This window comes from Dendrobates tinctorius, unplaced genomic scaffold (genome assembly GCF_039654945.1).
Source record: "Dendrobates tinctorius isolate UK_male_01 unplaced genomic scaffold, ASM3965494v1 ptg000086l, whole genome shotgun sequence".
In the NCBI taxonomy this organism is placed as follows: domain Eukaryota; kingdom Metazoa; phylum Chordata; class Amphibia; order Anura; family Dendrobatidae; genus Dendrobates; species Dendrobates tinctorius.
Window position 1 is genome coordinate 2,240,049 of NW_027361754.1, and position 72,089 is coordinate 2,312,137.

At 46.2% G+C, this 72,089-nt stretch overlaps 1 long non-coding RNA gene across 1 annotated transcript; it reads left to right on the forward strand.

Annotated features, from left to right (window-relative positions):
* The first annotated feature begins 1,961 nt into the window (after window positions 1-1,961).
* On the forward strand, window positions 1,962-46,072 carry LOC141098034 (uncharacterized). Its single transcript, XR_012234120.1, has 3 exons — window positions 1,962-2,075; window positions 37,274-37,474; window positions 45,378-46,072. It is a non-coding gene; the product is annotated as an uncharacterized lncRNA (long non-coding RNA).
* The last annotated feature ends 26,017 nt before the right edge of the window (window positions 46,073-72,089 follow it).

A 72,089-nucleotide genomic window follows, 5' to 3' on the forward strand; every position in this document is an offset into this window, starting at 1 on the left:
CAAAAGGCCGGAAGCGCTGCAATCGGCGCTGTACGGTTTTTCGCCACAGACAAAAAAAGTTACATGAGACGTTTTTTCTAGACGCCGGAATTAAAATTTTAGCCGAATCCGGTGAAAACCGGAAGAAATGGAAGGTCATGCGGCGCGATCAGGTGCTAATACAATTTAATGAAAAAAAACAAAACGGTTCCGGCGGCAGATTTCGCTGGTTCCGTTTTTTTTAGAAATAGGCGGATCCTGCCTGTCGGAAAAAACCTGATGTGTGAAAGTTGCCTAACAAGACTATACTACTGAGCTGGGCTGTGGTGAAGAAAAGTGAAACAGCAGAGATAGAGAATGAATGAGTAACGAGAAAGGAATTAAGACTGAGTAAAAATGCTCCTTATTGTGAAGGAAACATTCATAGTTGTGTGCCCGCTATCTACTGTATGTAAACCCCCACCCAAGTTATTGTGCAGTAAAAAGTTTATTTTCGAATGGTGGTCTTCCTCATTATCTGGTCCTGGCCAACCAAATGCACCGGCTTCTTGCGGCCTGCAAGGGGGCAGCGCCCACATAGCAAAAATCCACACTCAGCCAGGGCATTCAGCTTCATGTAACGTGCCGGGGTGTAAGAGACGAGTACCTCACCCACGGCTACCGCCCCGCACCATGTTACAAGACACGACCAACGAGAACTCGACTGATTTCCACAATGGGGCACTGAAATGCTTCGTTGGAATGGAGCAATGGGCATGCACCGCTCAATGTATTGCCTATGGAACTGCTGGAGATAGCCGATCTATGTACATTTCAGGACCCTGTTCTTTTTTTTAAATTCGTTTATTAACAACAAAATAGAATGTACATACTTGTATATATTATTAATACACCAAATAGTATGTATAAAAAAAAGAAAAGAGAAGCCAGCGTTGCCAAGGTCAGAACGCATAACATAAAGTGCATTTGCACATAACATCTAACTGTATTCAAAATGAGATATTTAGCAAAAAAATTGATCAATTCAATTGAGCCACCCCGCCGCGCCAAGGCAATCTCATGTGGGGGGTCCTACTCTACGTTTTTAATAAACACTGTGCCATTGCGGCCTCCTAGATACATTAAAAGCAAGACCACTTTAAATGCAATCCGTACCTGAGCATTTCTGGATCGCTCCCATGATGCCAGAAAAGGCAAGTGCGGATGAAGGCCAACCAGGTCTGAATGCAGACGTGTCAGGTTTAGCCTCCACACATTGCCTGACCAGCAAGCATAGATGAAGGGCAATGCAGGTTCAGATACAGGTGCACAATTAAATAAAGCTTGGGGCAGGGTGGGGCTGCTGTGTATGTGTGCACAGCAGCCTAGATCCATCACAGTGAACACAGAAAAAATGGCGAACACAACCCAGCGCGCACGGCAACAGTGGTGGTCAGCCACATACCAATGTACAAAAAAAGAAAAGAGAAGCCAGCGTTGCCAAGGTCAGAACGCATAACATAAAGTGCATTTGCACATAACATCTAACTGTATTCAAAATGAGATATTTAGCAAAAAAATTGATCAATTCAATTGAGCCACCCCGCCGCGCCAAGGCAATCTCATGTGGGGGGGTCCTACTCTACGTTTTTAATAAACACTGTGCCATTACGGCCTCCTAGATACATTAAAAGCAAGACCACTTTAAATGCAATCCGTACCTGAGCATTTCTGGATCGCTCCCATGATGCCAGAAAAGGCAAGTGCGGATGAAGGCCAACCAGGTCTGAATGCAGACGTGTCAGGTTTAGCCTCCACACATTGCCTGACCAGCAAGCTCACCACCACTGTTGCTGTGCACGCTTGGTTATGTCCGCCATAATTTTTCTGTGTTCATTGTGATGGATTAGGCTGCTGTGCACACACACGGCAGCCCCACCCTGCCCCAAGCTTTATTTAATTGTGCACCTGTGTCTGGACCAACATCGCCCTTCATCTATGTTTGCTGGTCAGGCAATGTGTGGAGGCCATTCCTGATATGTCTGTGTTCAGACCTGGTTGGCCTTCTTCTGCACTTGCTTCATCTGGCTTCATGGGAGCGATCCAGCAATGTTCAGGTACAGATTGCACTTGATGTGGTCATGCTCTAAATGTATTTAGGAGGCCGTAATGGCACAGCATTTATTAAAAATATATAGAGTAGGACCCCCCATATGAGATTGCCTTGGCGCGGCGGGGTGGCTCAATTGAATTGATCAATTTTTTTTTTCCTAATATCTCATTTTTGAATACAGCTAGACATTATGTGCATATGCACTCCAATTTATGCGTTCTAACCTTAAGCAGTGCTGGCTTCCCCCTCTATTTTCAAATAGTATGTATACACTCATATATAAAATAAAATGTATACTCTCATATACATCCAAAATGACACGTGATCTACGGAGCATTTGCAAAAGGACAATAAGTTGTGCACATTAAATTATTTGTACTATGTGGATTATGCAATTCCTTATACTGTTGCATAAGTAAAAAGTAAAAAATATACTGCAAATAATGCATAAAGGTAATAATAAGGGTATTTAGTAAACATAATTTTGATCAAAATAATGTACAAGCCATCCCGCCACATCACGGCAACCCTTGTGGGACAGTCCCTACTCTAGTATTTAAAACCTTTTAACTTGCCAAGTGACGTGAATGTGAATAAGGGTCGAGCGGCTGAACCACTAGTAACAGCTTAGGCTAGACTGCTTGTACATTATTTTGATCAAAATTATGTTTACTAAATACCCTTATTATTATTATTACCTTTATGCATTATTTGCAGTATATTTTTTACTTTTTAGTTCAGGATATTTGTTTTTTGCTTTTTGTTTTCTCTGGTTAATGGTCATGTGTTAATATGCACTTACATTGTGCATACACATTAACTTACTTTTCTCAGTTCAGATTTGTTTTTTATTTGTTTTTTATTTTTTGTTGCATAAGTAGTAAACCTATTAACAAATAAACAAGGAACATTAAGTATCATTCAGTCTTATACGTGTTTGGAAAGATATGACTCATACAAAGTCCCTAAACTAGAACTACACCAACTAATATCACGCCGTCTAATATTTTACATTGTGTTGCTCTCCATGTGATGCCCCAAAATAGAAATCTTAACTTTTTACAATGTCGAGTCATTATGCTTTAACAGAGTAAGGTGCGAAGAGTTCCACCTATCCCAAATTTTATCAAATTTTTTCGGACATCCTCTACTCTGATATAGTGTGCGCTCATACGGAATAACTGAGTTCACCAATTCCATCCAGGCTCTAAGGGAGGGACGTGAGCCCCCCCCATCCAACATAATGCCAATACCTTCTGTGCCAGGACCCCGTTCTTACAATCTTTGGGGGTACCAGCAGTGGGCTCTCCATCATTCAGCAATGTATTAGCTATCGTGTTACAATACAATTTGGGCAATAACCCCTTAACAGGTCAAGTGCACATTCCCTGATAGGCTTACACAAGACATGTCAAGCAGCTGACAGGCTCCACGCCAGCAGCCCACTCTGTGATTCTGACCCCTTTTATTGTCAGAGTTACAATTAAAGCTAAAGAGCCTTTTGACTTTTAAGTGGATAGGTAGAAAACCCAAGGATTTCCATCAGCACAGAGTACTGTATTTCAAGTGATGAGTCACCTGACCTGGTTGTTGGGGTGGTGACTTGTTCACTCATGGATAATAATAATAATAAATTTTATTTCTATAGTGCCAACATATTCCGCAGCACTTTACATTTCAGAGGGGACTTGTACAGACGATAGACATTACAGCATAAAAATCACATAGATCATAACAGATACCAAGAGGAATGAGGGCCCTGCTCGCAAGCTTACAATCTATGAGGAAAAAGGTAGACACGAAAGGTGGGTGGTAACAATTGCCCTGATTGTATGGACCAGTCATAAGGTTAAGTGTGTAACAGTACAGACACAGAGGGCTACAAAATAAAGCATGTGGGAACATGATGCGGGGAACCTGGTTATGGTAAAACTTTTGACGGATGGTTTTAGTAAGGACATGGCTGCGCGTGACGGATAGTCTCATGATAATAGGAAAGGAATGGAAACAAGTGAGGTGATGACAGTCTGTAAGGTACAGTGTGAATGGAGCAGACCCTGAGCAGCACAGAATATTTCAGGAGAGGAATGTACTGATCTTGTAGGAGGCCAATGACAGAGCATTGCATGCTGGAAACAGTAGAAGAGGTGTTATAACAGTGTGGGGGATCACAGTGTAAGGATGAAGGAGTTCAGGAGAGTAATGACCATGATGTTGTTACTTGTTAGCATCAAGTAAACCATTGGAAAGTCAATCAGTTCACATGAGCTTCCTCCGATACAAAGACACTTTAATGACAAACTCTACCGCTTTAAATCCTGCGTAATCTCCAATACTCTTCTCCCATCAGAAAGCGTCTCATCCCTCATCACGCCTGTCCAACAATGCCAACAATGTGGTCGAACTCCCCCAATATATATCAGGATTGCAGTCAGGAATCTCAGAATCAGCACTTTATTTTTGGATTTATCGTATTTTCTCATCTTTGTATGCGCAGCAAGCGATAAGGTCTGGTTGATGGATGAATAATCAGCATTTAACCTGCTCACATCAGTGCTGTTAATTAGCTATAAATACATTTCTAGTACTTCTGTGTATGTCTACATGTCAACCTGGTGTTTCTGGGGATTTATTTTTTCACACACTTAATTTTTTTTGCAATAATCAGTGAAAAACAAGGAATGAAGCAAAGATGTCCAGAAAGTGAACTGTAATAATGACTGACAAGATACAGACCCACTAAAATACCAGCAGATATGGGTTAGGGATAAACCATGGAGCAGAAGGGATTGTGCATTCTTCACCCTTTTGGGGGTATTTCTTTCACTTAAATGCTTGTATTGTTGGCCAAAAAAAGCATTTATGCTATAATATGGTCATTCAAATTGGTAAACGCCGGCATTTAAAAATGTCTCAAATTTAATAAAGCAAAAAGATCATTATTTCCAAATAATAAACCCAAAGGAATATAGACAAGTGCAAATCTACGTTTCGGCGTAATGTCGCCTTTCTCAAGATACATCTGTTTAGCCTGCCCCTCTCCTGGACTGTCCCCTGTGGCAGTAGTAACCTATGTGCACATATGTGTAGAGGCAGCAGCGTGCAAAATCCTAGGCAAGACTTGTTTACAAACTGTTACTGCCCTCAGAGTGGTACGTGGTAGACACCTATAGCTCAAGTCTAAAGGTACTGCCACACTAAGCGATATCGCTAGCAATATCGCTATAACTTGTGACGTTATAGCGATATTGCTAGCGATATCGCTGTGTCTGATACTTACCTACAACCCGCTCCCCCGCTGGTTATCGCTGATCGCGCGAGAACATCCTGGACCGTTTCTCGTCGTCAGCTTCCTGCGGCTCTTCCTGCTGTGACGACGAGCGACGCGTGGAGCCGGGCGGGAGGACGCAGGATCGCCTGGTGTGACAGGTAAGTAGCGACCCCCATCCCCAGTGATGTCGCTGGTGAGATCTGCCTGTGTGGCAGCTCACTAGCGACCACTTAGCGATGTACCAGCGATCCTGACTGCGTCATATCGCTGGTCGGGATCGCTGGTACATCGCTAAGTGTGACAGTACCTTAACTCCGCCATCAGAAGATTTAGCAAAAATCCCTCCTAAGGTAAGCTTGAACAATTGTACAGTGGGACACGATAAATGTGCATAACAACAAACATAGATGGAATAAATGACTTATTACTGAGTGTCAAGATGGAAAGCTCAAACATGGAACTGCTACTCAACACAAAAGAATACAAATGTTGACTACCCCCAGGTACAAGCGGTACACATCTGAGACAGCATTGAACTGGAAGTTTATAAAAGACTCCAACCTACTCTGATCAATGATCACTGAAGATTCAACAATAATTCAAATTCAATAGGAGAATCGCTATGGGCAAATAAACAATGAAGTCACTGGACAAGGTCTTCAAATCGAGGAACATTTCACTGGCTACGAAGATACCGGCTTATAAATATATACAACCCGTCTGCTCCACCATAGAATCAAGAATGGAAAACAGAAAAAGCACAACTGAAAAGAATTACTTCAAATTATTGTTATTACGCCAAATAAATAAAAATAATAAATACCAAACAAAATTAATGAGACAAAAAAGGTAACCGGCTTTTAAATAGCCTGATTTTTTTTCTGTAGTAATATACGGTTTTGAAACCTGAACAATAAAGACACAAGACAGAAGGAGAATCAGTGTCGAAATGTGGTGCTGGAGAAGGATGTTATCAATACCGTTAATGGCAAGAAGAAAAAACAAATCAATCTTGGAACAAATTAAGCCAGAAATGTCATTGAAAGCAAGGACCACCAAGCTACGACTTGCCTGCTGTGGGCACATCAAACAAAGAGAGCAATCAGTGGAGAAGGATATCATGGTCGGGAGACTAGAAGGAACAATGCAAAGAGGAAGGCCAACAAACCAACTGCTTTAAACTATCAAGATAACGTCGGAGAAGACCCTGATGGACCTATCTAGGCTTGTACAAGACCGATCTTCCTACAGAGTGTTCATCCATCATGTCGCCATGGATCGAGATTGAGCCGAAGGCCATTAAAAAAACAAATATTTTAGTCCAGACTAAAACCCGTATTAACCCCTTAATGACTGCCGATGCGCCTTTTAACGGCGGCAGTTAAGAGTACTTATTCCTCAGCACTGCTTTTTAACGGCGTTGAGAAATAAGTTTATAGCGCCCCCCCGAGCATCAAAAAATCTCTGCGGTCTCAGCTACGGGGGGTAGCTGAGACCCCAGAGAATATGATTCGTGTCTGTTTTTACCGTCCCCAGTCTCATGATCACCGTTATTCACCAAATAACTGTGATCACAAAATAGAAGGTCCGCTTTCCTATTAATTTCTCTTTCCTCTGATATGATGTAGCAAACCAAAAGAGAGAGAAATGGTGTGCCCCGAGCCTCCCCCGTATCTCCGATGTCCCTGGACCCTCCGGCTCCGTCCCCCGGCTCTCCATCTTCTTCCAGGAAGAAAATGGCAAGCGCATGCACAGTGCACCCAACGAGATCTGACGGCCGGCACCCGGTAACAATAGATTTTTCCTATTGGTTCATTTTGATCACTGTGATAGACCCTAACACAATGATAAAAATAAAAAAAATTGTAAATCAAACCCCCCTTTGTCACCCCCTTAGGTAAAAATTGTAAAATAAAAAAAAAAGTGTTTTTTTTCCATTCTTTGCAGTTAGGGTTAGGGCTAGATCTAGGGTTAGACCTAAGGTTAGGGCTGGGGTTAGGGTTAAAGCTAAGGTTGGGGCTAGGGTTAAGGTTGCGTTGGGGTTAGGGTTGGAATTGGGACTGTGTTAGGGTTGGAGTTAGAATTGGGGGTTTTCCACTGTTTAGGTACATCAGGGGGTCTCCAAACGCGACATGGCGCCCACCATTGATTCCAGCCAATTTTGCGTTCAAAAAGTCAAACGGTGCTCCCTCCCTTCTGAGCCCTGCCATGCGCTCAAACATTCTTTCCCCCACATATGGGGTATTGGCGTACTCAGGAGATATTGCACAACCAATTTAGTGGTCCATTTTCTCCTGATACCCTTATGAAAATAAAAAAAGTTTGGTTCCAAAGTTAATTTTTTGTGAAAAAAAGTAAAATGTTCATTTTTTTTTTCCTTCCGCTTTTGTTCTTGTGAAGCACCTGAAGGGTTAATAAACTTTTTGAATGTGGTTTTGCGAATCTTGAGGGGTGCAGTTTTTATAATGGTGTCACTTTGGGTATTTTCTGTTATATTGACCCCCCAAACTCACTTCAAATGTGAGGTGGTCCCTAAAAAATTGGGTTGTAAGTTGCCTAACATTGCTTCTCAATTTTGAGAGTTGCCCGGCCTAACCCCTACTTAATTGATACTGAACCTAAGTTTGATTTGCCTTTCAGGTTACTCCGTACCCTTCCTACACAGTGCATATCAATATTTGTATAAGTTTCCTGTATTCGTATATGCAATCTTCTCTTGACAGCTTTGTCCTTTAACTTATCCAGCTTACCCTACCCATTTCCGTTATCTAATTTTAGCTATTTCGTATTAGGTTGCGTTGACCCTGGCAAACCCACATGACCCTTCAGTGTTTTCAGACACTGCTGCTCAGCGCATTGTGCTTTACCATTCTTAAGGCTAACCCTTTTTTTCCCTATAAGTTCCCTCTACCCTAAACAAGTCACTGGGTTTGTTCAGCCTGTTCAATCCCCCATTCTCTTCACTCGCCCGAGTAAATTTAATCGATATGGTCTTTTCCAAAACATCACTCCCAATTTCAGCTACAGGTCACAATTAGAAGCCACCATACGCACTTCTAAGACTCCTTTATCATGCCATTAACTATTATGTACCATAATGTGCGGGGACTTAATTCTCCGCACAAACATACTAAGGCCTTCCGCTATTATAGGTCCCAACAAGTAGACGTGGTTTGTCTTCAGGAAACACATTTCTCAAGAAATTCATACCCAAAATGTTTGTCCACCTCCTACCCACTCTTTTATACAGCAGACGCCTCAAAACCAAAGTTTCGCCCTTTGCTTCAAAAAGTCTGTCCCCTTTGTCTTTAAAACGTCGGTTGTCAATAAAGAAGTTCGTTATTTAATGGTGACCGGCTCTCTCAGACAAGATGGTAACTATTGTTTCCTATTATGCTCCCAAAACCCATCAAGCTGCCTTTTTCTTTTGGATTTTCGACCTGGTCTCGGAACATGCCCAAGGCACCACTCTGTTATGTGGTGATTCTAACTGCATGCTTAAAACTAGCCTGGAAAGTCTATAGGTTCCCAGCGCCCATCCCCTTCAGAGCCGCATCCTTCAACTCAGGTGCTCTCAATAAACTCCTTACAACACCAATGGGTAGACTTATGGAGAGACCTACACCCCTCAGATAGTGACTACACTTATTTCTCCCAACGCCAATTAGTTTACACTAAAATAGATCACATTTTTGTACATCTGGCATCATACTAAATGTGCTGAACATCTCTGTTGTGTCTACTCCCTGGTCGGATCATCCCCAATTCAATTCACTTTCTCCACACTCCACCCATGACCACGTTCATTTAACTGGACTCTGAACAACTCCTTAGGGTACCGTTACATCTAGCGACTCGCCAGCGATCCCGACCAGCGATATGACGCGGTCAGGATCGCTGGTGCATCGCTAGGTGGTCGCTAGTGAGCTGCCACACAGGCAGATCTCACCAGCGACATAGCAGCGGTCGGCGGTCGCTACTTACCTGTCAGACGCGACGATGAAGACGTCCTCCCGCCCGCGTCCACGCGTCGCCACAGCAGGAAGCTGATGACGAGATCTCACTAGCGACATCGCTGGGGTCGGGGATCGCTACTTACCTGTCAGACGCGGCGATCCTGCGTCCTCCCACCCGGCTCCATGCTTCGCTCATCGTCACAGCAGGAAGCGCCGCAGGAAGTGACCGACGAGGAGTGATCCAGGAGCTTCTCGTGCGATCAGCGATAACCAGCGGGGGAGCCGGTCGGAGGTAAGTATCACATGCAGCGATATCGCTAACAATATCGCTGCAACGTCACAAAATCGGTGACTTTACAGCGATATTGCTAGCGATATCGCAGTGTGTAACGGGGGGCTTTACTCTCCTAACCAGATATTGCTCAAAGACTCGAAAATCATCTTGATGATTATTTCTCTCTGAATCAACAATCTGCCTCTACACTGAATTCCCTGTGGGGAAGCTCATAAAGCAGTGATTAGAGGTTACTGCATTCAGGAAGCCTCTCACAAGAGGAGAGATAGAGGTATAAAAATAGCAGATCGGGAAGGTAGAGTGATAGTCTTAGAGTCCCAAATGAAGAGCTCACCTTCCCCTATAACATATCAAGACCTTCCCATGCTCGCGCTGAACTTGACCTTTGTCTTTCTGAAAATGCAGACCGCGCTATCCGATGGTCACACCAGCGCTTTTACGCTCTTAATAATTAGAATAATTCCAACCTAGCCCGCCAACTAAAATGTCTACCGTTCCCCCGTCCTCCCATACGTTTACGTACAACGCCAGGCATTACATCCAACCCGCAAAAGATTACCCATATGTTCCAACAAAACCTTGAACAGCTAAATAACGACACCTCCACTGTTAACACAGAAATGCTAGATGCCTTTTTAGACTCTGTTCTTCTCCCAGCCTCTAACTCGAATATGATCGATATTCTAAATCAAGCCATCACTCCTGGTGAAACTGAAGCAGCAATCCAGCAGCTGAAACCTAATAAAAAACCACGCCCGGACGGATTCATTGCCCTTTATTATAAGAAATACGCGCCTGTTCTAACCCCTTAGCTCCACTAGCTATTTCAATTCTTTAAGAGATGGTTATAAACCAGGCTCAGCTTCCTTAATGGCTGCAATATTCATGTTACCGAAACCTAACGCAGATCACCTGTTGTGGTCTAACTACAGACCAATATCCCTTATCAATATAGATCTCAAGATCTTAGCTAAAATCCTGTCTCAACGCCTAAACTCGGGCCTAGGATCTTTAATACATAGAAACCAGGTCGGTTTTATTTCCTGTAGACAAGCCTCAGATAACATACGTAGAATCTTCCATCTATTGCACCTCTGCAAACAGTGTAACCTAGCACGTATGTTATTGTCGCTTGATATTAAAAAAGCTTTTGACTCTATTTCCTGCCATATCTCTTTGCAGTCTTGCAGAAATGGAAGTTTCCAGACCACTTTCTTTCATGGATTTGCGCTCTTTATAGTTCCACATCGGCTTACTTCCGCTATAATGGCTTTTCGTCTGCATCGTTTTCTGTTAGAAGAGGCAATCGCCAAGGATGTTCTCTATCACCTCTTCTATTCCTTCTCGTAGTGGAACCATTAGCTATCCATCTCCGTCTTAACACTAATATTCAAAAAATAGACATTGCATCAGTTTCCCATAAGCTTTTCATGTTTCCAGACGATATATTACTTCTCCTATCTGCCCCACAGACATCTCTGCCAGCTTTACTTCAATCGCTTAGTAACTTTGAACACATTTCTGGCTTACAGGTTAATCAATTAAAATCATACGCCATGAACATATCCCTTCCCACTACTACTTTCTCGCAGTTTCAATAGGGCTTGCCCTTTCAGTGGGCCACTAACTACCTAGAATACTTAGGAATGAAATTGACAGCCAATCTAGACTCCCGCTTTTCAGCTAACTATCCTCAAATGCTACCCAAAATCCGCTTGTTAATTCAAATATGGGAGAAATTACATCTCTCTTGGCTCGGGTGCTCAAAATAACCATACTCCCCAAATTGCTCTACCTATTCCGAGTCCTGCCAATACTTTTCCCTTTACACTATCTCAAAATAGCCCAGCGGCTAGTCAACACATTTATTTGGAAGGACAGCCTCCCTAGAGTCAACAGAGCTACTCTCTATTGGCACTGCTTAAAAGGTTATATATTTAGCTCTGGCTGGGATAGCACGCGTGCGGGCTTACGCGTGCAACAGATATTAAGTGCAACAGGATCAAGTGTTTTGCAGTTAGACAATGCATTGAAGCTGATGTTCCTCTCTTCTCTTCTTCACACAGGTATTTCATTCCATCATCCATGTATGCTGTCTGACAAGTGTGAACTGCATCATATATTGCCAGATATTTTTATGGTATTTCATTCCATCATCCATGTATGCTGTCTGACAAGTGTGAACTGCATCATATAGTGCCAGATATTTTTATGGTATTTCATTCCATCATCCATGTATGCTGTCTGACAAGTGTGAACTGCATCATATAGTGCCAGATATTTTTATGGTATTTCATTCCATCATCCATGTATGCTGTCTGACAAGTGTGAACTGCATCATATAGTGCCAGATATTTTTATGGTATTTCATTCCATCATCCATGTGTGCTGTCTGACAAGTGTGAACTGCATCATATAGTGCCAGATATTTTTATGGTATTTCATTCCATCATCCATGTATGCTGTCTGACAAGTGTGAACTGCATCATATAGTGCCAGATATTTTTATGGTATTTCATTCCATCATCCATGTATGCTGTCTGACAAGTGTGAACTGCATCATATAGTGCCAGATATTTTTATGGTATTTCATTCCATCATCCATGTATGCTGTCTGACAAGTGTGAACTGCATCATATAGTGCCAGATATTTTTATGGTATTTCATTCCATCATCCATGTATGCTGTCTGACAAGTGTGAACTGCATCATATAGTGCCAGATATTTTTATGGTATTTCATTCCATCATCCATGTGTGCTGTCTGACAAGTGTGAACTGCATCATATAGTGCCAGATATTTTTATGGTATTTCATTCCATCATCCATGTGTGCTGTCTGACAAGTGTGAACTGCATCATATAGTGCCAGATATTTTTATGGTATTTCATTCCATCATCCATGTATGCTGTCTGACAAGTGTGAACTGCATCATATAGTGCCAGATATTTTTATGGTATTTCATTCCATCATCCATGTATGCTGTCTGACAAGTGTGAACTGCATCATATAGTGCCAGATATTTTTATGGTATTTCATTCCATCATCCATGTGTGCTGTCTGACAAGTGTGAACTGCATCATATAGTGCCAGATATTTTTATGGTATTTCATTCCATCATCCATGTATGCTGTCTGACAAGTGTGAACTGCATCATATAGTGCCAGATATTTTTATGGTATTTCATTCCATCATCCATGTATGCTGTCTGACAAGTGTGAACTGCATCATATAGTGCCAGATATTTTTATGGTATTTCATTCCATCATCCATGTATGCTGTCTGACAAGTGTGAACTGCATCATATAGTGCCAGATATTTTTATGGTATTTCATTCCATCATCCATGTGTGCTGTCTGACAAGTGTGAACTGCATCATATAGTGCCAGATATTTTTATGGTATTTCATTCCATCATCCATGTATGCTGTCTGACAAGTGTGAACTGCATCATATAGTGCCAGATATTTTTATGGTATTTCATTCCATCACTCCTGTGGTGGGTCTTTATTTTTTATCTATTTGGTTTCTGCTTTGAAGTGTAGAAAAGTGTGTTGTGTTTTTTTTTTTTTTTTTTTTTTTTTCCCTTTCTCTGTTTGATGGCCTTGTCCTGCGTTAGTTATTTACCATGCATAGTAATGCCTGCTCTGGCCTTGTGCTAATTGGTTAATTACTGATTGTGGCCTTTTGGTGGCTGAAGCTAGCAGACATTTCATTTCATATATATTTAGCTCTGGCTGGGATAGCACGCGTGCGGGCTTACGCGTGCAACAGGATCAAGTGTTTTGCAGTTAGACAATGCATTGAAGCTGATGTTCCTCTCTTCTCTTCTTCACACAGGTATTTCATTCCATCATCCATGTATGCTGTCTGACAAGTGTGAACTGCATCATATAGTGCCAGATATTTTTATGGTATTTCATTCCATCACTCCTGTGGTGGGTCTTTATTTTTTATCTATTTGGTTTCTGCTTTGAAGTGTAGAAAGGTGTGTGTTTTTTTTTTTTTTCCCCTTTCTCTGTTTGATGGCCTTGTCCAGCGTTAGTTATTTACCCTGCATAGTAATGCCTGCTCTGGCCTTGTGCTAATTGGTTAATTACTGATTGTGGCCTTTTGGTGGCTGAAGCTAGCAGACATTTCATTTCATATATATTTAGCTCTGGCTGGGATAGCACGCGTGCAACAGATATTAAGGGCAACAGGATCAAGTGTTTTGCAGTTAGACAATGCAGTTGGAAAGGGCAGGAGACAGGTAAGGTGCATAAGTTTTTCATGCACGCATGCTTCTTGGTCAGTCGTACTACATATGCATTGATCATATTAACCTGCTGCTTATTTGTCTTCACTTCTGCTTTTTAACAACTCGCCTGCCCTTTTACACATTCTGTGCACTCTCTGCATATTCACCCCTCCCTTTTCCCCTCTCCCATGTTTAACTCTGAGGCTCTATTGACATTTCTTACCCACACCAAACCATCCAAAACCTCCATGCAGCACTCAAAACGTTCATACAAATCATCCCACCACCTGCTTTTTCTGTTTTTTCTCCTTTTAATAGTTGCAGGTGACATCTCCCCCAACCCTGGGCCTCCCTCCACCAGCATACATTACTCTCCTCCAGCTGCATATAGAAACTCTGCTAATCTTATTAACATTCAGTGCATTCCTTCTCCTCTCACTTTCCAATGTGCTCTCTGGAATGCACGGTCTGTGTGTAACAAACTGACTTACATTCACGATCTTTTTCTCTCTAATTCCCTTAACCTTCTGGCTATTACAGAAACCTGGATCCAGCATTCAGACACCACCGCTGCTGCCGCTCTCTCGTTTGGTGGGCTGAAATTTTCACATACCCCCAGACCTGAGAACAGACAGGGTGGAGGTGTTGGTTTGCTCCTTTCATCACAATGTGCTTTCCAGGTCATCCCCCCGGTTCCCTCACTTACATTTCCTTCCTTTGAAGTCCACGCCGTCAGACTCTTTAAGCCCTTCTCCTTATGAGTGGCGGTCGTTTATCGCCCTCCAGGCTCCTCCCACCAGTTTCTAGACCACTTCACCACCTGGCTTACTCACTTTCTGTCCTGTGACATCCCCACCCTCATCATGGGAGACTTTAACATCCCCATCAATGATCCGCTCTCCCAGTCTGCCTCTCATCTTCTTTCTCTAACTTCTTCATTCGGCCTCTCACAGTTTACTAATTCTCCTACACATGAGGACGGGAATACTCTGGACCTGGTTTTCTCCCGTCCCGGCTCGCTGCACGACTTTACTAATTCACCTCTCCCGCTCTCGGACCACAACCTTCTTTCCTTCTCTGTCAAGAATTGTCTCCTCACCCGGGACACCCCCACTTACCACACTTATCGGAATACACGTACCATTAATACCCAACAGCTTAGGGACAATCTCCACACATCTTTAGCCCCCATCTCCACCCTCTCCTGTCCAGACATAGCATTGTCACACTTCAATAATACACTGAAGAATGCCCTAGATGAAGCAGCACCTTCTATACGCAGAAAGACCCGACACAGACAAAGGCAGCCCTGGCACACAACGCAAACACGCTCTCTTCTCTCTTGTCTATTGCACTTAAACACACGGGCTGATGACCGGATCATGCAGCTTTATATGAAAATCCCTATTATAATTGCCAGACCTGAATTAACAAGCATTTCTCACCTACTGTGTCCCCCCATTTCCTTGTAGATTGTAAGCTTGCGAGCAGGGACCTCACTCCTAATGTCATTGTTTGAATTGTCATAACTTGTATTGAATTTATTGTCTGTACATGTCCCCGCTTAATTGTAAAGTGCTGCGGAATATGTTGGCGCTATATAAATAAAAATTATTATTATTATTATTATTATTAAAGGTGGTCTGGGAGTTCTCAACCTTTCCAGATACTACCAAGCAGCTCAACTAGCTCAGCTGGCCTTATATCATGCTTATTCAGAGCCTCCTCTGTGGCCATCATTGGAAGCTCCTGAATGTCACTGGATACCCTTGATGCCCTACTTTGGATCCTCCCAGCTCAACGTAAACAAAGTTGGAACCCCATCAAGACACATTCCCTTAAGATTTGGGACTCACTGAAATATTCTTCACAGCTAATCTCACAATTCTTACCTCTCGCCCCCCCTCTGGGGTAATCCCCAGTTTCCAGGACGTCCACCTGACAGCACTATGGAGGACATCCTCCTCCTCCTTACAGGGACAGGAAAGCACACGAGAGGTTAAAAGGCCATGTCCCACCCCCTTTCCCTCAGTGTTTTTCCTGTCCCTGCACGGAGGGACACGCGAGAGCTTACCGGAGGGACCCAGGGGATCGTGCGGCCGGTCCAATCCTTCCCCTGTCAAGAGGTCCCGGGGCCGAAACTTCCCGGTGGGGAGTCCCTCGGCTCCAAAGGCCAGGAGCAGGACGGCGCTCCTGGAGGGAGCCGTTCCTCCCGGTGGGGGGGCTCTCGGCTCCAGGACGGGTCGGCTCCCCGCAGGCGGCTGGCCATGCGGGCACCGACAGAAGTGGGGCGGCGGGCCGAGTACCCGCAGGACGTCGCCGACGCTGGGCAGTGGAGGCCGGAGCACCATAGCAGGAACGGCTCCCTGCACGCGCCGAGCGCGGTCGCGCGCAGATGCCCGGCAGGAAGTGGAGGCGCGGCTTACCAGCGTCACATCCGGTGACGTCAGACGCCGGTTTCAAATCCAGGGCGCGCGCGCTCCTGGACCAAAGCGTTCTCCAGAGTCGTCACAGGTGGTTCCAGGCTGTGTGACTGCATCGGACGCCAGGGAATGGAAGGCAACACTGCATCTGGTGGAGGGGTAAGTGCGCATAGCGCAGACCACCCTCCCCACCCGTCCCCACAGCCCAGATCTGATGAGGTGCCCCTTATATTATCAGGAAAAGGGAACCCCGGCTGAGTCCCCCTCGGGGAAGGACCCGGCGAAAGCCACCGCCAAATCAGTCAGATGTCCGGTGTGCAGAGTAAAGCTGCCAGACACCTATAGCAAGACCCTATGCGGTCCCTGTACCTCCAGAGTCATAGGCGAGGAACAGCCATCTCTGCTTTCCGAAATGAGGTCGCTGATAAGGGAAGAGATTCAGGCCTCTACGTCCCGGCGTCGATCCCCCAGCCCTGGGCCAGGTCGCAAGCGTCCGAGGTGGGAACCAGTCCCAGTATCAGAGGCGAGCCCTAGCGAGGAATCCGATTTCCGGAACTCAGATCAGGAGGAAGAAGGCGAGATCCTGGGGGATAGTCAGGAACAGAACAGAAAGTACCTATTCAGACTGGAGGATACGGACGAGCTGGTACACGCGGTCAGAAATACCATGCAGATAGAAGAAGTCCCTAAGCCACAGTCCAGACAGGACTTAATGTTTGGAGGACTGGTGTCCCGCAAACAGGTGGTGTTCCCTGTGAGCGAGCACATCAAAGCAATGATCCAGGAGGAGTGGAAGGAAGCAGAGCGTCGGTTGACACTCTCCCGAAGCTTTAAAAATAGACTGCCCTTCGATCCCGAGGAAACTCGGGCGTGGGAAGAAGTCCCTAAGATCGACGTCCCGGTTGCCAAGGTTACGAAGAAATCGGCTATCCCAGCCGAGGACTCATCCGGTCTTCGAGACCCAATGGATAGAAAGACGGACGTCTTGTTAAAAAGAACATGGGAGACGTCGGCGGCCATGATTAGAGCCAACATAGCAGCCACCTCGGTGGCCAGGTCTATGTTCCTGTGGTTGGGGCAGTTGGAGGAAAACCTAACCAACAAGACCCCGAGGTCAGAGATACTAGCATCTCTTCCTCTTTTTTTAAATCAGCCACGGCGTTCCTGTCGGATACGTTGGCGGAATCAGTTAGGTTTGCGGCCAGAAACAGCTCCCTCTCTAATGCGGCCCGGAGAGCAGTCTGGCTTAGATCCTGGTCGGGGGATAACCCTTCTAAGGCCAAGTTATGTGCCATCCCTTTCTCGGGTCTGAGGGTGTTTGGTCCAGCCCTGGATAATATCCTTGAGCTGGTGTCTGATAAGAATAAGGGATTTCCGGAAGAAAAGCCCAGGCGGTCCCAGTCCTTTCGGAGAGGCTCCTTCTTCAGAGGACAGTCAGAGTTTAGGGGCCGGGCGAGGTCTAATAGAAGCTCCTACAGAGGCTCCTTCAGCCAAAGTGGGAAGAACAGAGGTCCCCCATTTGCATCGACATCTAGGTCGAGGAGACAATGACGCCATAGGCATTGGGGGGAGACTTCGCCACTTTGCAGCAAACTGGTCGCGAGTCACCAACAATCAGTGGGTCCTCAGAACCATCAGCGAAGGTTACAGGATAGAGCTCTATTCTCCTCCCCCCGACAGATATATTGCCCCCACTGTCGTCCGGGAGGACTCCGCAATGTGGTCGGATCTTCAGGACATGTTAGACTCAGGGGTCATAATACCAGTTTCACCATCAGAAAGAGGAAAAGGTCACTACTCTTCCCTGTTTGCAATTACAAAGAAATCCGGCGAGGCCCGCACCATCATAAACCTGAAGCCACTAAATGCTTGGGTCAGATACAGGAGGTTCCGGATGGAATCAATCCGATCCGCAATTCCTCTGATAGACAGGGACGCAGTTATGTGCACCCTAGACCTAAAAAAGGCATATTATCAGGTTCCTATTCATCCCTCATCCCAAAGCCTACTAAGGTTCGCGATCAGTTCACTAGCCCGGACCTGCCAGTTCCAGGGTCTTCCATTCGGGCTGGCCTCAGCTCCCAGGATCTTTACAAAGCTGGTGGTAGAGGTGGTGGCCTACCTGAGAGATCAGGGTATTGTGATTGTGCCGTACCTGGACGACTTCTTACTGGTGGCAAGATCCAAAGAAGCGCTCATCCGAGACAGGATCCGAACAACTACTGTGATGGAGTTCCTGGGCTGGGTGATCAACTGGGAGAAGTCGGACCTCACACCAAACACCAGAAAGGTATTCCTGGGAGTCCTCCTAGACTCAGCCGACAGAATATCCTGGCTACCCGAGCAGAAGCAGAAGTCCATTCAGGCCAGAACCAGAGGTCTGTTGAAGCGTCAATGCTCCATAAGGGAAGCAATGGAGGTCCTGGGCCTCATGACGGCCTGCATCCAGTGTGTCCGTTGGGCCCAATTCCACTCGCGGTTGTTACAAAGAGAAATTCTCGCGAGGTGGGACAGGAGTCAGGCGTCGCTAGACAAACCCCTAAGACTCTCAGGACGAGTAAAGGAGTCCCTTCGCTGGTGGTTACAGGCCAGGAACCTTCAGGTGGGCGTGCATTGGACAACCTCTCCATACGTGGTAGTCACCACAGACGCAAGTGCGTGGGGATGGGGAGCCCACATAGAAGGGAAGATCTTCCAGGGGAAGTGGCCAGCAAGCATCAAGGCCAGATCCTCCAATTTCAAGGAACTCTTCGCGGTCTGGGAAGCGTTGCGGAGAAACCGGTCGGTACTAAAGAGTCGTCATGTTCGCATTTTATCCGACAATACAACGACAGTGGCATTCCTGAAACACCAAGGAGGAACCAGGCATCAACCACTACAGGCACTGGCGGAAAAGATATTCACGTGGGCAGAACGGACAGTTCGATCCGTGACCGCGGTACATCTAGAGGGTTCCCAAAACGAAGTGGCGGACTACCTGAGCAGACAACAGATCCACCCGACAGAGTGGGAATTGAACATAGAGATCTTCAACCAGCTTTGTCAGCGCTGGGGGAACCCCAGTATAGATCTCTTCGCAAGCCGCAAGAACTCGAAGGTTCCCAGATTCTACTCCCTAAATCCGATGGACCATCCAGAGGGCGTAGACGCCCTGAGTCAGACTTGGGGAGAATCCCTCTCTTATGCGTTCCCACCACTGGCCCTCATACCGGCAGTGCTCAGAAAGATACGCGAGGACCACGCAAGAGTGATATTGATAGTGCCATACTGGCCGAGGAGAAGCTGGTTTTCCCTTCTGGGAGCCATGGCAGTAGAAGATCCAGTCGAGCTGCCCTTGTGGGAGAACATCATCCACCAGGGCCCGATCCACCACCCGGACCCAGCAAGACTCCATCTATCGGCTTGGATCCTGAGAGGGACATCCTGAAGGCAAAAGGATTGTCGGAGCAGGTCATATCCACCCTACAGGCCAGCAGGAAGCCGGTGACGTCGGCAATTTATCGGAAGATATGGAAGAGATTCTGTTTGGAGGGTGGCAGGTCTGGGCTCGTGGCAGGTACCCCGGATCTCCCTAACATACTAGGGTTCCTGCAGGCAGGTTTTAATAAAGGCCTCAAGCCCAGTACTCTAAAAGTCCAGGTTTCAGCTTTGAGCGCCTTCTATGATTATCAGTTAGCTGCACATCCCTGGGTGATAAGGTTTATAAAAGCCACACAGCGCCTGCGCCCCACGATTAGGCAGCTCACCCCGCCATGGGACCTGGGCCTGGTACTTCGGTTCCTCTGCTCGGACACTTTCGCCCTTAGTGAGAAGATAGCCATCCCTGCTCTCACTCGTAAAACGGCCTTTCTAGTAGCCATTACCACGGCCAAAAGAATAGGGGAGATCCAGGCCCTATCCACTAAGGATCCATACCTCCAGATAAGAGAGGATAGTATAATCCTAAGGTTAGACCCGGCATTTACCCCGAAGGTAGCCTCTACAAGAAATCTGAACCAGGAGGTAGTGTTACCCTCTTTCTGCGATAATCCCCGAAATGAGAAGGAGCGGCGGCTCCACTTGCTAGACGTGAGGCGCGCAGTTATAGAATACCTAGAGGCCACCAATAGTTGGCGTATCGACCCGAACCTGTTCGTTCTCTTTGGTGGTAGGAATAAAGGGAAGAAGGCCTCTAAGGCGTCCATAGCGCGTTGGATTACCTCAGTAATCTCGGACGCTTACCAGGCTGAAGGCGCCAGCCCGCCTGATTCCTTAAAAGCCCACTCTACAAGGGCGGTATCGGCCTCATGGGCCGAGCGGGCGGGGGCGTCAGTTGATCAAATTTGTCGAGCGGCAACCTGGGCTAGTCTTAATACATTCTGCAAACACTACAAACTAGATGTGTTAGCTGGCCAACAAACCGCATTCGGGAGAAAAGTTCTCCAAGCAGTAATCCCACCCTGAGGAGGTGCTTTGGTACTCTCCATAGTGCTGTCAGGTGGACGTCCTGGAAAATAGGTATTAGACCTACCGGTAATGATGTTTCCAGGAGTCCATCCTGACAGCACGGGTAGTTCCCTCCCTGTTATGTTATACTATGTTGTATTATGTTATGTCATATGCTGTAATATGATTGTTTCATTAAACCGTTACTAGCATCATCCACCTTGTGGTACTTGTCAAATCACTGAGGGAAAGGGGGTGGGACATGGCCTTTTAACCTCTCGTGTGCTTTCCTGTCCCTGTAAGGAGGAGGAGGACGTCCTCCATAGTGCTGTCAGGATGGACTCCTGGAAACATCATTACCGGTAGGTCTAATACCTATTTTTCCCCAGGTACAGAGTCCCTTAAGAACGTTCGATTATGGATTGCTGCAGGGATCCCTAGAGTCCACCATCTTTTTAATGTTGATGGAATTATCCCATTCCCAGCCCTGCAAGAAAAATATAATTTCCCCCACAGAGAGGTGTTTCGCTACTTACAACTTAAACTTTATTTCATTATTAAAAAATTCCACTCCACTATACCTTTATACCCTTCGAGCAGAGTTGTCGCCAAAACCCACATGCTTCTTGCACTATATCACTCCTCTACTCCTATATTAACTCACCCTCACATAGGCGTTGCTTAAGCCCTTCATGACCAATGACGCCACATAGGCGTCATGAAATCTGGTGCCAATCTGACCAGTGACACCTATGTGGCGTCATGACTATAAAAAACCCCTGCGGGTCGGGTGACCTAGGTCACTGAAAGGTCACCCGACCAGCAGATACAGGGTGCTTTGTACTTCTCCACGGTGGGCGTGGCTTCGCCCCCACGTGGCTACGATCGCTCTGATTGGCTGTTAAAAGTGAAACAGCCAATCAGAGCAATAGTAATATTTCATCAATGAAAATTGATGAAATATTACAATTTTTTTTTTTTTTACAATCCAGCCATGTCCGAAGCTGCTGTAGCGTCGGACTTGGCTGGTGACACCGATCCGACCCCCCCCACCAGTTAACGGGGGCGATCTGCCCCCTGCCACTGAATGACAGCGGCGATGTACCGCCGCTGTCATCTGCCCCCCCGCCTTCCATCCGCTCCCCCCGCCTTCCGATTGCCCCCCCGGTACTCACCGAGTGCCACTATGGCTCCCAGTGTCCCGCGGTTCCAGACCATGGGCGCCGCCATATTGGAAAATGGCGGGCGCATGCGCAGTGCGCCCGCCAGCTGCAATTTCCATTCATTAATTTTGATCACTGTGATAAACTCTCACAGTGATCAAAATAGAATAAAAAGTAAATAAACCCCCCTCTTTATCACCCCCATAGGCAGGAACAAACAATAAAATAAATAAATTATTTTTATTTTTTTTTCCATTAGGGTTGGAAAGAGGGTTAGGGTTAGGGTTGGAATTAGGGTTATGGTTAGGGTTGGGATTAGGGTTAGGGATGTATTGGGGTTAGGGCTGTGGTTAGGTGGGGTGTTGGGGTTAGGGTTGAAGTTAGAAATTAGGGGTTTCCAGTGTTTAGGCACATCAGGAGGTCTCCAAACGCGACATGGTGCAACCATTGATTCCAGCCAATTTTGCGTTCAAAAAGTCAAACGGTGCTCCCTCCCTTCCAAGCCCCGACATGTACCCAAACAGTGGTTTACCCCCACATATGGGGTATCAGCATACTCAGGAAAAATTGCACAACAACTTTGGGAGTCTAATTTCTCCTGTTACCCTTGGGAAAAAAAATTGGGGGCTAAAAAATTATTTTTGTGGAAATTTTTTTTTTTAATTTTCACATCTCTGCGTTATAAACTTCTGTGAAGCACTTGGGGGTTCAAAGTGCTCACCAGGCATATATATAAGTTCCATGGGGGGTCTAGTTTCCAAAATGGGGTCACTTGTGGGGGGTTTCTATTGTTTAGGCACATCAGGGGCTCTGCAAACGTAATGATGACCGCAGACCATTCCATCAAAGTCTGCATTTCAAAACGTCACTACTTCCATTCTGAGCACTTACATGTGCCCAAACAATGTTTCCCCCCCATATATGGGGTACCAGCGTACTCAGGACAAACTGGACAACAACTTTTGGGATACAATTTATCCTTGTGAAAATAAAAAATTGCTGGCTAAAAATTTTTTTGAGAAAAATTTTTTTTTTAATTTTTACGGCTCTGCGTTATAAACTTCTATGAAGCGCTTGGGGGTTCAAGGTGTTCACCACACATCTAGATAAGTTCCTTGGGGGGGTCTAGTTTCCAAAATGGGGTCACTTGTGTAGGGATTCCACAGTTTAGGTACATCAGGGGCTCTGCAAATGTAACATGATGCCCGCAGACCATTCCATCAAAGTCAGCATTTCATAATGTCACTACTTCCCTTCCGAGCCCCGACGTGTACCCAAACAGTGGTCCCCACCCACATATGGGGTACCAGTGTACTCAGGACAAACTGGACAACAACTTTTGGGGTCCAGTTTATCCTGCTACCCTTGTGGAAAAAAAATTGCTGGCTAAAAATCATTTTTTTTGAGGGAAAAAAAATATTTTTTATTTTCATGGCTCTGCGTTATAAACTTTTGTGAAGCAACTGGGGGTTCAAAGTGCTAACTATGCATCTAGATAAGTTCCTAAGGGGGTCTAGTTTCCAAAATGGTGTCATTTGTGGGGGAGCTCCAATGTTTAGGCATACAGGGGCTCTCCAAACACGACATGGTGTCCGCTAACGACTAGAAGTAATTTGCATTTCAAAAAGTCAAATGGCGCTCCTTCCCTTCTGAGCCCTGCCGTGCGCCCATATAGTGGTTCCCCCCCACATATGGGGTACCGGTGTACTCAGGGCAAACTGGACAACAACTTTTGTGGTCCAATTTTTCCTGTTAGCCTTGTGAAAATTAAAAATGGCGTGCTAAATAATCATTTTTGAGGAAAAAAAATTATTTTTATTTTCACTGCTCTGCGTTATAAACTTTTGTGAAGCACTTGGGGGTTCAAAGTGCTCACTACACATCTAGATAAGTTCCATAAGGGGTCTAGTTTCCAAAATGGGGTCACTTGTGGGGGACCTCCAATGTTTAGGCACACAGGGGCTCTCCAAACGCGACATGGTGTCCGATAACGTTTGGAGCTAATTTTCCATTCAAAAAGTCAAAAGGTGCTCCTTCCCTTCCTGGCCCTGCCGTGCGCCCAAACAGTGGTTTATGACCACATATGAGGTATCGGTGTACTCAGGAGAAATTGACCAACAAATTTAAGGATCCATTTTATCCTGTTGCCCCTGTGAAAATAAAAAACTGATGCTAAAATAAAATTTTTGTGAAAAAAAAAAAAAAAGTACTTTTTTTTTTTTTTTTACAGATCAATTTGTGAAGCGCCTGGGGGTTCAAAGTGATCATTATGCATCTAGAGAAGTTCCTTGGGGGGTCTAGTTTCCAAAATGGGGTCACTTGTGGGGGAGCTCCAATGTTTAGGCGCACAGGGGCTCTCCAAACGTGACATGGCAACAGCTAAATATTCCAACATATTTTCCATTCAAAAAGTCAAATGGTGCTCCTTCCCTTCTGAGCCCTGCCGTGCGCCCAAACAGTGGTTTATGACGACATATGAGATATCGGTGTACTCAGGAGAAATTGCCTAACAAATTTTAGGATCCATTTTATCCTGTTGCCCATGTGAAAATGAAAAAAATGATGCTAAAAGAAAATTTTTGTTGGAAAAATTAAAATGTCCATTTTTTGTTTCCAAGTTGCTTTAGCTCATGTGAAACATCTGAAGGGTTGATAATCTTCTTGAATGCAGTTTTGAGTAGCTTGAGGGGTGCAGTTTTTAGAATGGTGTCACTTTTGGGTATTTTCTGCCATATAGACCCCTCAAAGTGACTTCAAATGTGAGGTAGTCCCTAAAAAAAAATGTTTTGTAAATTTTGTTGTAAAAATGAGAAATCGCTGGTCAACTTCTAACCCTTCCTAACAAAAAAATATTTCTCCCTCACCCATGACAGCACCACGGAGAGAGGGGGTCCGCCCATCAAGGACAGGAACCTACAGACAAAAGAGCGGCACCTCTCCTCCGCCCCAGTTGGGTTCCTGTCCTTGACTGGTGAACCACGGCAGCAGGAGCGCAGCACTTACCGGGGTGAAGATCCGGGACCGTCCCGTCCGCGGTCAGACAGCGGGGAGGCCCCTGTCGCGGCGGGGTCGGTTGCCGAAGCCGCCACCGCTGCAGCTGAGGGGCTGTCCAGGGTGAGCGGGCGGGGAGGACCGGGCCGCCGCTCCGGGAGGAGTAGGGGCCGGGGGACGCCGGTATAGGGGCAGCGCCGGGTACAGAGGTGTACCAAGATGGCGCTGCCCCGGAAATAGAAGGCTACAGCAGCCTAAGCAGCAGTAGCCGCAACATAGGCAGCATCACCAGCACCGCCAAAAGGATAAAGACGGACGGGAGAGCCGGTCCAGTAGTCACTCCACGCAGCAATCAACTGCAAGGAGCAAGTCACCTGCCGTGGATCGCCCAGTGAGGGATTTGGATCCACTTCCAGAACCGGTACCTGCAACCACGCATGGGGGGTAAGTGGATCTTCGTGAATGTTCCCCATTGTAATAGACTTCTTTCCCTTATCAGGGAAAGAAGAGAGAAAAAACCAAGAACAGGGAATGCCCCACCTGTAGGAAGCCATTACCAACGCCCTGGGAGAAAAAATTATGTGACTCCTGTATACAGGAGGTCCTCGGCGGTGAAACCCTGGATCATGCCGCAGACCTAAGGGCAGTAATCCGCGCAGAAATTCAGAGTGCCCTTTCATCCAAAAAACGGGAAAGGAAAGGAAGGAAGGGGGACGTGGTAATAGAGTCCCAATCAGAGAGCTTATCGTCAGGGGAAGTCACCTCCCATACTGTAAACACCGACTCGTCATCCTCCGAAGAGGAGACGGAAGGTCGTCATTGTTTCCCTCTGGACGAAGTGGATGCCTTAGTAAAAGCGGTAAGATCCACTATGGGGGTGGAAGACCCCCGGACTGATAGATCAGTCCAGGACATTATGTTCGGAGGACTGGGTCAAAAGAAACGGAGAGTATTTCCGTTAAATAAGAACGTCCAAGGCCTCATAGATAAAGAATGGGAAAAACCGGATAGGAAAAACTCTACGGTTCCTTCCATCAAAAGAAAGTACCCATTTGATGAGGAGGCATCCACATCGTGGGATGAAGCCCCCAAACTAGACGTGGCGGTAGCCAAAGCTTCAAGAAGGTTTGCGCTCCCCTTTGAAGATATGGGTACCCTGAAAGACCCATTAGATAAAAAAGCGGATACCCTACTTAAGGGCACCTGGGAATCAGCAGGGGGAAACATCAGGCCGGCGGTAGCGGCAACCTGTACCTCCAGAGCTCTTATGGTATGGATAGACCAATTGGAGAGACAGATAAGGGAAGGGGTTCCCAGAGATAAAATCCTGGAATCCATGCCAATGATAAGAGGGGCGACAGCCTTCTTGGCCGACTCTTCGGCTGATTCGATAAGATTGTCATCCAAAACGGCAGCCTTGTCGAATGCAGCTAGAAGAGCTTTGTGGTTAAAATGTTGGCCTGGGGATCTCCAGACAAAAATGAAGTTATGCGCCATTCCCTGTGAAGGAAAATTCCTCTTCGGGGAAACTTTGGATGACATCCTCGAAAAGGCAAGCGACAAAAAGAAAGGCTTCCCAAACCTAGGACCAGTGAGCGCCACGGGCTTTAAACGGTCCTGTCGGAACAAAAAGTTCTTTCAGAGGAGACCCCCGAGAGACCAAAAATGGGAAGACAGAAGAAGGGACAGGGGGTTCATCTTCGGTAACTCGTCCCGGGATAAAAAACCCGCCAAGTGACTGTGGGCCCAGGGTGGGAGGGAGACTAAGTTTTTTCCTCCCAGCCTGGGAGAAAATATCCAACAATCCCTGGCTGATAAATCTTATAAGATCAGGATTAAGGATAAGCTTTTATTCTCTCCCGACGCAAAAATATATAATTACCCCGATAAGGTCGTCAAAAAACGAACAAGACGCCCTCGAAAAGGAGGTCCTGAGTATGTTGGACAAAAAAGTCCTACAGGAGGTTCCCCCACAGGAGAGAGGCAGGGGGTTCTACTCGCCTCTCTTCCTAGTAACCAAACCAGACGGCACCTTCCGCACAGTCATAAATTTAAAAAGACTGAATTGCTATATCAAGAACGAAAAATTCAAGATGGAGTCGATCAAATCGACCATCAAAATTCTCTTTCCGCAATGCTTTATGGTGGTCTTAGACCTCAGCGATGCCTACTACCATGTCCCCATTCACAAAGAATCCAGGCAATACCTCAGGCTAGCGGTCTCGATAGCAGGAGAAATAAGAGAATTCCAATACAGGGCCCTGCCATTTGGGATCTCAGTGGCTCCACGGGTCTTTACGAAATTGGTGGCAGAGATGATGGCTCACATAAGAGAACAGGATGTTCTGATAGTGCCATATTTGGACGACTTTTTAATAGCGAGCAACTCAGGCCAGAAATGCACAGAACAGAGGGACAGAGTGATGAGCACTCTAAGAAACCTCGGGTGGCTTCTGAACCTGAAAAAGTCAAGGCTGGAACCAAGGAGAGTCCAGGAGTTCCTAGGCCTGACACTGGATTCAAACATCCAAGTGTGTTACTTGCCAAATCACAAAAGGGACAGAATCATTCATATGGTACAAAAAGCGAGGCAAAGCCCTTCTATGACACTAAGACGAGCAATGTCTCTGTTAGAGTCCCTCTCTGCATGCTTGCCGGCGGTCCAGTGGGCACAAATACACATGAGGGATCTGCAGTGGGATGTCCTGACCAACCAGTGGGCTTTAGGAGACCACTTGGAACATCATATTACGCTAGATTCAAAAACTATTCATTCCCTAGCCTGGTGGGAGGACAAAAACAACTTGTCCAAAGGGATTCCCTGGGAGGCCAAGATCACACATGTAATTACCACCGACGCCAGTCCTGTGGGATGGGGAGCACACATGGGCATCAGTGTGGCTCAAGGAGGATGGAGAGGTCAAGAACTAAAAGCCTCCTCGAACCAAAAAGAACTGCTAGCAGTAAATTATGCCTTGAGTCACTTTTTGCCAGCATTAAAGGGCCATCATGTCCGGATATTCTCGGACAACCGAGTAACAGTGGCCTATATAAACCACCAGGGGGGGAACCAGGTCCAGAACGCTAATGGAGGCATCCTCCGAGATATTCAGGTTAGCCGAGGAAAACTTACTGTCCCTATCGGCGCTACACATACGGGGAGTAGAGAACCAGACAGCAGACTTTCTGAGCCGTACCCAACTACATCAAGGGGAGTGGGCTCTAAATCAGTCCGTTTTTCAGAAGATTGTGGAAATGTGGGGAACCCCAGACATAGACTTATTTGCAGACCACAAAAACAAAAAAGTGGAAGCATTCTGTTCTCTAAATCCCAAAGGGAATCCTCGGACCCTGGACGCATTTATGCTTCCATGGACACGGGGACTACTGTATGCCTTCCCACCGACCATTCTCCTCCCGGCGGTGATAAGGAAAGTCAGGGAAGAGGGGGCTCGGGTAATACTTATAGCCCCTTTCTGGCCAAAAAGAACATGGTTTTCATGGCTCAGAATAATGTCAGTAACCGACCCCTGGGTTCTACCAGATCTCCCCGACCTTCTATCGCAGGGTCCTGTGCTACACCCCCAAGCAGTGAACCTCCATTTAACAGCATGGAATTTGAAAGGTCACTGCTGAGGGGGAAAGGATTTTCAGAAAATCTAATTTCCACGTTGCAAAAAAGTAGAAAACCAATTACGACCAGAGCCTATGGTAGAACCTGGAGGAAATTCCTATCCAGTTCAGGGGGCAAAGGTTCAGGATGGAATACAAATGGATAAAATCCTGGAATTCCTCCAAAGGGGGTTAGAACAGGGACTAGCGACTAACACACTGAGGGTACAGGTAGCGGCCCTAGACGCCCTCTATAATCAGGAGGTGGCGAGCGACCCTTGGGTATCACGGTTTATGAGGGCCGCAGCCAGGTCTAGACCAATAACTACCCAGAAAGTACCATCATGGGATCTGAACTTAGTGTTGTCAGCCCTAACAGGACCCCCATTCGAGCCTATCCAGTCAGCTCCACTAAAGACCCTATCATTAAAAACGATACTGCTAGTGGCCCTAACATCTGCTCGCAGAGTGAGTGACATTCAAGCCTTATCGGCAATACCCCCATTCATTAAAATTATGGAGGATAGAATTATATTGAAACCTGACCCTGCATATTTGCCTAAGGTAGCAACACACTTCCATAGATCACAGGAGGTAGTCCTTCCTTCCTTCTGCCCAAACCCTACGAATAGAGGAGAGGAGAAATTTCACACATTAGATGTGAGGAGGTGCTTAGTGCACTACCTAGAGGCCACCAAGGGATGTAGGAAGGAAGGATCTCTCTTTGTGTGTTTCCAGGGACCTCGGAAGGGGCTCGGGGCGTCCAAAAGTACCCTGGCAAGATGGATAAGGGATGCGATTGCCCTGGCATACTCATGCAGTGGGAATACCATCCCGGAGGGTCTAAAAGCCCACTCTACGAGAGCAATGGCGACCTCATGGGCAGAAAGATCAGAGGTATCAATAGAGCAGATCTGTAAGGCGGCCACCTGGTCAACACCTTCTACCTTTTTCAAACACTATCGCCTAGATCTAGCCTCTGCGTCTGACCTGACCTTCGGGAGAAGGGTCCTTCAGGCGGTGGTCCCTCCCTAAGCTACCAATCTCTGAAATTCTCTCCGTGGTGCTGTCATGGGTGAGGGAGAATAGCTTAGTTACTCACCGATAACGGTGTTTCTCGGAACCCATGACAGCACCCGCTTATTTCCCCCCCCTTTTTCACGTGTGCGGTGAGCACGATTTAATGTGTGTAGAGTGTGTTCTTAGACACGAGGCTTCTCTATAAGTATACAAATTATAATGTTATGTATATACTTTTGTTGTTAACTAACCGGGAGACCCTCTGATGCTCTGTAACCAACTGGGGGCGGAGGAGAGGTGCCGCTCTTTTGTCTGTAGGTTCCTGTCCTTGATGGGCGGACCCCCTCTCTCCGTGGTGCTGTCATGGGTTCCGAGAAACACCGTTATCGGTGAGTAGCTAAGCTATTTGTTTCCAAAATTGTGCTGATGTAAAGTAGACATGTGAGAAATGTTATTTAGTAACTATTTTGTGTCACATAACTCTCTGCTTTAACAGAATAAAAATTCAAAATTTGAAAATTGCGAAATTTTCGCCAAACTTCAGATTTTTTCACAAACGCAAAAATTATCAACCTAAATTTACCACTAACATGAAGCCCAATATGTCATGAAAAAACAGTCTCAGAATCGCTAGGATCCGTTGAAGCGTTCCTGAGTTATTAGCTCATAAAGGGACACTGGTCAGAATTGCAAAAAATTGCCTGGTCATTAAGGTCAAAATAGGCTTGGTCATGAAGGGGTTAAATTATACTTCCCGTTTGGAGTCTGATATCGGTTCGGAGTTGTCCTAAATCTGGTCCTCGTCTTCTGGAGGAATATTAAGCACTTTAATGCTGGAAGCAAATCATATGGTACTGACTATATGGTACCTGACACCAGCTAGAGTGACCAAGTCTGTCGCCAACTACTCCCCCAACTGCTTCAGAGGGTGTACTTCTACAGGAGATATGTTCCCTATATGGTGATTATGTCCGATAGTGCGCAGATTTTGGATCAGAGTATACCATCTGATCTTCTCAATTACTAATCTTAACCTCAAAAAACCCTTGGGAAGCTTTATTCAATAAACATATCCTAAAGGCCCCTAAGACCCCATCACACATAACGAGATCGCTTAAGCGTCACCGATTTTGTGACGCAACAGCGATCTCGCGAGCGATCTCGCTACGTGTGACATGTAGCGGCGACCGGCCCCCCCTGCTGGATATCGCTGATCATGCGCGAATGATCTGGTCCATTTTTTCATCGTTGTCGCCCCGCTGGCCAGCACTCATCGCTGTGTTTGAAACTCAGCGACGCAGGCATGATTTAGCTTCAGTACTGGCAACACCTCCTCTGATCCGATTGGTGGTCACTACTGCGCTCATAATGTCAGTGATTGGGCGACCTTGTTATAAAAGTCAACACTGTAGCGACTCCTTCCATTCTTTGTTCCTGTGCGCTGTGGATGGTATTAACCAGTTTACCTTCTGCGGCCCCGTGTGAGTTACTATTGCGTTCATATTTTACGGATTTCGCACCGCGGTTGCTTCAGCGTCCCTGTGTGAGTCGCTAGTGCGCTGTTATTCGAGGATACATTTAAAACATCAACGGATTGCTCTGTCTGCCAGGTATGTTTTTTATGGGTCTCAAATTAAGATGTTAGTAGCGTTCCCGTTTTTAGTTGTGCATACCATTATCTATAATAATAAATGCCCTAAGCAGCTTCCGGTTGTAGCAACTTCTGTCCAGTTGTAACCGGTGACGTCACCGCACACCTCTTTCCATGTTAACCCTCAACCAGTGGCGTAGCAACTGTTTGTGGCGCCCGGGGCGGTCGAAAAATTTGCCGCCCCTTTGGTCGTTGATAATCCGGATGCATCTGAAAAGACCACACTACACTCAAAGATGTCTGCTGTTATTATTTCTAAATTTATGGACTTTCATCTTCTTGATGATGCTGGATGAAGACCTAATGGCTTTTTTTATAATAATTTTTAATAATGTGACAGAAAAAAACAGAAAGTACAAATTATTTTCGAAACTTGGGTTTTGTTTTGTTTTTTTTCAGGTTTTTCAATAAAAATAAAACATTCTAAGTATATAATAATATGCAATCATGTGTCCTTTTTTGAATACACTTAAAAACAGTAAAAAAAATTAGAAGGCTAGCACAAAAATGGGCATCAAAGTGGGCTATGAGGTATGGTATTGAAGGGGTTAAATGGCTTTGGGCCACTGATCTAACACCTGATATACATACCTAGTGATGCCCCACATGAAATTCATGTCACTCCAGCCTGGCACAAATGGGTTCTGGGCATCAGAACTTTGATGCCAGTTCAGGTGTTAGATCAGTGGCCCAAAGCCATTTAACCCCTTAAATTTAGCTGTTACTTATTCACATGTGTGAAAATTGGTTCTCTGCCCACTTTGATGCCAGTTTTGATGGCCATAACCCATTTGTGCCAGGCTGGATTGACATGAATTTCATGTGTGGCATCACAAGGTATGTAAATCACGTGTCAGATCAGTGGCACAAAGCCATTTAACCCCTTCAATACCATACCTCATAGCCCACTTTGATGCCCATTTCTGTGCCAGCCTTCTAAGTTTTTTTTATCTGTTTTTAAGTGTATTCACAAAAGGACACATGATTGCATATTTATTATATACTTTTATTTTTATTGAAAAACCTGAAAAAAAACAGAAAATAAAAAATAGCCGAATAAGAAACCAACTTCAGCATTCGTCAATCTCCAGGACTCAAGGCCTGAGGCTGTCAAGGACCAGGTTGACCGGGCGGTGTGTGGCAGGCCGCAGGCAGGTCACGTGTCTCCCTCGTCCTCCCCTCACAGATATCACGGGCAACCCGGCAGCGCTTCCCGCCGTCCCCCTCACTCACCGGCTCCTGTGTCCCTCCCGGGATCCGCTCTGAGTCCTGCTGCGCCGGCTCAGCGCGAACACCTCCTCCAGGAGCAGACGGGTCTCTGAGTGCGCCCGCCGCCCAGCACCGTCTCAGGAGCGGACAGCAGCCGAGGCTCCAGTTCAGCAAGCCAGGTACTAGAAGAATTTGAAAGCGCCTGCACTGTGCGCCTCCGCGGAGTCCGCGCTGTTCTCCCACAGGCCACAGAGTGACAGAGAAGAGGAATTGAATTGCTGCCGCGCCGCCCCCACACACGTGCCGCCTGGGGCGGACCGCCCCCTCCGCCCCCCCCACGCTACGCCACTGCCCTCAACACACCACTCCTCAACACACACTCCTCTCACCTTTCACCATCTCCACTCACGTCCACTCACTCTTTCACTCCACATACGACCCTTTCTCTCACTCCGTCTCTCATATTCACGCCGTCATCGCCGCTGATCCACGATCCCCGACATCTTCCGCCGGCGCCATCCTGGATCCAGACGTCCTCCACGCCGGCGACATGTTCTTGCGGCGATGCCATTTTGGATCGGCGAAATCCCGCAATAGTCAAGATGGTGTCGCCGCAAGAGCATGTCGCCGGCGTGGAGGACGTCGGGATCCAAAATGGCGTCAGCGAAATCTCGCGAGATTTCGCCGACGCCATTTTGGATCCCGACGGCATCCACGCCGGCGACATGTTCCTGCGGCGACGCTATTTTGGATCGGCGAAATCCCGCGATACTCAAGATGGCGTCGCCGCAAGAACATGTCGCCGGCGAGGACGACGTCTGGATCCAAAATGGCGTCGGCTAAAACTCGCGAGATTTCGCCGATGCCATTTTGGATCCCGACGTTGTCCACGCCGGCGACATGTTCTTCCGGCGACGCCATCTTGACTATCGCGGGATTTAACGATACTCAAGATGGCGTCGCCGCAAGAACATGTCGCCGGCGTGGACAACGTCTGGATCCAGGATGGCGCCGGCGGAAGAAGATGTCGGGGATCGTGGAGCAGCGGCGATGACGGCGTGAGTGTGAGAGAAGGGGTCGTATGTGGAGTGAAAGAGTGAGTGGAGATGGTGAAAGGTGAGAGGAGTGTGTGTGTTGAGGGTTAACATGGCAAGAGGTGTGATGCTATCGCATCCTCCCGGTGCGATAGCATCGGGCCATAATCTAGTATTTAATAATCAACTACATTGGGGCAGTTCATTCTTTTTCACTTTAACGCTATAGTTAACTTTGAAGCTAAACTGAGGGATGCTCGGCTTGTATGTGTGTGTACTAGGGTGACCGCAAAAAATCGATGTCGGAATTTTGTCCGTCTGGACCCCACAAAACGATTCCCCTTTCCAGATATTGAGATAGCCAAAATTTGAGCTCGATCAAACGACGTTAACCTGTGTCGCTCAAAGTTTGAAAAAATCCAAATTGAGGTATTTTAAGATTTAGGTATTTTGCATAGTCTGTTAGACTATAAAGAATGTGACAACAACATTGCAGAAATAGCCCTGACCAAATTTTCGAACCATTTGTGGTATTTGAATGCAGAGTTTGTGGGATTATCGTTTTTTGATCCCACCATTACAGACAATGAAAAGTTGTTAATGGCTAATAAATTGCTCAGTAGTACAGATGAACCATCAGAGCACGCTAGGGTTGTAAATCCAAAAGTTAGGAAAGAAAAATTAAAAGAGGTAGGAAGTAACCTACTTTAACGACCTACTGACAAAAGATGAAGAACAAAAGCAATATGTCCTGCAAGTTGTAAGCAAATGCCGAGCATTATATTCTGACGTTTCAAAAACTACTTTAACAAAAGCACTAGAATAGATTAGATAACTATGTAAAATTATCAACTCATGTAGGTTAGCGTGCTCTGATGGTTCATCTGTGCTACTGAGCAATTTATTAGCCATTAACAACTTTTCATTGTCTGTAATGGTGGGATCAAAAAATGATAATCCCACCAACTCTGCATTCAAATACCACAAATGGTTCGAAAATTTGGTCAGGGCTATTTCTGCAATGTTGTTGTCACATTCTTTATAGTCTAACAGACTATGCAAAATACCTAAATCTTAAAATACCTCAATTTGGATTTTTTCAAACTTTGAGCGACGAGCGGCACGGGTTAACGTTGTTTGATCGAGCTCAAATTTTGGCTCTCTCAATATCTGGAAAGGGGAATCGTTTTGTGGGGTCCAGACGAACAAGATTCTGACATTTTTTTCCCCCCCATATGAGATCCGGTCACCCTAGTGTGTACATACGTTTTTGCGTTAGCAGCCATTTTACTGTTCCTGCCACACCCGACCCCACCATTGTACTCCAACAACCATTTTCTTTTAATCGTTACATTTAACACATACAGTTATAATAATCAGATAATTTGTTTGCAAATTGTCCAATCTTTTTATGTTATTTTGCGGTTTTCACATCATGAACGACGCGGAGCGTGCTGTTGTGGCTGCTACTTTGCTGTTGGAGGGTGCTCGTCAACAAGATGAGGCACTGATGCAAGAGAGGCGTTCCAAAAGAAAGTGGCGCATGTGGACCAGAGAATGGCTGGCGAAGAGGTCCGAATTCTCCCACATGCAACTAGTGAGAGAGCTTCAGGAGAAGAATCCTCAGGATTTCCGGAACTATCTGCGGATGTCTGAGGAATCCTTCAAACTTTTACTGGCCAGTGTTAAGCCATTAATTGAACGGAAGAATACAGCAATGCGAGCGGCTGTCCCGGTAGACGAAAGATTGGCAGTCACGCTGAGATTCCTGGCCACCGCACGTTCACTGCAAGACTTGCAATTTTCTTCTGACGTTTCTCGGTCCCTGCTCAGCGTTTTATTTCCTGAGACATGTAATGCCATTGTCCAAAGTCTACGGAGCTACATTCAGTTTCCCAAAACGGAGGCGGAATGGAAAACTATTGCCTTCGATTTTGAGCGGCTTTGGCAGTTCCCTAACTGTGGTGGGGCTTTGGATGGGAAACATGTGCGGGTCACTCAACCGCCGAACAGTGGATCGTATTTTTTTTATAATGGCTATTTCAGCATCATCCTGATGGCCCTTGTTAACTCAAACTATGAATTAATAAATGTGGATGTTGGCATGAATGGCAGGGTTTCTGATGGGGGAGTGTTAGAGCGCACACGCTTTGTACAGCGATTTGAACAACTGTGATTTGCACTTGCCTCCCAGCTCAGAGACAACCGGCAATCTTAATTTTGTTTTTTTCGGTGATGAAGCCTTCCCGGTTCATGCCAACCTTCTCAAACCATTCCCCCAAAATAGTGTAACGGATCAAACACGGATTTTTAATTACCGTTTGTCAAGGGCACGACGGGTTGTTGAAAATGCCTTTGGCATCATGGCCAACCGCTTCAGAATTTTCCATACACCTATTAACCTGAAGCTAGAATCCATAGACTCTGTCGTTATGGCCTGTTGCGTGCTGCACAACTTCCTGCGGCGGCGCAATGCTATTGATTACTGTCCGCCTGGCTTTGTGGAATGTGAAGTAGTCCTAGGTGACTGGCGTGTTAATGATTCCGCAATAGCAGGACTTCAAGCTCTCACCAAAGGAAGAAACAAGGATGATGCGAAGGCCTGCCGAGAGAAATACAGCAAATATTTTAACGGGCCTGGTGCAGTTACTTGGCAGCATCATATCTAGTGTGCTACTGACCATATTTAAACATTTGTTTTTTTATTTGTAAAACATTTTTCCAATATATTTTGGTTTTTTTTTTAATTTACAAAGGCTTTGTCGTTATTTAAAAAAAGTCACGTAACGCAGTGGTCTGCTATGTTACATATGTGTGACTGAATGATGTGGGATATTAGGGTTAGTACTCCGACGGCTTTGATGGGATGATATGTGATATTTGGGGTTGTAGTCCGGTGGCTTTAATGGGATAATGGGGGATATAATGGGTATTAGTCTGGTAGCTCTGACACACTGGATGATGTGGGCTATAAAACAGTGAATGTGTCTATGCGTAGTGGTGTGGCTAGACACTAATTGTTCAAATCAAGAAATGCTAATTTTATTATGTTTGCAATATAAATATATCTAGACACACACAAAACTCCAACACTGCACAAACGAGCGTTCCCGTCCCACCATAGACACAGTAACGGGTATGCGACACTTTGAGAACGCAGTTGCGTCTCCGTGTGGAAGCCATGTTGTTGGCTCCCTTCAAGGACGCAGTTGTGAAGCCTATAGGAGGAAGTATGGCAGCAAGGCAGCGTTGTTCACCGTGGGCCGAAATGAGGTATCTGGTTCAGGAGATGGATGGGTGTGACTATGGCTATGAGGACTTCCATCCCCATCCCATGCTCCACAAGCCAGCTGTGTTGCGGAGGATACGGCGAGGCTTGTCCCGCTGCTTTGGGGTGAAGCGCACAACTACCCAAATCCGTAAAAAGCTGGCGGACCTGTGCTTCCGCTCCAGAGACCGCCTCGCCAGCATTCGTAAACAAGTCAGAAGGGATCGTGGTGAGTGTTGTTGATTGTCATTCATGCAGACTTATTTTCATATTAGATGTGCATCATGTTAACATACATTTGTATGACAAGGTTTTTTTTTCTTTTTTGTTTTTACGGTCATCGGGCTTTACTGGTGCGCAAAAAAAAAAATTTTTTTTTTTTTTTTTTCTTGGGAATATGAACACACAGGACCACAAAAAAAAGTCTCACCATTCTGTCAAAATTTTTGTTTATTATTTTGGTATCGGTCACTTTTTTATTTTTTTTCTCTACTGGTCCATGTGGACTCCAGCTGATGAAGTTCATTGTGACATTCAGCTACCCACATAACAGTTGCACACGCTTAATAAAAAGTTGCCAAAGCCCATGCCCAAAAGCCCAACGCAAGTTGAAGTAGTATTGCGCTCAATATTTATGTTTTCACCAGAACCAACGGCTCCTGCAGCACCACCAGCCCCAGAAGCACAGCCAAGTCCGCCACCCTCAGGACCATCGCCAGAACCAGACCTTGCAAGAACCCCCTCGCCAGCTGCAACACTGCCTCCGCAAATTGGCTCATCAGCATCATCCCCAAGGGATGCCTTCTCTCCGGCGTCACTCCGTGACGTTGGTGCAGCCTCGACCTCCGGTAATTGAAATACAAAGAACTATAATTGTGTATAGTAACAGTCTGAATCATTAAATGGTTGCCTTGTTGGATTAAAGAATTGGGAAGCCTGATACTGGGGGGGGGGCCCAAGGTTCATGTTATGGGTAGGCTCAATCCTCCTCCTCGGGGTGCTGATAATAGGCTCTTGCATCGGCAGCCATGAGTATTGGGACCTCTAATACAGCTGACGTGTCTGTCAGTTTACCGACTGCCGCTTTATTTAAAGTGGCAAAATAATCCTTTCCTCATGCTACCTTTTCATTTGATCCAGTGTGCGCAGTCTGTCATCGACCAAGTGTGCAAAGCCGCCAATGGGTCGTTTGTCCTGCTGAGTCAAAATTTTCTTAGCCAAATCAACAAAATCTGGTAACGTCGGGGTGGTGGCCTTTCGTTTGCGACGAGATGAGAGTCACCGAGAAACAGTAGAAGGTCCAGCTTGTTCACTTGCCTCCTCAGTACTGATAGGCGTCCTGTCCTCAGTAGTGATTGGCGTCCTGGGGATGTCCTCACTGCCACATGTTGTTGGTGACAGATCTTCACTACGATCCTGCAAGAACAGAAAATGCATGTTAAAGCAGAAAAAAAAAACTTACCGAACACCATAAATCTATACCCAAATGCAGTAATACATTTCCATTGCATGTCATGAGCAGCGGACACGTGCACTGGAAAATAATGTGAGGGCGGGACTAGTACAACAGGACACGAAATGGCATTCACCATTGTTTAAAAAAAAAAAAAAAGAGTATAGCCTAAAAAAATTAAAGGTGTATACTTATCCGTAGTGGAAGGGATAAGTTTTTGAACCTGGAAAATTAATCATGTTACATCTGAGTTACTCATTTCTATTCAACTATGCCATGTACATATTCATTTTAAATTTAATTTTGAGGGAAGCAAATAAGACACTTACATCGGCGGCACAGGAGTCAGGCTGTATCACGGTTTCTTCTTCCTCTGGCTGCGACATAGAACTAGACATCGGCCGTGGTACTTGGTCGCGGGTGAACTCTATCAAGTGGTAGTACCACAACCTTGGTACATACACGTCTTCGGTACCGGCCCCAGACTTCGTTGACTTCTCTACCTTGTTAAGTTCTTTTTTATACACGGTCCGTAGGCCCTGAATTTTTTTCTTAACAACGGTCTCATCCACCGTGTCACTTGGATTTTGTTGTTTGAAGAGGACCACGAGTTTTTCATAAGCCTCTTTTTTCTTATACTTGTTGCTATAGTCAGCCGATTTGATCTTCCACAGGCATGGCATGGAGCGATACAACTCAATCAACTCGCGAATAAACTCTTGGCTATTGGATGACATCTAAAAAAAAAGATTAAAAATGGTTAAAACGTTACATTACAGGCAAAAAGCATATGGACACAATGTGCATACAAAATGTAGAATCTAGTTATAACGTCATATATATGATGGCAGAGCTACGAATTGAAATGCTACAAAATAGCAACTATGGCGGGGGCGGGCGCAGCAGGAAAACTAAAATGGCTGCCCAGGCTGTTATGAGTTCATTTTCTCCTTCACCTCTGATGTCTGATGAACTCCCTCTGCTGGTGAAAGGAGGTAGTGAAATTGATCTGGATGGGAAATACCTGTCATCTGAACAGGTGGAGTGTGATTGGATATCCGGAATTTCTGAGTGGATATAAGGCAGCCGACGCCCTGCAGGGCTGCTGGTGATCCTTTCTGCTCTGAGCTCTGGCATCCAGTTTAGTTCCTGTCTACTAAAAGCTAAGTTTTTGCTCTGCTATTTTTCTATGAGATTTTGTCTGTTTACTTAGTGTTTGTGTTCTGCCTGCCCTGGTTGGGACGGGCTGAACTCCATTTTTGTCTCTGATCAGTTGATCTCTTTGCTCTGTCTTCAGAATATACCTGAGTGCTGATATAGTGATTTTGAAGTCTAGTGACTTCAGGGCCTTTTCTATCAGACGTGTTGGACATTATTTTTGGCAGGGTTTTTTGCGTGATTGCAGCCAGCATCTTTTCTGTCCTTTCCTATCTAGTTAGTTGGGCCCCATCATTTGCTCAGCCTGTCTTTCTGTCTGTGTTTGTGTTTTCATCTGTTTTTCACCGACAATACATGTTGGGGGCTGTCTATTGCTTTGGGGTCTGCTCTGGGGCAGTTTAGATTTCCCCTTTCTTTCTTTAGGCTTATTTAGCTCTCTGGCTGTGACGAGGGGTCTAGGGCACCGTAGGAATCCCCCACGGCTACTGTTAGTTGTGGTGAATAGGATCAGGGGTCTGCAATCCGCTAGCTACCAACCTCTCCGGTTTTCTGGACTTAGCTTGTGTTTTTGTTTTTTCCTCCTCCGGTGACTCATTCATAACAGAATCACCAGCCATACCGCAGATTCTAGGGTACTCAATAGCAGGAAAGAATTGTAAAAAAAAAGTGTCAATTTTTTTTTTCTTTGTGTATATTTTTTCCTCTATTTCTCTGAGGCCGTAGGGGGAATTTTTTCTCAATGGAGATTAAGCAATTGTCTGATCGTGTGGAGCAGCTCACTGCTGAAGTGCGGGGAATTTCCGCCTATCTTACTCATTCACATGCTGCTGAACCAAAGATCCCTACTCCTGATGTGTTTTTTGGGGATCGGTCTAAATTTTTGAATTTTAAGAATAATTGTAAATTATTTTTTGCCTTGAAGCCTAACTCATCGGGGAGCTCCGCGCAGCAGGTTAAAATTGTCATCTCTTTGCTGCGCGGCGATCCCCAGGATTGGGCGTTTTCTTTAAAACCTGATGATCCTATTCTAACTAATGTGAACGCATTCTATCAAGCCTTGGGGTTGTTGTATGATGAACCTAATGCTATTGATCAGGCTGAAAAGGCCCTGTTGGCATTGAGCCAGGGTCAGGATTCTGCAGAGTTGTACTGTCAAAAATTCCAAAAGTGGGCGGTCCTTAGTACCTGGAATGATGGTGCCTTGGCAGCTCTCTTTCGGAAAGGTTTGTCAGAAACCGTAAAAGATACTATGGTGGGATTTCCTGTTCCCTCTGGTCTTGACGATTCTATGTCATTAGCCATTCAGGTTGATCGGTGTTTGCGTGAACGCAAAACCGCACGAGAGGTGTTGCCACCTGTTGAACAAATGTCTGAACCTATGCAGTGTGATAGAGTTTTGTCTAGGGCGCAACGTCAGGAGTTCAGAAGGCGTAATAAGCTGTTTTTTTTTGTGGAGATGCCTCTCATATTATTTTTGTCTGCCCTAAACAAGAGAAACATTTTGCACACAGATTTGCTGTGGGTGGTGTTCAACCTAAGTTTCTTCTGGCAATTGCTCTGATCTGCTCCCTGTCCACATTTTCCGCTAAGGCTTTTGTGGATTCGGGAGCAGCTCTGAACCTCATGGACTTGGATTTTGCTAAACGTTGTGGGTTTCCTATGACACCTCTGCGGACGCCTATCCCTTTGAGGGGTATTGATGCTACTCCTTTGGCGAAGAATAAACCTCAGTTTTGGACCCAGGTGGTAATGCAGGTCGCCCCAGACCATCAAGAAAATTGCAGATTTTTGGTGTTGCATAATTTGCATGATACCATTGTTCTGGGGTTTCCTTGGTTGCAAATCCATAATCCAGTTTTGGATTGGAAATCTTTGTCTGTGGTGAGTTGGGGTTGTTGGTGTGCCCTTAGTGATGCTCCTGTTTTCTCCACCTCTCCCCAGTCGCATGATGTTCCTGACTATTTGGCTGATTTTTATGATGTATTTAGTGAGAATAAGTCTGCGTCTTTGCCTCCTCATAGGAGTTATGACTGTGCAATTGAACTGAGCCCGGGGTGTAAATTTCCCAAGGGTCGACTTTTCAATTTATCTGTACCCGAGCACGAGGCTATGCGGTCCTATATTAAGGAGTCGTTGGAGAAGGGTCATATTAGACCATCCTCTTCACCATTAGGTGCTGGGTTTTTTTTCGTGGCCAAGAAAGATGGTTCATTAAGACCTTGTATTGACTATCGTTCACTCAACAAAATTGCTGCTAAATATCCGTATTCGTTACCCCTGATTTCTGATCTATTCTCCAGAGTTAAAGGTGCTTGCTGGTTTACCAAGCTTGACCTCAGGGGGGTGTATAATCTTATTCACATTAAGCATGGGGATGAATGGAAGACAGCATTTAATACTCCAGAGGGACATTTTGAGTACCTGGTGATGCCTTTTGGGCTCACTAATGCCCCTTCTGTTTTCCAGTGCTTCATGAATGATATTTTCCGTTACTTTGTGGATAAATTTTTGATCATCTATCTGGATGATATTTTGATCTTTTCCAGGGATTGGGACTCTCATGTGGAACATGTTCGGACTGTGTTCCGGATTTTGAGGGAGAATTCCCTGTATGTCAAGGGATCGAAATGCCTTTTTGGGGTACAGAGGATTTCATTTTTGGGATTTATTTTGTCTCCGTCAACTATTGAAATGGACCCGGCCAAGGTACAGGCCATTTATGATTGGGTTCAGCCCACTTCTTTTGAAGGCCCTCCAGAAGTTTTTGGGTTTTGCTAATTTTTATCGTAAATTTATAGCTAATTTTTCTGGTATTGCCAAACCATTGACTGATTTGACTAAGAAGGGTGCTGATGTGCTGAACTGGTCTCCGGAGGCTGTTTCTTCCTTTCAGGAGCTGAAGCGAAGGTTCACTTCTGCTCCGGTCTTGCGGCAACCTGATGTCTCACTCCCGTTTCAGGTAGAGGTGGACGCTTCTGAGATTGGTGCAGGAGCTGTTTTGTCCCAAAAAGATCCGGTAACATCTAAAATGAATCCCTGTGCATTCTTTTCCCGAAAGTTCTCCCCATCCGAACGTAACTATGATGTGGGGAATCGAGAACTGTTAGCCATGAAATGGACATTTGAGGCGTGGAGACATTGGTTGGAGGGAGCTAAACATCAAGTCGTGGTCCTTACTGACCACAAGAATTTGATTTACCTGGAGTCGGCCAAACGCTTGCATCCTAGACAGGCTAGGTGGGCCTTGTTTTTCACACGGTTTGATTTTGTGGTCTCTTTTCTTCTGGGCACTAAGAATGTCAAGGCAGACGCCCTCTCTAGGAGTTTCTTTGCTGATTCTCCTATTGTGACCAAGCCTGCTACCATCTTAGGTGAGGGGGTAGTTCTTTCTGCCATCTCGCCCAATTTGAGACGTGCTCTGGAAGAGTTTCAGGAGGACAAACCTGAGCGTTGTCCCATTGGAAAATTGTATGTTCCTGACCAGTGGAGGAAGAGAGTAATGTCTGAAGTTCATTGCTCCGCATTGGCTGGTCATCCAGGTATTTTTGGTACTAGAGATTTGGTGAGTCTGTCTTTTTGGTGGCCTGCCTTGTCTCGTGATGTCAGGAATTTTGTGCAGTCCTGTGGGACTTGCTCCCGGTCTAAACCTTGTTCTCGCTCTAGTGGGTTGTTGATGCCTTTGCCGGTGCCCAGGAGGCCATGGACCCATATTTCAATGGATTTTATCTCTGATATGCCTGTCTCTCAGAGAGTGACTGTTATTTGGGTGATTTGTGATAGATTCTCTAAGATGGTCCATCTTATACCACTCCCTAAGTTGCAATCTTCCTCAGAGTTGGTGCCCTTGTTTTTGCAACAGGTGGTTCACTTGCACGGGATTCCTGAGAACATTGTATCTGACAGAGGAGTTCAGTTTGTTTCTAGATTTTGGAGGACTTTCTGTTCCAAGCTGGGAATTCAGTTGTCCTTCTCCTCTGCGTTTCACCCTCAGACCAATGGGCAGACGGAGAGAGCAAACCAGACTTTGGAGTCGTATTTGAGATGTTTTATTTCTGCTGATCAGGATGATTGGGTTTCATTTTTGCCCTTGGCTGAATTTGCTTTAAATAATAGAGCTAGTTCTGCCACTTTGATGTCACCTTTTTTTTGTAACTTTGGGTTTCATCCTCGATTCTCTTCAGGGCAGGTGGAGTCTTCTGCCTGCCCAGGTGTTGACACTGTGGTGGAGAGAATGCACCAGATCTGGGACCAAGTGGTGGATAAGTTGTCTCTCTTCCAGGAAAAGGCCCAGCGGTTTTCCAACCGGCATAGGACCATTGGTCCCCGGTTTAAGGTGGGTGAGATGGTTTGGTTGTCATCAAAGAATATCTCTATGAAGGTGGCTTCTCCAAAGTTTAAACCGAGATTTATTGGACCTTACAAGATTTTGGAGATTCTTAATCCAGAACTCGATTCGATTGGCTCTTCCTGTTACATTCAAGATCCATAATGTGTTTCATAAAGTCTCTGTTAAAGAGGTTTGTTGAGCCAGTAATTCCTGTGGTGGCACCTCCTGACCCTGTATTGGTTGAAGGTAATGTGGAATATGAGGTTGAGAAGATACTGGACTCTCGTCTGGCTAGACGGAGACTCCAGTATTTGGTTAAATGGAAGGGTTATGGCCAGGAGGATAATTCTTGGGTCTCTGCATCCGATATTCATGCCGAAAGATTGGTTCGTGCTTTTCATTGGGCCCATCCTGATCACCCTGGTGGCGTGGATGAGGGTTCGGTGACCCCTCCTCAACGCTGAGGTACTGTTATGAGTTCATTTTCTCCTTCACCTCTGATGTCTGATGAACTCCCTCTGCTGGTGAAAGGAGGTAGTGAAATTGATCTGGATGGGAAGAACCTGTCATCTGAACAGGTGGAGTGTGATTGGATATCCGGAATTTCTGAGTGGAAATAAGGCAGCCGACGACTTGCAGGGCTGCTGGTGATCCTTTCTGCTCTGAGCTCTGGCATCCAGTTTAGTTCCTGTCTACTAAAAGCTAAGTTTTTTCTCTGCTATTTTTCCATGAGATTTTGTCTGTTTACTTAGTGTTTGTGTTCTGCCAGCCCTGGTTGGGACGGGCTAAACTCCATTTTTGTCTCTGATCAGTTGATCTCTTTGCTCTGTCTTCAGAATATACCTGAGTGCTGATATAGTGATTTTGAAGTCTAGTGACTTCAGGGCCTTTTCTATCAGACGTGTTGGACATTATTTTTGGCAGGGTTTTTTGCGTGATTGCAGCCAGCATCTTTTCTGTCCTTTCCTATCTAGTTAGTTGGGCCCCATCATTTGCTCAGCCTGTCTTTCTGTCTGTGTTTGTGTTTTCATCTGTTTTTCACCGTCTATTGCTTTGGGGTCTGCTCTGGGGCAGTTTAGATTTCCCCTTTCTTTCTTTAGGCTTATTTAGCTCTCTGGCTGTGACGAGGGGTCTAGGGCACCGTAGGAACCCCCCATGGCTACTGTTAGTTGTGGTGAATAGGATCAGGGGTCTGCAATCCGCTAGCTACCAACCTCTCTGGTTTTCTGGACTTAGCTTGTATTTTTGTTTTTTCCTCCTCCGGTGACTCATTCATAACACCAGGCCACTGCGTATGGACACAATGTACATACAAAATGTAGAATACAGTTTTAACTGCATATATATGATGGCGGAGCTAGAAAATGAAATGCTTTAAAACAGCAACAGCAAATGGCGGGGGCGGGCACGGCAGGAAAACAATAATGGCTGCCCATGCCACTGAGTATGGACACAATGTACATACAAAATGTAGAATACAGTTATAACTGCATATATATGATGGCCAAGCTAGAAAAATAAACGCTACTAAATAGCAACAATGGCGGGGACAGGCACGGCAGGAAAACCAAAATGGCGGCCCTGGCCACTGCGTATTGACACAATAGTCATCAATTTGATCTGCAGTGTAAAAGATTTTAAAATATGGACAATTGTGTTATGTAATATAAATAGGTGACCTAAAATAGGTAACGCTACAAAGTTACCAATTTTACACTCCAAACAAAGCCTACCTTAGATGGGACCAAAAATGCAGAAGGTCTTGGGAAATCAACTTGGGTCTTGGGAAATAGTGTTGTTGCTTCTTAAACAGGGTCACTGAAGAAAGCCGCGTAGCAAAATCCACGAAAACCACACTTGTGACTCACACGGGAACGATGCTGGTATACAAAAATCCACAGCGTTGAAAAGGAAACGCTGAAGCACACCCATCGACATCTGAATCGGTACATTACAAGCAGTGTGACAAGGACCCAACGACCGACGAGGTCGTTAAACAGATCGCTGATCGTTGCTGCGTCGTTGAGGAGATCTGACTGTTTGGAAGCTAACTAGCGACCATGCAGCGACGCACCAACGATTTTTGCCAGATCGTATCGTTTTTGGGATCGCTGGTGCGTCGCTATGTGTAACAGGGCCTCTAGTCACACTCAAGCCCTTACCAAATTTTTATTTCTGGCTGCCAAACAACCCATAGCATTAGCTTGGAGAAAGCCAGGCCTTGACTTGTCTGAAGTTGAAAAAGGCCTCTCCTGGTACATGATTAATGGAAAACTATCAGCTATACTTACAGATAAAGTTGATAAATTTGGGAAAGTGTGGCTCCCCTGGGCAGAATATGCCAATCATACCCTCTTTGCCACTGCTGTATTCTGCCTAAATGCTCAAAATTCCCCTGACTCTACTTGAGTTTCTCTACTGGACTTGGACACATCACATCCCCACCTCGGACCTCCCCCCTTCCCTCCCTTGTCTTTTTACCCTGTTGTTTGTTTATTGTTTGTACCCTCTTACATATGCATCTCTCTAAACTAATGTTTGTATTATGATTTTCTTTATTTACCTTATCTGTTAAATTCAATAAAAATTTATTGTTGAAAAAAATTGGGTTTTGTAAATTTTGTTGTAAAAATGAGAAATCGCTGGTCAACTTTTAACCCTTATAACTTCCTAACCAAAAAAAGTGTTTAAAAAATTGTGCTGAGGTAAAGTAGACATGTGGAAAATGTTATTTATTAAGTATTTTGTGTGATATCTCTCTGATTTAAGGTCATAAAAATTAAAAGTTTGAAAATTGCAACATTTTCTAAATTTTCACCAAATTTCCATTTTTTTACACGAATAAACGCAAGTTATATCAAAGAAATTTTTACCACTATCTTGAAGTACAATATGTCACAAAAAAAAATCTCAGAATCAGTGGGATCCGTTGAAGCGTTCCAGAGTTATAACCTCATAAACTGACATTTGAATGGTATAAGATAAACGGAGCAGGTCAGATATGACCTTGGTCAGATGCGACATCATTTGAAGTGGCACATCTTTAAAGTGTTACATCAGAAATATCCCAGATTGGTAAACCATGGTATATTCTCCTTCATGCTGCCATGTCCTGATTATCTACTTTCTTCCACGGGTACGTCTGAACCCTCTTAATCCAGAATTCCCACTGCACCCCTGAACCCCATGCATTCCTCATCCTCTGTTTTTTAGCTGGTACATCTGTACTCTATTTTTGTCCCCTAACTTTAATTCCATGTATCATACTTCAAACTTACTGTATGCATATTGATATGCCCATGCTCCTCACACCTAGTCTTATCCTTCCATCTTACTCTACCTCTTCAGCTTTGATGTCAAGGTACTGTCACACTAAGCGATATCGCTAGCAATATCGCTATAACTTGTGACGTTATAGCAATATTGCTAGCGACATCGCTGTGTCTGATACTTACCTACGACCGGCTCCCCCGCTGGTTATCGCTGATCGCGCGAGAACGTCCTGGACTGTTTCTCGTCGTCAGCTTCCTGTGGAGAGACGAGCGACGAGCGTGGACGCGGGCGGGAGGACGCAGGATCGCCTAGTGTGACAGGTAAGTAGCGACCCCCGTCCCCAGCGATGTCGCTGGGGAGATCTGCCTGTGTGGCAGTTCACTAGCGACCACTTAGCGATGCTGGTACATCGCTAAGTGTGACAGTACCTTTAGTCAAATGTCTATTAACCTCAATCTGTTAATTGCTCCCTGCTGTGAACTGTCCTCCTGCCCCCTTCTACTCCTCCCTCTCTCTCACCTGGCTTCATTTCATGGACATTTGAATGGTATAAGTTGAACAGAGCAGGTCAGATATGACCTTGGTCAGATGCGACATCATTTGAAGTGTGACATCAGAAATATACCAAAAATAGTCCATAAATCGCTCATAAGGTAAGAATAACCACTGCTTTCTAATTTTAATTGCCTTTCTTTTCTTACCCTGCTCTTTAACCATGCTTACATTTGCCCTCACCTTTTTTGCTCCACTAATCTTCACTCTCCTTCGCTATCCCCAAACCCCTGCACCCTTGAACCAAATAACTATCTCCCCCTCTGCCTTACCCCCCTACCTCGCTTCATCTGCAGACATACTTCTTAACCTCAGACCTCTCCTACTAAAATATAATACAAGTCGATCACTCTCCCTCATCCACCTGCTTTTCCTTTCTCTGCTTCGTCTCACTGCTGGTGACATATCCCCCAATCCTGCGCCCCCCGCCTCATGCATCCCACTAATCCTCACCCCTATCTTTCTCACACTAAGAGAAACTGCAACCCCTCACACTTAAAACCTGTGCCACTGACCCCCACCCTCCCGCTCCCTCTCTCTGGAGCACTTTGGAATGCCCGCTCCATCTGCAACAAGCTCCACAAAATCCACAACCTCTTTACCTCCCGCAACCTTTCCTTCCTGGACCTCACTGAGACCTGGCTGACATCCCCTGACACAGCCTCCCCTGCCGCACTGAGTTACAACGGCCTCCACTTTACCCACACTCCTCGCCCGGGCAACAGACATGACATGGTGGAGTGGGTTTCCTTATTTCTAAAAACTGCTCCTTTAACCCTATCCACCCCCCACCCTCTCTTATCCTCCCTTCTTTCAAGGTTCATTCTGTCCGTATCTACTCTCCCTCTAATCTCCAAATGGCTGTCATATACCGACCACCGGGCTCAGCCACTGCCTTCATCGACCAATTCTCACCCTGGCTCCTCCACTTTCTCTCTGCTGGCATCCCCACCATCATAATGAGGGACTTCAACATCCCCATTGACACCCACCAGCCAGCAGCCTCCAAACTCCTGTCATTTACCTCATCCTTTGGACTTACTCAGTGGTCCTCCACACCCACCCACACAGACGGACATACATTAGACCTCATCTTCACCAGCCTCTGTTCCCTACCTAATCTCACAACCTCTCCCTTCCCCCTATCTGACCACTATCTAATCACCTTCTCATCCTTGTCCTTCTCACATGCCCCCCATGTCCAGCCACTAGCGTATCCTCGCTGAAACCTCGCACACCTAGACACTCACAAACTCTCAGACTCTCTTTTACCCCTGTCCTCCATATCTTATCTCCATGATACGGACACTGCCACCGCTTTCTACAACGCCACCCTCACATCAGCCATAGACTCAGTCGCCCCTCTCATGCATGGCAAAGTGCGACAAATCAATAGGCAACCTTGGCACAACAACCTCACCAAAAAAACTTCGACAAGCATCCAGCGTAGCGGAGCAGCGTTGGAAGAAAACACGCCTGCCAGACGACTTCACTGCTCTCAAACAAGCTACACTTGCCTTCAAATCAGCCCTCACCTCTGCTAAACAGACCTATTTCACCAACCTTCTATCTTCATTATCCCACAACCCAAAACAACTGTTCAGCACATTTAACTCTCTCCTCCGCTCACCAGTGCCACCTCCAACTCCCCTCATCTCTGCCGAGGACTTTGCCACCTACTTTAAAAACAAGATCGACCAAACAAGGCAAACCTTTACTGTTCCACCACCCCAACCACTCCACATACCGGACCTCTGCCCTTCCCTAATTACCTCCTTCTCCAACATCACTGAAGGAGAGCTTATCACACCTCACCACCTGTACACTTGACCCCATCCCTTCCCACCTGCTCCCCAACCTCACTAACACGCTCATCCCAGCCCTAACCCATCTCTTCAACCTATCGCTGTCTTCTGGTACCTTCCCCTCTGCCTTCAAACATGCCACCATCACACCCATTCTCAAAAAAACAAACCTTGACCCAACTGTTATGCCCAGCTATTGCCCCATATCACTGCTCCCGTTTGCTTCCAAACTCCTTGAACAGCATGTCCATGCTCAACTTTCCTTCCATCTCTTCATCTAACTCCCTCCTTGACATCCTCCAATCTGGCTTCCACCCCCACCATTCCACTGAAACTGCCCTGACCAAAATTACTAATGACTTACAGCCAAAGCTAACAGACAATTCTCCATCCTCCTTCTCAACCTGCCCTCTGCCTTCAATACAGTTGACCACTGCCTACTGCTACAGATTCTTTCTTCCCTTGGCATCAAAGACCTTGCCCTGTCCTGGATTGCCTCATACTGTACCTTTCTGACCGCACATACAGCGTTTGGAATTCCCACACTACCTCCTCATCCCGCCCTCTCTCTATTGGAGTCCCCCAAGGCTCTGTCCTGGGGCCCCTACTTTTTCCATCTATACCCTTGACCTAGGATAACTCAAAGTCCCATGGCTTCCAGCATCACCTGTATGCGGACGACACTCAGATCTACCACTCTGGCCCAGATGTCACTTTTCTGCTGTCCAGGATCCCGGAGTGTCTATCAGCCATATCTTCCTTTTTCACACCTCTCTCGCTTCCTAAAACTCAATGTAGACAAAACTGAACTCATTATCTTTCCTCCATCTCACGTATGTTCCCTAGCCAATCTATCTATTATGGTAAATGGCATCACGCTTTCTCCCGCACTTGAAATCCGCTGCCTCGGAGTAACTCTCGACTATGCCCTGTCCTTCAAACCGCCACCTCCTGTCGCCTCCAACTCAATCTACTAAAACTCTTGTACATGCCCTCATCATCTCCTGCCTTGACTACTGCAACACTCTGTAGCCTCCCTGCTAACTCTCTTGCACCACTCCAGTCTGTCCTCAACTCTGTTGCCCGACTAATCCACACCTCCTCGCTGCTCCCAATTCCCCAACGAATCCAGTTCAAACTACTAACACTGACCTACAAAGCCATCCACAACCTGTCTCCTCCCTATATCTCTGAACTAATCTCCCAATATCTTCCCTCACGTAATCTTCCATCCTCCCAAGACCTCCTACTCTCCTCCACACTTATTCGTTCCTCACACAACCGCCTACAAGATTTCTCCCTAATATCCCCCATCCTCTGGAATTCCATGCCTCAACACGTCCAATTATCCACCACCCTCGGATCCTTCAGCCTGAAATAACCATTCTGCCACCTCACAACCGCCCGAGCTGCCGCCTCATCACCACCAGAGCTGCTGCACCCCCGACCTTCTGTCTCTTCCCCACTATCCCGTAGAATGTAAGTCCGCAAGGACAGGGTCCTCACGCCTCTGCACCAGTCTGTCTGTAAATTTGTTTACTGTTAACGATATCTATAACTTTGTATGTAACCCCCCTTCATGTACAGCACCATGAAATTAATGGTGCTATATAAATAAATAATAATAATTGTAAAAATTGACTTGGTCATTAAGTACAAAATTGGCTCTGTCACTGAGGGGTTTAAAGAACCATCTGTTTTATGGGAATCATTCCAGATTTTTTGTAGCTCCAAAGTCGATGGAAATATTTTAACAACCATAGGATCCAAATACCCATGTCAGTCATAGTGCCCCCATAATACATACAGCTATCCTGCCACCATAACACTGACATTCTGATCTGGCAGTGAGGTCTCTGCTTATTTTGTCAGTCTTTTGATGTAGGTAGGACATTGCAGGAGTGTTGTTGTATGAGTATTCTATATAATGTAATCTGTAAGCTTCAGATGTTTTGATCCCTAATTCTCCTCTATCATATTTGAATGTTTCTTTTTGGTAATAAACTGTTAACTAAATATGCCAAAAGACAAGGTACCTGAGTTATTCTATGGTGGCAGTGAGATATACAATGCAGATAGGAATTACAAGACAACAAGGTAAAAATAAGATGAGAGAAAGTACCGCATATGATGGCAGAATATAGAGGTTTGTAATGAGAGGACAATAGTGGACGAGCTGAGGAATCAATGGTGACAAGAGAGGGGAACAAAACCCGATGGCCTGAAATGGGCCAACTTAGAGGACAAATGGTCCTGTCTGATCCCATGCAGGTCACTTGACCCCAGAGCTTACATGGAGGGATGGAATTTTGCCTTTAAGAAACACACAGTCCATATATCCACAACAACTTCTGATTAGTAGGTTATTTAAAAAAATGGCACAAGTTTAAATGTGCAGCTTGGACAGACAACCTCCGCAATATGGATTGTAATATACAGTTCAGTGCAAACATTTTAGGCAGGTGTGGAAAAAATGCTGCAGATTTATTTTTACAATTAATAAAATGCAAAGTGTATGAAGAAAAAGAACAATCCAAACCCATATTTGGTGACTGCATGTTGCCTCCATCATCAGTATCTGGAGACTGCCTGTCACATCCATCATCAATACCTGATGACTGCCTGTCACCTCCATAATCAGTATCTAGTGACTGCCTGTGGCCTCCATCTTCAGTATCTGGTGACCATTCATTGCCTCCATCTCTTCTCATCACTTGAACACAGGTTATGGAGGATATTCGCAGGAGGTTGTTCCAAACATTTTGGAGAATTGACCCCAGATCTTCTGTGTATGAGGCTTGTGCGGATCCTTCTGTCTCTTCATATGATCCCAGACAGACATGATGATGTGAGATCAGGACTTTGTGGGGCCGAATCGACACTTCCAGGACTCCTCCACATTAATGACATTGGCTGGATGTTGGGGGGTCATTGTATATCTACAGAATAAATTTAATGCCAGACACCTCCCTGATAGTATTACTTGATGGGGAAGTATCTGCCTGTGTTTCTCAGCATTGAGCACATCATAAATTTTGACCAAATCCCCAACATCATTTGATGAATTGCAGCCACTTGCAGGACCTTCCACCATTCTCACTGCAGACCATCATTATTGTGCAGTTGTCAAGACCTTCTGTAACAATGGGCTTTTATTGCAGCCATTTATTCCACATTTTACTCTTCAGTTCAGAGACCTGCTGACACTTTTCTTCCCCTTGGTTCCTATATTTTTGTTCATAGTTCAATTGCTTGGCCTTGTTTCCATGTGGAAGGTCTGGTATTTTTTTTACCACAATTGTTCCATGAAGACCACTACTGTCCAGACATCAACTTTGGCCAGAGTCACACTTGCGTGAAACTCAGAAGAGTCTCACATCTCAATACCCGGCACTGCCGCTGGAACTCGGGACCGGAGCGCTCAGCTGCATAGAAATACATGCACCCGCACACTCCGGCCCCGAGTGCCGGCGGCAGTGCCGGGTGTTGAGATGCGAGACTCGTGCAAGTTTCTTGCAAGTGTGACCCCAGCCTTAAGGTGTAGCTGGTTCCATTGGTTGCTGTCAGTGCTCAGCTGATGGCACTGCTATAAGACATCTGCTTTCAAAGGGAAGTAAAATAATGTCTCTTTCATGTATTTCCTTGGCTGACAACTTTGTCTACGTCCCTTGAACAACACATATTGAAAGCACAGTCTGCCGTGACATCTTCACCTCAGAGAGACATTGCTGATGCAGTATAACCACCTTGTATCTTGTTGATGAGCTCTGTCTTGCCATGGTGACTGACCTGTGCCATGAAACTGTCTTCCACAACCTCACCTTTTGTAGCAGGATATGGTTGCTGCTTAACAAGTTTTAAGTCTCCTGCACATCTGTTTCTCTGACCCCAGTGATACCAACAGTGAAGCATAGCGGGTTCTCAATGACTCGCACAGTGAAGAAAACTAACCGACCGCTGCGCTCTGCAAACGACTTTCGACTAACCTCTGTACTAATCCGCACCTCCCACTCCTGACTCCAATGCGCCAATCCTCTGGAATGCTCTACCCCAAGAAATTAGGACTATCCACAATTTACACAGCTTTAGGCGCTCCGTCAAAACGCATTTGTTCAGAGCGGCCTATCACGTTCATTAATCAGTCATTTTATGTGTAAGGCTATGTGCCCACGTAGCGTTTTAAAACGCACAGTGAAAACCGGACTCCTTCCCAGAAATCGCGCGTTTTTTTCCGTGCGATTTCACTGCGATTTTCTCAAGCACTTTCCAAGCGATTTGAAGCATCGCTTGGAAAGTGATTGACAGGTTGATCACACTCGTCAAACAGTGTTTGACAAGTGTGAGCAGCTTTTTACTATTGAGGCCGCCTATGCGGCATCAATAGTAAAAGATAGAATGTTAAAAATGATAAAAAAATAAAAAAATCGGGGTATATTTACCTTTCGACATCCTGCGCTGCATTCCCAGGCCTCAGCGTTCCCAGCGATGCCTTGCGAGACCTGTGATGACGTTGGTCTCGAGTTACTATAGCGATCTCGCGAGACCACGTCATCACAGGACCTTGCCGCAAGGCATTACTGGGAACGCTGTGGCCCGGGATGGCAGTGCGGGACGTCAGAAGGTAAATATACCCCGATTTTTTATTTTTTATTCTTTTTTTTTTTTTTACAGGGGTATGGTACCCAGGGCCTGGAGGGACAGTCTCCTCTCCACACCTTGGGTACCAACTGCACATGAGATGCTTAACTTCACGCATGGTGGGCATAGCCACATGCGGGAAGTAAGCGATTCTCATGCATTCCTATGGGTGCGGAATCGCGGCAATTCTTTGCGATTCCGCACAAAAGAATGATCATGCTGCAAATTTTTCCGCGATGCGATTCCGCCGCGGAAAAAAGCCCAGCATTAGCACAGCATGTGCAGAATGCCATAGGATAGGAATGCATGGGGTGCGTTCTGTGCACGATTTTGAAACGTTTTCGTAGCGTTTTTGCACCGAAAATCGCGGCAAAAACGCTTAAAAATCGCTATGTCGGCACACAGATTAAAGGGCATGTCACACTAAGATATCGCTAGCAATATCGCTATAACTTGTGACGTTATAGCGATATTGCTAGCGATATCGCTATGTCTGATACTTACCTATGACCCGCTCCCCCGCTGGTTATCGCTGATCTCGTGAGAACGTCCAGGACTGTTTCTCGTCGTCAGCTTCCTGCGGCGCTTCCTGTTGTGACGACGAGTGACGCATGGAGCCGGGTGGGAGGACGCAGGATCGCCTGGTGTGACAGGTAAGTAGCGACCCCTGTCCCCAGCGATGTCGCTAGTGAGATCTGCCTGTGTGGCAGCTCAATAGCGACCACTTAGCGATGTACCAGCGATCCTGACCGCGTCATATCGCTGGTCGGGATCACTGGTACATCGCTGAGTGTGACAGTACCTTTAGTGTGTGTGTAGCCCATTCACTATCTCCATCTATCCCTCAAGATGGCTGGACCATCATTGTAACTACACAATTGTAAATACACACCTGTACTTTGTATCTTCCCCACCTCATTGTAGATTGTAAGCTCTCACAAGCAGGGTTGTTTTATTTTGTCTTATTTTGCTTTAATTATTGTATTGTTAACATTGTTACTTATGACTTGTGTTTTGAAACTGTTAAAATGTAAAGCGCTGCGGAATATGTTGGCGCTATATAAATAAAGATTTATTATTATTATTATTATAAGTGGTGGCTTGGTGATTTGTACAGTGAAGCATAGTGGTGGCTTGGTGATTTGTGCAGTGAAGCATAGTGGTGGCTTGGTGATTTCCACAGTGAAGCATGGCGGTGACTTGGTGCTTTCTACAGTGAAGCATGGCAGTGGCTAGATGATACATACAGTGGAGCATATGGCAACAAAGGTCCCATAAATAAAAGGTGAAATGGAGACAAGGGAGAACCCTGCTCCAACACCAAATGCAAAAGTTCAAAAAACTAATGTAGAGCCAGGAGAAACAAAAGAGCATGCAATATTTTAGATATAAAAATATAAAAATTCTTTATTAAATCACAATATTACAACATAGATAATAATGAGGTGCTCATATAAAGTGTGGGCAATAAATCCCAGGAGTCTCCCAAACCTCCCCAGCTGAGATGGAAAACCCAGTAAGTAGAAAAATGGGAGTATAGCACATGTCTTGTCACATATAGAAATACCATTACAACATCCAGGAACTAAATCACTAAAGCTCAGTGGCTAAGTACAATTCCAGTGCTGCCTGCTAAAGGGGTATGGTGAAGTACAACCATAAAAAAATGCCCACAGACGATTGCAGGAAACCCATATGACGACTTACCAGGGAGGAGAGGAAGGGGAGAGCCCAGCTGTGGAACCCCCTATGCGCGTTTCGCGACGTCCCCCGCCGCTTTGTCAAGGAGGAAATAGCTCAGGATGTCCAGATAGGGCCTTAAAATAGCCCTTGACCCCGGTCATGTGACAGATATCCACCAATGGCATCGGCACTTGTGGAGCATGCGCCATGGCATCTGCAGGTCCTTCACCGCGGAAAGGCGTCTAGCACAGTGCGCACGCGCCGGGAAACCCGGGGCAGAGCGCACCGTGCATACAGACGCCGACCGCAGCGTGGAGCCACAGATGGAATGGCGATGCGCACGGCCGTAAAGCAGTGGATCAAAGTAGCATCAACAGAAAGCCAAAGTTCTAAACTACGGGCCAGGGCAATATACAGTATATAATAGCTCTCTGAGGTCATATATGAATATGCATAAAAATAGAGGACCACCTTAATAGGAGTAATACAAATGTATAAATTAACCCTTCTAACATCATGTGGAACAATGCATGGGTAAAAAAAACCCGTCTCAATAGAGAATATATATATATATATATATATATATATATATATATATATATATATATATGCAATAAAATCAGAGATAAGTCATCTCAATAAGTATATAACAATACAATAGGTATAAACAACAATGAGTACATCAAATGAGCGTATAATTAGTTCAATGAAGCATGCTAATCAAAGTACACCAATAATAGAGAAGACTATATCCCCACATATATACATAAAACATCAATAAAGCATAATGGCCATTGATGGAATATATGGTAAGTTCCATAAGACGCTTGATTGTAGTAGAGAGTATCTCGGGTCCCCAATGTAATGCAAATCCAAGGCCATACAGGGACACACTGTGTGATAACTAAAGAAAAATAAAAACCAGTAAATACAGAATAAAAACAAAGAAATAAAAACAACCACTGCCAAGCAGCATGGGAGATATATGGTCATGCGAATACACCAAGGAAAAAAGGAAAAGAAGAGGGGACATACTAGTATGTAAGCATGTATCCCCTCATAACAATTCCAAACATATCAAGGAAGAAATTTTGCGAAAAATAGGGGAGAGGGAAGCATGGGTCAGATATCAATTGGCATAATAATTATAAAAATGGAGTAAAGCTTAGAAACTCATTAAGGCTACTTTCACACATCAGGTTTTCGGCGTCAGGCGCGATCCGGCGTCGTGCCGGAATGCGATCCGGCAAATGTTTTGTAAAACCTGAAGTGCCGGATCCGGTTTTCTGCCGGATCCGTCTTGTTCTTGACAGACAAAACCGGATCCGTCTCATCCGGTTCATCCGTTTTTCTATCCGTTTTTCTATCCGTTTTTCGACGGATTACGCCGGATCCGGTTTTTAAAATTGACCCTTGTGGCCTTCCGAACGGGATTGGCTACTGGAAAACTAGATATAGCATGTTCCTACAGCCCTTCTTTGACAGGTTGTAGAGAAGAAAGTGCAGGTTGGAGAGAAGAGCAAGTTACTGGCGAAGATGGATGTTGTCATTGGAAATATTACCACTAGAAGTTCTGTGACGGTTTCAGGGACAATTTTCCACTATACTTTGTCACCTCAAGGCAGAGTACACTGGGATGACAGAGTGTGAAAGATTTGTGCCCTAAACTTGTGTACCTTCTGGACCAACAGTATATACCTTTGCCAACCAAAGTTGGCTATCTTGTCATGGTCTTACTATTTTTACCTTTAGGCCACAGGTGTGTACCTGGTTGTGTTTTATGCAAAGTATTTCACCTTTTAACAAAAGTTGTGTACATTGGTAGGAAATCACCAACAATAAACACAACTTTTTAGGTGAAATACTTTGCTTCAAACACAACCAGGAACACAACTGTGGCAAAAAGCTAAAATTTACCCACAGTTATATACCTGGTTTTGAATACCTTTTTACCTTTGAAATACCCTGTATTTAACCTTTTTTTAAAACATAGTTCGCCGCAGAAAGAAATGACAGACAACCATTGTGAAACGATAATTTAACTTTTATTTAAATTTTTTTTTTTTTTTGTAAAATGTTTTTAAAGTGCAAAAAACTTTTTTAATAAAGGTTTTAAACCCAATGGGCATTTTTATTACAAAAAACACACATTACAAATCTGTGTACTGTGGGGTGGAAATACTGCTGGAGGGGCTGCGGGACACTTCGACACTGGGTGTGTGGAGAGAGGACTGGGATCGTGGTGGGGAAGGAACAGTTAGAAGTGAAGGTGTGGAAAAAGCTACAGAATGGGTGGACATGTGGGAGGCAGAAGAGGTGGTGGGCGGTGGAGTGGAGGGTTGGGCAGGGACTGTAGGAGCAGATGATGTTGATGGAAAGTTGTATGGGGAAGGAGTTTGGTACGGGGAAGGAGTTTGGTACGGGGAAGGAGTTTGGTACGGGGCAGGTTGCTGGAAGTGGGGAGATGTCTGGTACTGGGGAGGTTGCTGGAACTGGTGAGGTTGCTGGTATGTAATAGGAGGGGGAGGATGGAAAGTGGCTGGAGGGGGTGCAGATGTAATAGGAGGGGGAGGATGGAAAGTGGCTGGAGGGGGTGCAGATGTAATAGGAGGGGGAGGATGGAAAGTGGCTGGAGGGGGTGCAGGTGGAGGAACTACAGTGGTGGGAGGTGGAGGTTGGGAGGTAACCTGCTGTAGAGCACCGTGGCACGAATGCATTACATGCATCTGCTGGGTAGGAGATAGTGTTGCCATGCGCTCCACAACAGACCTGAAAAAGGTGTGGTTTGGCGAAGATCTTGCTTCTGAATGCATGGTTTGCAGAAGTGTCTTCACCTCCAGAATGCTGGAGTTGATCTGCTGAAAGCCTGCGGAGATTTGCTCTGACAAGACTTTGAGACAGTTCTGGAAAGATGCATTCAGATGCAAGAACTCTTGCGCATAACTCTTTTCCTGACCCCTCTGCCGCTGCCGCCCAGTACCCGCAGGTGTACTAGAGGTGGCAGGGGCAGAAGGGTGGGGTAAAGGGAAAGCGATCTCCTCACCAGCAGCTTCATGTAATGTAGGCGGCCACGATGCTCCTGTGCTGGTGGATGGGACAGATGGGTCGAATGTGTGGGAAGGCTGGGAAGGTGCAGATGTACCGGGGCGGTCGAAGTGTCCCTCGGTGCCGGTCTCCTCAGGGATCGCCTCAGAAGGGTCCAATCGTGCAGGCTCCCAAGTGCTGCTCACCGTGCTGTGTAATAAAGAGAAAAAAAAACAATTAAAATACTGACATGGTATGGCCCTGGCTGAAAAAAAAAAGTTACATCTAACATTTTTTTCACATGTGGTGTGTAATATTTACCTTCTGGTGAGCATTGTTTCCCGGAGGAACGACAGGGCTTGTGCGTACTTGTACTTGCTCCTGCGTCCTCCAGATCCACTCGGGGCCCGCATCTCTTTATTGAACTCCTTCTTGAAACGATCCCTCACAGACCGCCACCGATTCACAATTCTGTTCCCTGAAACGAGAAAGGAGTGGTTAGTATACAACATCAGTGTTTCACAAACTCCAGTCCTCATGGTCCCCAGGGGTCATGTTTTCAGGATTTCCATAGTAAATAGAAATCCTGAACACATGATCCGTGGGGACCACGAGGACTGGAGTTCGGGAAACACTGGTTTACATCAAGCAACCGGTACTGTATATACTTACGCTCTTTAATCTGGGCCCGAGCTTCGAGGTCCTCCCAGCGGCCCACAAGGAGAGAACAGATTTCCTCCCAGAGTCGTCGGGTAACGATCAGGTCAGCGTGGCGGCGGTCAGCCATATTCCAGAGCGGCTCCCTTTCTCTGACGAGATCGATGAGGCGGTCCACATCAATCCCTCCATCCTCACCGTCAGAGTCGGGAGCACGCTGTGAAGGCTGTTAAAGAAAAAGACAAAAATAACATAATTAGCCTCCACAAAAGAAATGAAATAAAAAGTGTAAAAAAACAAAGCAAAAATATTTATACTTACACGCTGGTGACCGCCGCGTTGCTGTCGCCGATGACCCTGGGAGGCACTGCGAGGACCTCTTGGCCGAGCACCAGATTGGGAAGACTAGAGAAGAAAACAAAAAATGTTATGTCTTTGGATGTAGGCATTTGTTTGCTGTGTGTGGTCTGCAGAACATTGTTTTCTATGTGTTGTGTGTAGTGTGATGTTGTGTTTCTGCGTTTGATGCAAAAAACTTACCAATTGTGAGCCCACTCCAGGTGTCTGTCCACCCCTTCCTTCTTCTTCTGGGAGCTCCTCTTCATCTTGTGATTCCTGTTTTGAAATAAAAGTCAATGAATAGACATATATTACAGAGATGATGGATTTTGGAAATAAAAACTTACCGTCAAACGCTGACGATGCGAGGGAGGGCTCCCAGAAGAAGATGTGCTGTCCTGTTGATGGCCAGACTCCATGGCTGTGGGTATTGCTGCTGCTGTTGCTGCTGCCAGTGATGCCATTTCTGCTGCTGCTGCTGCTGCTGCTGCATCTCTTTGGCGGCTGTTGAATAAAGAGAAACAAAGGGCCAATGAATATCTTGATATTCCATGGCCCTAGTTTGGAGGAATGGGGGATTTGATAATTACCGTCTCTCATCTGCTGCTGGACTCCCCTCCTCAGCATGTTCCATTTGCTGCTCCATTTGGGGTGGTGCTGATGGTGCTGCTGCTGCAGATGTCTGCTGCCTTCTCCTGCTCCTGGTTCTTGGCTTGGGTGGCATGTTGGGTGTGGCTGAGGGTCCCATTGTCTTGCTTTTATATATCTCCTGTGGGCAGAGCTACTGAGCATGCTCAGACCAAAAAACCGGATCCGGCACATTGCGGCGCTCATAGGCTTTCATTGTGTGAAAAAGCCGGACGCGCCGGATCCGGCGTGTCCGGCTTTTTCGCCGGAGACAAAAAACGTTACAGTAGACGTTTTTTCCAGACGCCGGATCGCGACATATTGCCGGATCCGGCGAAAACCGGATGAAACGCATGGCCATCCGGCGCAAATGCAAGTCAATGGGGGGGAAACCGGATCCGGCATTGCATTTCGCCGGATCCGGTTTCTGTCAAAAGCGCCGGATCGCGCCTGACGGCGAAAACCTGATGTGTGAAAGAGGCCTAAGGCCTTTCGGGCTCATGGTGTCAAGCTGGACAATCCACTTGACCTCCAATTGCCCGAGGACCTTTTTATAATCACCTCCCCTTATTCCCATGTGTAGGACATCAATCCCCCTAACCTTCAACAATCCCGCATCACAGTTGTGATGTGCCCGAAAATGTCGCGGGATTGTTTTAAGCTCTGAGGGGACAGATACAGTCCTGGCTGCGTCAATGTCCCGCACATGTTCCCGTACTCGCACACTCAGCTCCCTGGTTGTAAGTCCAATATAAATTTTAGGACACGGACATGTGGCATAATATATAACATTTGTTGTGCCACACGATATCCGTTTCTTGATCTTAAATTCCCTCCCACCATCCGAGGAGCTGAAGGTGGAGCAGCGCAGGACATTGGTGCAAGCCAGGCAATGTCCACATGAGAAGGATCCACATAACGTTTCTCCTGGCTCTACATACAGTGGAGCATAGCAGGTGGTGGTGATGCTCTGTGACTGCTTTGCTTCTTTTGGCATGGAAAACCTGCAACATGCAGAGGGCAAGATAGAATCAATCGATAATCAGGAGATACTAGGAGAAAATGTAATGTATTCTCTCTGGAATCTGAAGCTTAGGTGCCAATGGACATTCCCACGGGACAATGATTCCAAGCACCTCACAGTCCACCAAGTCTTTGTTTCAGAAGAAAACTGTGGCCATTACTGTTATCCAGGTATGGACTGGGACTGAAATTCAGCCCTGGCATTTCAAGTCTCACAGGCCCATGCTGTCCCCATCCCCAAGCACCAGATGTAATATATTACTAATATTACCCTGTATGAAGGAAAGCAAGATTTTCTAGAAGACCAATATTTCTAATGATTCCAGTGGCCTGCTAGGATAAGTAATGGAGTCAGTGACTTTGTGATCCATCACAACTTTTAACAGTATGGGTGCCTTGAGAATGTAACAGATAAGGAGGCCCACAACCAGGAAGGCCCTTCTGGCATTTGCCAGATGGCCAGTCCGGCCCTGCAGTTACCTGACTTGACGCTCATAAATATTCTATCGTGGAATTTGATAATGGTCAACAAACCCAAGACTATTAGTGACCTGAAGGCCACTGCACATGAGAAATGGACCAAGATTCATCAGTAACAAATCCAGAAGTTGTGTGTGACTGTCTCCCTGCAGCAAAAGTATCACTGCAACTAAAGTATCGAGAAGCTGCAGTTATTTCAATGGCAGTTAGTCATTGTAGGAGTCAGGACCCCACACTACGTATCTGTCTCTTTCGGTTATGTCTGCTGAGTAAGCACTTCCTATTACTTGGATCTAGCTTTTCTATTAACCCTCTTACACCTTCACCATGTTTACATATGCCCTCAAAGTGTTTGCTCCACTAATACTCTCTCTCCTTCGCTATCCCCAAACCCCAGCACCCTCTAACCAAACAATCATCTCCCCTTCCTTTTTACTTCCCCACCTGACCTCCTCTGCTGACCTCAACCTCAAATCTGTCCTAATAAAACATAAAACAAGCCGCCACTCTCCTCCCACCTGCTCTCACTTTCTCTGCTTCTCCTCACTGCTGGCGACATATCTCCTAATTCTGGACCCCCACAGCTCATACCTCCCATTACTGCCCCTTCCTACTGCTCCCTATCTAATAAGAACTACCGCAATCTTTCTAACGTAAAACCCATGCCCTTGACACCCATCCCCCTGCTCCCTCTCTCTGAAATGCCCGCTCCATCTGCAGTAACTGTAAGCTTCATGTGATTCATGACCTCTTTCTTGCAATCTTGCCTTCCTTGGCCTCACAGAAACATGGCTGACACCCTCTGACACAACTTCCCCTGCTGCGGTGTGTTACAGCAGCCTCCATTTCACCCAAACTCCTCGCCCTGGCAAAAGACACAGTGTAGGAGTGGGTCTTCTCCTTTCTTCTAACTGGATCTTTTTTTTTTGCAGATCTTTATTTATAATTCTTCAAACAACCTGTACACAATTTAGAAGAACAAAACCTTCCAGAGTATACAAGTTAAAGTCATTTCGGTGTTGATGAGCTGGAAAGCGCGGTATACAGGTCAAACAAAACATTAACATAAACGTAACATAAAACAAATCAGGCAAGTACTCTTCCAGTCAGAGGCGTAGCTAGGGTTTTGGTTCGGGGGGGCGAAACTTCTGAGTGGGCCCCTAAACAGAGAACCTCAGCAGATGACCGCGCTGTTGCCAAAAATAATAATCTTTATATAGCGCTAACATATTCCGCAGCGCTTTAGGGTGTGTTGCAGGTTCTTGTGCGTTTTGGCAGTGCGGATGAGAGAGAGAGAATCTGTGCGGAATTTTCCTGTGCACAGCAGATTTGGTTTTCCATAGGTTTACATGGTACTGTAAGCCGCATGAAAACTGCTGCGGATCCGCAGGACCAAATCCGCTGCGGAACCACAGCAAAAACCGCAACGTGTGCACACACCCTTACAGTTTGCACACATTATCATCACTGTCCCTGATGGGGCTCACAACCTAAATTCCCTATCAGTATGTCTTTGGAATGTGGAAGGAAACCTGAGTACCCGGAGGAAACCCACGCAAACACGGGGAGAACACACAAACTCTTGCAGATGTTGTCCTTGGTGGGATTCGAACCCAGGACTCCATCGCTGCAGTGCTATCCACTGAGCCACCGTGCTGCCCATATATAATATATATATACTCCATTATTGCGGTGTCAGCGCGGCCCCCCAGTGCATGCCACAATAATGGAAGAGAGAGCGTCACATGACGCTCCCTCTCCCGTCATTACCCTCTTTGTCACACAGCGGGTGCGCGATGACGTCACTTCATCGCTTCCCGGCTGTGTGCCAGTCTGACTTAAGCACAGCTCCTGAGAGCAGAGCCGCCACCGGAATCAACGTGGGAGCGAGGAGAAGAGGCGAGTATAGTTTTTTTTAATTTATATAGTGAGTCCTGGTTGCATGGTTATGATACCCTGTATGGGGGGGCGGCAGCATGATATCCGTATGAGGGGGCAGCATGATATACCCCGCATGAGGAGGGGGCAGCATGATACCCCGTATGATGGGGGGCAGCATGATACCCCGTATGAAGGGGGGTAGTATGATACCCTGTATGAGGGGGGCAGCATGATACCCAGTATGATGGGTAGTATGATACCCCTCATGAGGGGGGCAGCAGGATACCTAGTATAAGGGGGGGCAGCATGATACCATACGAGGGGGGCTGCATTATATTCTGAAGGGGCTACATTATATTCTTTGGGGGGGCTGTATTATACCATATGAAGGGGGCTACATTATAGAGAAAGAAAGAACAGAGAGAGAGAAAACAGAGAGAAAACAGAAAGAAAGAACAGAGAGAGAGAAAGAAATAACAGAGAAAGAAAGAAAGATTAGAGAGAAAGAACAGAGAGAGAGGAAGAGGGGAAAGAAAGAAGAGAGAGAGAGAGAAAAAAAGATTAGAGAGAGGAAGAAAGAACAGAGAGAAAGATTCTATAAAGATACTATAGCAGCCCGGCTCCCATTGTAGTGCCCACCTGAGCCTCCCGATGCAGGACATATCATGATCCACTCACATGGCCGGCATCCCCGAGTCCAAGGCGATCCCGCTGTCCGCGCTGTCGGAGGAGATGGTGATGGATCTGAAGCATTCCTTGAAGTGCCTCCATGGTTCCGTCACAATCTCCTCCCGAAATTACCTCATTTCCGGTCAGCTTCCAGCACGGCACTTCCGGTGGAACGTCACGTGCGAATTTTAAAGTGGTCCTCAGGGCTCTGCGGTGTACTCCTGTGTCCGCGGGAAAAGTAAGCTCCCAGTCGGGGCAGTCTCTCAAAATCTGGGACGGTTGGGAGGTATGAATGCTCCCCATCATACACCTTGTACACGCATAGCTCCGCACACCTCATACACACACGGTTCCGCTTTCTATGCCTCGTACACACATGGCTCCACTCTGTACACCACGCACACACATGGCTCCACTCAGTACACACATGGCTTCACTCCGTAGACCTCATACACATGCCGCTCTGCTCCGTACACCTTGTACACTCACGGCCACACTCTGTACACCTTGTACACACATGGCTCCACTCCGTAAACCTTGTACACATGCGGCTTTGCTCCATACACATCGTACACACGCAGTTCCACTCTGTACACCTTGTACACATGTGGCTCCGATCCGCACACCTCGTAAACACGCGGCTCCGCTCCATACACCTCATACACACGCAGCTCCGATCTGCACACCTCATACACACGTGGCTCCGCTCCGTACACCTCATACACAGGCTGCTCCGCTCCGTACACCTCGTACACACGCAGCGCCACTCCGTACATCTCGTACACAGGCGGCTCCACTCGGTATACCTCGTACACACGCAGCTCCGCTCCGTATACCTCATACACACGCGGCTCCGCTCCGTACACCTCGTACATACGAGGCTCCGCTCCATACACCACGTACACACGCGGCTCCGCTCCGTACACCTCATACACACGGCTCCGCTCCGTCCACTTTGTACACATGTGGCTCCACACCGTACACACACTGCTCCACTCCATCCACCTCGTACCCACACGGCTCCACTCCGTACACCTCGTACCCACACGGCTCCGCTCCGTACACCTCGTACACACACGGCTCTGGTACATGCACCCTGTAAACCCCTCCTTATCCCACACATAAACTTCTCATCCAGCGCACCATGACAACCAACACACTTGCACAGCAGAGTCCTGCATAGTGCATACAGTCAGTGAGGCCCCTGATCATGTGACCTCAACTCCTCCCCTCCTGTGATCTCATCACAGGTCCTATGGCCGAGAAGAGAACATAGCGGCAGAGAGCAGGGAGATGATCAATTCTCCCTGCTCTGCCGCAGATACAGTTTACAGTAGCGTAAATCCAGGTGGGCCCCCTCAGAGCGCTGGGCCCAGGGCCTCTGCCCCCGGTAGCTACGCTACTGCTTTCAGTGTTATTGATCCTTAAGGGATCATTTATAGGCGAACAAAAATGTGACAGATGAACTCTCCTTCTAACTCGGTCTTTAACCCAATCCCACCTCTTCCCTCCCTAATCCTCCCCTCTTTCAAAGTCTACTCTGTCCGCATCTACTCTCCCTCCAACCTCCAAGTGGCTGTCATATACCAACCTCCGGGCCCGACCACTGCCTTCATTGACCAATTCTTTACCTGGCTTCTTCACTTTCTTTCCACTGGCATCCCCACTATCATCATGGGCGACTTCAACATCCCCACTGATACTCTTCAGTCAGCAGCCTCCAAACTCCTGTCCCTTACTTCATCCTTTGGACTTGCTCAGTGGTCCTCCTCATCCACTCACACAGACAGACATACAATAGACCTGGTCTTCACCCACCTCTGCTCTCTATCTAACTTTGCCACCTCCCCTCTCCCTCTATCCGACCACATCTACTCACTTTTTCATCCCTGTCCTCCTCTCCTGTCACCCATGTCCAGCAACACCCCCACAGAAGCCTCACACACCTAGACACCCACACGCTCTCTGACTCTATTCTACCACTGGCATCCATATCCTCACTCCACGACAGACAGTGCCACTGCTTTCTACAATGCCACTCTCACATCAGCTCTTGACGCAGTTGCCCCTCTTGTTCATGGCAGAGTGCGACGTATCAACAGACAACCCTGGCACAATAACGCCACTAAAAAGCTCCGGCAAATGTCCAGGATTGCAGAGCGGCATTGGAAGAAAATAAATTCGCAAGACGACTTCACTGCATTCAAACAGGCAACACTCGCTTTCAAATTTGCCCTCACCTCTGCTAAACAGGCCTACTTCACAACCCTCGTATCTTCCCTATCCTACAACCCCAAACAGTTATTTAAAACTTTTAACTCCCTCCTCCGTCCACCACTGCCCCCTCCAACCTCCCTCATCTCTGGACTTTGCCACACACTTCAAAAATAAGATCGACCAAACAAGGCAAGTCTTCATTGTTCAACCACCACAGCCCCTTTTTATTACAGACCAATGCCCAAACCCCATAACCTCCCTATCTAACATCACTGAAGGGGAGCTTAATTGTCTACTCACCAAATCGCACTTCACAACCTGTGCACTTGACCCCATCCCATCCCACCTCCTCCCCAACCTCACCACCACTCTTATCCCATCCCTAACCCACCTCCTCAACCTATCACTAACTTCCAGTACCTTCCCTTCTGCTTTCAAACATGCCATATTCACGCCTATCCTTAAAAAGCCAACCCTTGACCCAACCGCTATGTCCAGCTATCGCTCAATATTGCTGCTCCCATTCGCTTCCAAACCTCTGGAGCAGCACGTCCACGCTGAACTTTCCTCCCGCCTCTCTTCTAACTTGCACTTTGACAATCTACAATCTGGTTTCCGCCCCCATCATTCCACTGAGACAGCCCTGACCAAAATTACTAATGACCTACTTACAGCCAAAGCTAACGGACAATATTCTATACTCCTCCTTTTAGACCTGTCCTCTGCTTTTGACACAGTTAACCACTGCCTCCTACTACAGATCCTCTCCTTCTTTGGCCTCAAAGACCTCACCCTATCCTGGATCTCCTCATACCTTTCCAACCGCACATTCAGCGTCCCCCACTCCCACACTACCTCCTCATCCCACTCTCTCTCTGTTGGAGTCCCCCAAGACTCTGTTCTAGGACCCCTACTCTTCTCAATCTGTACCCTTGGCCTGGGGCAACTTATAAAGTCCCATGGATTCCAGTACTACCTTTATGCTGATGACATTCAGATCTACCTCTCTGGCACAGACATCACTTCTCTGCTGTCCAGAATCCCGGAATGTCTATCAGCCATATCCTCCTTCTCCTCTCGCTTCCTCAAAGTCAACGTGGACAAATTTGAACTCGTCATCTTTCCCCCATCTCACATATCTTCCTTACCTGACCTATCTATCACAATTAACGACATCACGCTTTCCCCCATACCAGAAGTCCGCTGCCTCGGAGTAACCCTTGACTCTGCCTGGTCCTTCAACCCGCACATCCAAGCCCTTTCTACCTCCTGTCACCTCCAGCTCAAAAATATTTCCAGAATCCGTCCTTTCCTCAACCCTCAATCTACTAAAATGCTGGTGCATGCCCTCATCATCTCCCGCCTTGACTACTGCAACATACTTTTCTGTGGCCTCCCTGCTAACACCCTCGCACCTCTCCTGTCCATCCTTAACTCTGCTGCCCGACTAATTCATCTCTCTCCTTGCTACTTCTCCCCTCTGCAAATCTCTTCACTGGCTCCCTACAAGACCATCTATAACCTGTCTCCTCCATATGTCTCTGAACTAATCTCCCGATATCTTCCCTCATGTAATCTCTGGTCCTCCCAAGACCTCCTTCTCTCCTCCATACTTATCCGCTCCTCACCCAACCGCCTCCAAGACTTCTCCTGAATATCCCCCATCCTCCGGAATTCTTTGCCCCAACACGTCCGAGTATCAACCACATTCGGATGCTTCAGACGGAAACAGAAAACACACCTCTTCAGGAAAGTTTACAGCCTGCAATGACCCTGCTGCCTCATCACCACTACCGGAGCTACCGCCTCAACCAACACCGGAGCTGCTGCAACCCCCCAACCTACTGTCTCCTTCCCCACCATCCTGCAGAATGTAAGACAGCAAGGGCAGGGTCCTCTCCCCTCTGTATTAAGGGCCTGTCACACTAAGCGATATCGCTAGCAATATCGCTATAACGTCACAGGTTTTGATATTGCTAGCGACATCGCTATGTCTGATACTTACCTCCGTCCCGCTCCCCCGCTGATTATCGCTGATTGCGCGAGAACGTCCTGGACCGTTTCTCGTCGTCAGCTTCCTGCTGGGCTTCCTGTGGAGAGATGAGCGTGGACGCGGGCGGGAGGACGTCAGGATCGCCTAGTGTGACAGGTAAGTAGCGACCCCCGTCCTCTGCGATGTCGCTGGTGAGATCTGCCTGTGTGGCAGCTCACTAGCGACCATTTAGCGATGCACCAGCGATCCTGACCGCGTCATATCGCTGGTCGGGATTGTTGGTGCATCGCTAAGTGTGACAGTACCTTAAGTCTGTCATTGTTAGTTTGTTTACTGTGATACCTGTAATTTATATGTAACCCCTTCTTATGTGCAGCACCATGGAATCAATGGTGCTATATAAATAAATAAATGAATAATAATAATAATACTTCAAATGTGCAGCAGGTTACAACAGCCAGAGGGCTGCACTAAGTAATTAGGATGTTTGTTCTGAAGGGGTAAATAATACTGAAACTAGAAAAACCACTTGTTATATTACTTGTGCGTATTGTCCTGTTATTGCACACAGCAGGTTAGTAAATTTGCTAATGATTTTGCAATGGGGGTAGAATTGCTTTGATTGCTTCAGTAGAAGTGCATTGGTATTAAGGCCAGAATATAACACACAGCTCATTTATCTGTCGGAACAAATTAAGAAATAATCAGGACATAATTTTAGTTAAGTAAAAAAAAATGAATTAAGATTTAATAACAAATAAGTGTGAGCCCAACTCCTGTGAGATAAAACCATAAATTGAATTTATTAATTTTTGTATGTATCAATCCTGGATTAATCAGAGATCCAAGGATCCCCACCTGCAGCCGCAGTTAAACTATGTCGTTTTTACCTCAGACTTTGCAGAGTAAATGAGAGTGCGGTAATATGGGGGCGGCTACACACGCCGCCCTATTGCTCTTGTGGCGCCCTGCGTCTTAATCACCACAAAAGGGTTAAATATGTACAGGTCTGTATGTGTTTTGTGAGCAATGGGAGTTATGCTTTCTTTGCTAGACACACACACACAATTTGCCTCATTCCCTCATTTGTCTGAAGCTGCGAGATTTGCAGACATACCCTAACTGGGAGGGGCCGACTTGTTGTTCTCAGTGTGTGAAGAAGGAGGAAGTACGCTTGGACGCCATGATGACATGTGGCTGATCCAGGAGTGAGAGCTAAGAAGCAGGGAACCAGCCCCTAGATCATCCATGCTTTCAGAGCTGGGTGGTAAGCTGAGAGACTGCGTGGGATTACACAACCAGCAGAAAAGTGTTTTCCCTCAGAAATACTGCAATAACCTGGATTCAGTGAAGGATAGTGCAAGTGGGAACTTGAGCTGCATCACAAAGGATTCAAACTGCAAGTTGCTGAAGGCGAAATACACAGTGAGTAAAGGCAATACTGGGAAGTTCTAAACTCCAGAAAGCCTTGGTCCCAAAAGGGATTAGAATAGCAGGAAGTTACACTTAGTCACAGCAAAGAGAAAGATAACTCCCATTCTCCAGAGCAGACTGTAACCTGATGAGAGTTGTAATATCTCCTCTGAACTGCACCTGAACTACAGTAAATGATAAAGTGACTTTCCTTGTCTCCTGCCTTATTACTGCGTGCCTTCTACTTGCATCACAATCTCTGGGGGTCTACCCTGGTTGGAGAGGGTTAAACATCTGCACTGCCATCACCATCTACTCCCCCAGGGATCATCTGCAGTGCTGGCTATACTACAGTCAAACATTCCAACTGGCGTCACGAATCGCAACCTAAACTTTATCCCCATTCAACACTACCTCTTTTACATGACCGCCTGGGGCCACGAACCGGGTCACCACCACGGTCACATCTCCCATTGAAGTTAACGGGTTCGGTACCGAGTACCCCACGGCCCCATGGGCGCGTCATTTTTGGCATCACGGACAGGATTATCGTGCGTGCCTAAAGTCCTATAGCAGCAACGACCTGCAGCAACTGAAACGGTGAGTCGCACCCCTGCAAAGGTTAACTAGGGGGAAGATGTTTAATCCCAGCGACGCTCTGGGTGCAGCAGCTGCAGCTCCCATATTGCCTCTCCCCATGTCTTATTTACCGAGTGCAACATGGCTGCCACAGTACAATGGCGAATCGCACACCTTAAGTGACTTCAAAGCGAAGCTGTGCAGCATGTTTGAAATTTACCCTATGTCAGAGGAGCAGAAAGTCAGTATACTTACAAGTCAGCTCAGTGGCACTGCTGAGAGAGAAGTTAAATCTTGGCCAGCGACTGATAAAAAGACTGTAAAAGACATTTTTGCTAAATTAAAGGATACTTTCGAAACCCGTACTGCTTCAGAAACAAAGATGCGATTTTTCAGCTGCAGACAGGAACCACAGGACACAGTGAGAAACTATGCTCTTAACCTGCAGGAGGCGCTGCAAGTCATTAAACAAATTGATCCAGACAGTGTAGGAGATGAGAACAAAATGCTGAAAGAACAGTTTATTGAAGGTCTTCTGTCTAACTCCAGTAAGGCACAACTGCGCCTGATGTCATTACAGAACCCTGACATGGACTTTGTTCAGTTTAAGGACAGATCTATCCGTATCTTAAGAGAATATACCTATGTCTGCACTGAGCCAGTTAAACATCCAGCAGTTACATACCATCAAGGGGCAGTATCCTCACCCCAGGTGCCTGCAGTAAGCACGTGCAGACTCCAGTTGATGATTCTATTGCAGATATACGGCTGCAAGTACAGGAACTGACTAAAAATATGGCTGGTCTACGTAAAACTGTTCAGACTCTCCAGACTTATTCCCCCACAGAGAGGATCCAGCTAGCATCAAGCTCGGATGATCTCCCATGTGCGACAGCCAAAGAGGTTGCCACAACATCAGCGACGACTGACTCGCACCGGCAGGAGAACAACAGACCTGTTTGACTCTTCTGGGAGACCCATCTGCAGATGGTGCAATAAGGTGGATCACATGGAAATAGAATGTCCTTTAAATGGGTGACCCCTGGGGCCGAGGACCACCCCCCAGCAGTAAGACAATCTGGTCCAACTAACTGGAGAAACAGGTATGTTGGAGGACGTCCACTTATACCCGTGGTAGTGGATGGTATCCCCTTCACCACCCTCGTGGACACTGGATCACAGGTAACCACAATGCCTCACACACAGTACCAAAGATATTGGACTGAGACTGATTTCACCCAACTTCCTGATGGTAACTTGTAACTGGTAACAAGTAATGGTCAACCTCTGACACAGGTGGGGTGCAAAGAGGTTGTCATTAAAGTGGGGAAGGTGGAACTCAAAGCTCAAGGTCTTGTGGTGGAAAGAGGAGAGTGTCCACCTATCATAACATTGGGCACAAATGTGATTGAAAATTGTTTAAGAGAGGTCATCACCATTTTGAAAGACATAGCCGAGTTGGCCCCATACAAAGAACAGCATGCCCTCAATAAAGATATCAAGGCCCTTGTGCAGCAACAGCAGGTGGTGTTAACTGGTGGAGAGATTGGTAGTGTAAGGGTGAGTAATCCCCACTCCATTATGCTTCCCCCTAGGAGTGAGACCCTCATCTGGTGCAGAGCAGCCATAGGCATTAGAGGACAGGACTACCAAGCTCTCCTTGAACCAGTCT